The sequence below is a fragment of the Chionomys nivalis genome, chromosome 4 (assembly GCF_950005125.1).
Source record: "Chionomys nivalis chromosome 4, mChiNiv1.1, whole genome shotgun sequence".
Taxonomy (NCBI): domain Eukaryota; kingdom Metazoa; phylum Chordata; class Mammalia; order Rodentia; family Cricetidae; genus Chionomys; species Chionomys nivalis.
The window spans coordinates 63,259,708-63,320,655 of NC_080089.1; the positions used below are offsets into that span (position 1 = coordinate 63,259,708).

The 60,948-nt window shown below is 50.3% G+C and overlaps 1 pseudogene; it reads right to left on the bottom strand.

Annotated features, from left to right (window-relative positions):
• Positions 1-28,104: 28,104 nt before the first annotated feature.
• On the bottom strand, positions 28,105-38,192 carry LOC130873526 (40S ribosomal protein S6-like; annotated as a pseudogene).
• Positions 38,193-60,948: the final 22,756 nt, after the last annotated feature.

Consider the following 60,948-nt stretch of genomic DNA (forward strand, 5'->3'; position numbering starts at 1 on the left):
TGGAGTCCCCAAGGATTACCTCTGTATTCTGTTAGAGCCTTTACAGCCTACAGACTGGATGTCCAGGTGCTTACACACACACACACACACACACAGAGAGAGAGAGAAAGAGAGAGAGAGACCCCAGTGGAACACAGCAGTTTTGATGATGCCTCTCCTAAAGTGAGAAAAGAAAAAAAGAATGAACACACAGGACCCCAAGCAGAGAGAAACCGACATATATAAAGAGCGAAGCGTGGCTAAGAAATTCCAGGGGACACTGTAAGCGCGAGGCGGCAGATACCAGCAGCAGAAAGTAGCAGTGCAGGTTGGGTGTAAGGGCCCTGCACATAAAAGCTTGTGTCTACATTTTACGAGAGAGGTGGAGAGCTTGAAGCAGTTTAAGGCAGGAGTCAGATTGTATTCTGCCTGCGTTTCTCACTTCCAGAGAAAGTGTAGAGAATAGGTGGGAGGTAGGATATTCTAGAAACTCCAACAAGGTTGAGGTCTGGTTGAAGCTGAGCAGATGCTTCTATATTTCATTTCTCTTAAATTAGGTTTTCTCTCTCTCTCTCTCTCTCTCTCTCTCTCTCTCTCTCTCCCTCCTTCTTTCCCTCCCTCCCTCCCTCCCTCCCTCCCTCTCTCTCTCTTTTTCTCTTTCCCTCTCTCTCTCCTGAATTAAATTATAATGGAATTCCTTTTGTTTTATGTTTTTCCAAGGTTGGGTCTCAGGGAGTGCGGACTGGCTTCAAACTCACTATATAGGCAACGTTGGCCTTGAACCCCCAGTTCTGCACCACATCCGGGGGGTGTAAAAATGAATAAAGCGTATTAGGCCAGTGACTAAGACACTCCAAAAGAGCAAAGGCAAGAATATTGATGGTTGTCAATGAAGTTTAGCATGCCCATCATAATGCTTGCTAGGATTCTGGGGCTTTCCAAGTCACCATCACTCCTCCTAGCAAGCGGAGGAGGTGGTGTTTTACTTCCAAACTACAGGTGTGGGTACGACAACAGAGGAGTTGAGTATCTTCCCCGCGGTCAGTAGGAAGAACAGCCCGGACTGCGCTTGACAGGGTAGCAGGGGTGAGTTTGAGTGGGGCCAAAGGCAGCAATGGCCAGTTTAAGTTGACTGGGCGTGGTCGGAGTGAAAGGGTTGAAGTGGGCGGGGCCGAGACGAGCCTAGACTCACAACCCCAGTTTGGAAAGGAAAGTACTGTCCTTAGAATTGTTCCGCCGGCTACAAGCTCCGGGAGACTTAGCTATTTGGTGTTGCTTCCAACCCCCACCCCCACCTCCGCCCCCCCACCCCCAAAAAAAAACCGCAGCGCTGTGGAAAGCGCAGAGGCCAGGTAATCACCCTCCTTCCGGGAGCAGGGGGTGCGGGGAAGCCGGATTGTCCCTCCTATGCAGCGCCGGATACCATGGCAACCAGACACACGATGAGTCTCCAGAGCTGGCGCCACCTCTACTGAGGCCTTAGCCTTTCAGGCTTTAGTTCCCTCGGGGGTGAACGCCGCCGAGTCAGGAGGGAAGAGGAGGAGTCACACCTCTGTCCCCCTTTCCCCCGCCCCCTTGCTCAAACAACCTAGTAAATAAAGTTCCAGCGGTTCCTAAGTCACACGGGCCATCGGGAGTATGCCAGTTCCAGGCGCTTTGAACCAGGAACCTGGTGATGACGCCAACCACCTAGGGCTTCTGCCGCCCGCTCTAAATGACTAGCTTGCTCCGCATAGATTTCCCTGATTCTGGCCCAAAGTATAACCCTCCCCTCTTTCTTGAACCCAAATGTTACCAGTGGCTCCTTATTGCAGCAGAATAAAGCCCTGAGCTCTCCCAACTTTCAAGGCCTTTTACAACCTTGCTCCACCTTCCAGGACAATCAGCCCTGTGATTCATCCAGACAGTCACTCAGCTTATCTTTCCTGAACCGCGTCCTGTTTCCAGGCTGGTGTTCTTGCTGTTCCATTCGCCTGGAATTTCCAGTCTTTCTTTCTAATTCCCTTTTGACCAAAATTTTAAGTTTCCCTTCCAGGAAATCTTCTTGGAATGCTTCCACCTTCCTGGAAGTTCCAGGTCTGTCCTCTCGGCCCAGGGATGAGCTCTGGTTGCCGTTTGATTTTTATGAGCTAAATTGTGGCACTGCCAAGTTCACGGGTTGACTGTGACTCCCAGTGCTTCAGAGTGGGGCTGTCCTCGGAAGCAGAGGCTTTACAGAGGTCCTTCAAGAGTCCAGCGAGATGGCTCAGTTAGTAAAGTGTTTGCTTTGCACCTGAATCTAATCCCCGGAATCCATGTTGAGTCAAACAAACAGGCACACATGTAATCCCAGTATCAGACTGGCAGAGACAAGGGGATCCCTGTGGCTCTCTAGCCAGCTAGCCTAACCCAGGCAGTGAGTTCTGGCCTGGGATAGGCCCTTTGTGAAAAACAAAAGATGAACAGCACCCCGGAGGAATGAAATCCAAGGTTGTCTTCTGGCCTTCGAAGTCACCTGCCTCGCGCACCGTGCGCGCGCACACACACACATATGTGTGCGTCTTTAAGGCAAAACGAGGCCGTTATCATGGGCCCCCTTCCAATCTGACTGGCATCCTTAGAGGGGAGGGGCTCCAGATACCCAGAGATGTCCAGGGATGAGCACCCTCAGAGGAAGGGTCATGGGACAACAACAAAAGGGCAACTTCCTGCAGCCAGGGAAAGAGGCTTCTGGGAAAACTAGCATCCCTGTCCCTTGATGGTGGACTTTTAGCCTCTAGCACTGAGGGAAATTTAATTCTTTACTTAAACCACCCAGGTAGGTAGCATTTCATCATCACAGCCCTAACTAAAGCAAGCAGATATTCTACATATTTTTTGTCTTTCTTGAGGTCCCCGCCTCCCCCACCCCAGCTTATTCTGCTTTAGGACTCTGTGGCAGACTCCACCGTTACTCTCCCACATGATATCCAGCTCTTACCAGGCAGGAATGGATGGTCGCAAAGACAAATGGTCACGTTGAGTTCCTCTGTGCTTGACCTGTGCCCAACGATCACCCAGTGTGAAGGCCTAGACACCAGGGTCCTTGAAAGGCTCCCTTCTAGCGAGTGCCTTGCCATTTGCTTCATGATAAATGGAAGGATGTCTGTGTTACCTGTTTCTCTTTAAATGAGCTTTGAAAAGTATGTCTTTTAAGAAATGTGACTAGGTGGTGGTGGCACATGTCTTTGACCCTAGCACACAGGAGACAGAGGCAGGTAGATCTCTGTGAGTTCGAGACCAGCCTGGTCTACAGAGCGTTAGGGCTGTTACTCAGAGAGACCCTGTGGAGAAAGAAACGAAGGAAGAAATGTTGTTGAATTTATTAACATGTGTCCAGGAAAAAAACGCCTTCAGTGTTTAAAAGCATGTTTAGAATCAGTAATGATGTCTCTTCTTGCTGGCTTTATTATTCTTTTTTTGTTTGTTTTTTGTTTTGTTTTGTTTTGTTTTTTGTTTATCAAGACAGGTTTTCCTCTGTGTAGCTTTGGAGCCTGTCCTGGAACTTGCTCTGTAGACCAGGCTGGCCTCGAACTCACAGATATCCACCTGCCTCTGTCTGAGTGCTGGGATTAAAGGTGTGAGCCACCACTGCCCAGCTATATTATTCATTTTTTGTGTATTTTTTTGTTTTTGTTTTTTGTTTGTTTGTTTTGTTTTGTTTTGATACAGGGTTTTACAGTATAGCCCTTCTATTGTCCTGGACTCACAGAGATCTGCCTGTCTCCGCATCCCGAGAGCTGGAATTTAAGGGCATGTGGGCCACCACCACCCAGTTTTTGTTTTTGTTTTTGTGGTTTTTATTTCTTTGACTTTTACTCTGACCTTTTCTTTCTCTTTTTTTTTTCCGAAAATTTTTTTAGTACTTTATTTAGCTTTACTTTATATGTGCGTTGGTATGAGGTGTCAGATCCCCTAGAACTGGAGTTACAGACAGTTGTGGGTGCTGGGAATTGAACCCAGGTCCTCTGGAAGAGCAGTCAGTGCTCTTAAACCGCTGATCCATCTCTCCAGCCACTGACCTTTTTTTGTAACTTAATTTTTTTTTAAGTAGTGTGTGTGAGCACATGCATGATGGGACACATGTAGAGACCAGAGGACAACTTCCAGGAGGTGGGTTTTTTTGTTTGTTTGTTTTTGGTTTCTCAAGAGAGGGTTTCTCTGTAGCTTTGGAGCCTGTCCTGGAACTAGCTCTTGTAGGCCAGGCTGGCCTCGAACTCACAGAGATCCACTTGACTCTGCCTCCCGAGTGCAGGGACTAAAGGCATATGCCACCACCGCCCGGCCAGGAGGTGTTTCTCAACTCCCACCTGGTTGTTTTTATGACTACCTGTACACTCCAGGCTAGCTGGCCTGTGAGCTTCTTGTCAGTTCTTCTGTTGCTGCCTCCATCTTGCCATTGGAGAGCTAGGATTACAGATACAGGCCATAGAGTCTGGTTTAAAGAGGGTGGAGGGAGGGGTTCTGGGGATTGAACTCCACTGTCAGAATTGCATCGCAAAGGCTTTTACCTACTAAGACACTCCACCTTCCCTTCTTCTACTTTGTTTACCTTGAGCTCTGGGGTTTCCTGCCTCCTAAGGCTGGGATTACAAGTGTTGGCCATGTGGATGGAGGGATGGCAGAAGATTAAGAGCACTTGTTGCTCTTGTTGTTTGTTGTTTGTTTTGTTTTTGGAGACAGGATTTTTCTGTGTAGCCCTGGTTGTCCTGGAACTCAGTGTGTTGACCAGGCTGGCCTTGAACTCACAGAGATCTACCTGCCTATGCCTCCTAGGTGCTGGGATTAAAGGCATGTGCCACCACCGTCTGGCTACACTTGCTGTTCTTACAGAAGACCGGAGTTTCATTCCCCACAACCATCAATAGCTCCAGTCCAGGTGATTGAGAGTCGTTTTCTGGTTTCTTCAGGTACCAGGACCACACAGTAGTGCACACACATACTTGCAGGCGAAACATTCACACACATGAAGTAAAAATACATTTTACAAAAAGTGTGTGCCCCACCACATGCACTCACATTTTCTGGCACTTACTTGTTGTCTGAGAGGGGCATGGATTCCACAGCTCCCATGTGCAGGTCAGAGGACAACTCTGTGGAGTTGGTTATCTCTTTCCATTATGTAGGTTCCGGGGAATCAAACTCAGGTCCTCCTGCTTGGGAGCAAGCTCCTTTACCCACTGAGCCACCTCCCCAAACCTGCACAGAATTCTGGAAAATGCAAGTTAATGTCTAAATACAGGGTGGGACAGGGTCAGCTGCAGAGAGGGTGGGTAGAATTCCAGACTGGCATTCAGGAACTCGGCAACTCTGGGCTTGTTGGTTTCCCTGATTATGGGGATGGCTTCATGAGCATAAACATACGTCAAAACTTACCACTTTGGACATTCCAAGGAACACATCATCATGACTGTATGTCAACTGCATCTCAATGGAGCTTCATATTTATCTTTAATGAAAGAAACAGAGATGAATATAAGCTGGGCTCCAGAACCCTGGTAGACCTTGGTGGAAAGGAGAAGCTGGCTGCTCCTCACAATGGAGTCAAGCCTGAGGCTGAACGCACAGGTCATTTTTCAGCGAGCCTGGCTGGGGATGAGCTGAAGGAGATGCAGCTGCCGTCCTCCCGACACAAGAGGCTGGCTCAGCTCACCCTTATCTCTAAGGCTGTCACCAGCATTCCTTCGCCCTAAGAAAGTACAGCCATAGAAATGGCTTAGCGGGTAAAGGCGCTCACCGCCAAACCTGGCAACCACAGTGGAAGCAGAGAACAAACCCTGCAAGCTGTCCTCTGACCTCCACTTGTGTACTGACTGCAGCACGTGTGTGTCTGCGCGTGCAAACACACACACACACACACACACACACACACACACACACACACACACTGCCCTCTACAGCATACAATTAGAATAAATAATTGTTGGGTATTTTGTTTCCTTTCTTGTTTTTAAAGAAATAAAGGGCTTCCTGAAATTGGGCGGGGCAGCCTGAACCAATATCAGCAGCTGACTGTGACTCTACACTTAGCCACGTTCTTCCAGGTTTTAAAGTACTTTGTCCCCCAATGTGCTTCACCCTCCTACCCCATGTAAACAAGCCGCTACAACTACATTTTACGACAGGCAGTGGCAGCCCACACCTTTAACCCCAGCACTTGGGAGGTGGGTCTCTGTGAGTTCGAGGCCAGTCTGGTCTAGAAAGTGAGTTCCAGGATAGACTGTAAAGCTACAGAGAAACCCTGTCTCGAAAAACAAACAACAAACAAAAAGCAAAAGCAAAAACAAAACAAAAAACAGAACTACATTTTACTAATAAAATCATTAGAGGCTCAATGAAGTTGAAGGATTGGTTCATGGTCACAGAGTTACCAGCCTAGAAGCCTCCCAGCCACAACTCAGCCTACAGACACTCAAAAGGCTGCCCCCCAACCCCCATGATGTTCATTAAGCTCACTAGTCCTGTAGCACAAGGGATTTTACTCTGTTTATTAATTTGATTTACAGTTTTCTGTTTTTAAAAGAATGTATTTATTTTTATGTGCACTGGTGCTTTGCCTGTGTGAAGGTGTCAGATCCCCTGGAAGTGGAGTTGCTGACAGTTGTGAGCTGCCATGTGGGTACTGGGAATTGAACCCAGGTCCTCGGGAAGAGCAGCCAGCCTCTTAACTGCTGAGCCACTCTCCAGCCCCCTACAGTTTTCTTGTTACTTTTGTGAGTCAAGATCTGCCCCCTCCTGAAAGTTTCAGACCTTTTGTTTCTTTAGTCATGAGACCTTTTCTATATTAGGCAGATGCTGTCCCATCTCCAGCCCTCAAACATGTTCCTCAACTCTATGTTCTAGTGATAAAATGGCCTTATCTGTTGGAGGTTTTTGTTTTGGTTTGGTTAGTCTGTCTATTTGTTTTGAGACTGGGTCTCTTATAGCCCAAATTGTCTCTTTCTTCCCAAGTTCTGGGATTATAGGAGTGGACGACTATGCCAGTTTACTGGAGATCATTTGAGGAGGAATGACAAGGGCTGGGAATGCTGACTTTGTGGGCAATGACCTAAGTACGGCCCATGAAGAGGCCCTGGGCTTGAACACAGGTATATGCAGTTTCTAGGGGTACTGCTGCCAGGCAAAAAGCCAGAGGTGACACCAAGCAAAACTCTACGATCAGACCTGCTTGTGGTATAGCCTGGCTCAGCCATGCCTGAAATAAACTTGGCTATGTCATCTCACCCCTATGAACATCTATTTCTTCTTCTGCGAGGTCAGGGTTATTATACCTATGATGATGTCAGTGACCACTATAAATTGGGTTTGGTACTGTTAAAGGTCCTTGCTATAGGAAGGTCTGAGGATTCCAGTACTAACATCTGACCCTGTGCTGGACATCTCGTCTAATGTGCCATTTTGGCGCCTCATTGGGCTGTTTTTCTTTGTGATCATCTTACCTTATCAAGTCACAAGTCCCTGAATGACCACCCCCCCCCCCAAGCCCCAGGCCAGCTCCGCTCCTGGCTGTCCCTGCCCCGCTTCCTGTGACCCTCCTCCACCCTAGCCATATTGTTCCCCGCACTACTACACTCCTGCACGTTTTGTCTCCCTGGGCCTGGCGACTGTGAGCCGCTGGGAACAGGAACTGCACAGAGGCCCTGGTCATTCCCAGGAAGTCCTTGTGGAATAGAAGGGACGTGTCGAGCCGCAGGCCTGTTGGCCCAGCCTGGAGTCTAGCTGCCAGCCACTGCCCCCATCCTATGCCGTAAGACAAGGAATACGGCCTCAATCTTAGGGATCCCTAGTTTTGTGTCGTGGCAATCATGATGTTCACTCAGAGTTACAGTGGGCCCTGGTGTGTCCTCAGATTAGAAAAATCTTACTCAAGTGTGTAAGTGCTAACCTGTCTTTACCTCCGATTTGACCGTGTCTGTGTGTGCATCTGGAGAGCAGCCCTGCAAGCCTAGCCCTTCCACCACTGAAATGCCACCCTTTCCAGGAAGCCCTCCCTGACCTCACTGGCCAGTCTATACTCCCTGAGCTTACCTGTCACCTCACTTATGCCACACCATGCCCCTCATCTGTGTATTCCTTGAGCTTTCCTCGGACGGGTCCAGAGGGACTACCCCTGCTTGCCGTCAAATGAAGAGAAGGCAGAGTAGGGGTCCCAGGCTCCATCCGCTAGCCAGGTGCCCTCCTGTGCTTATGTAGCACCCCGTGCTTCAGTTCCAACCTCCGACAGAGGCATCCTCAGATGCCTTGGGGTAGAGCACCCTCCCTGCCTAGGATCCCCAGACAGAGCTGGAGTTGCATCTGCCAAAGGCCTAGAGAAGCTCCTGCTCATGAGAAGGGACCGTAACAGCCTTGCCTGACCCGACTATCGCCCAGTCTTCCTTGCTCCTCTCAATGTTCCTTTTCTCCAGTGGTCATTTGTCCATCTACCTAGAGCAAAACTCGGCAAAGCTGACCCTACAAGTGGGAGGACAAGCCCGGTCCAGCACAGCATCTGCTCCGAGTTGCTTCTATCCCCATTCCTTTCTAAGCTCAGAAAGCAGAGGCCTGGAGAGAAAGCTGCTACAATTAGAAAATCTTGCGGATATCTGTGAGTTCGAGGTCAGCCTGGTCTACAAGAGCTAGTTCCAGGACAGGCTCCAAAACCACAGAGAAACCCTGTCTCGCAAAACAAAAAAAAATAAAAAATAAAAAATAAAAATAAAAAACTTTCATCTGGTGGCTGTGTGTCATAAAATGTTCCAATAATATCTGTCTTCTGGGGAGTGTTCCCTCTCTGGTGTGTGTGTGTGTGTGTGTGTGTGTTTCCCTAGAGAGACCTGATTGGAGTGGAAAACACGTCCCCCACATCCTAAGCTCTCTAGCACAGAGCGAGCACCAATAGGAGGGCCCCTGAGTTGGCTATAGGGAAGTGTACTCCAGCCTCCTGCTAGTATCATGGGTACCTCTAGGGTCCCCTCTTCTATCCCACATTGTCACCCTTATGGGAACATGAGGAGGAAAGTTGTGCCCAACAAATACCTGAAGAGATCAGGAAGAGTAACACACAAAATCACACGTATGTTCACATATAAACACACGTGCTCACAGACCACATACCACCAGACAGCCCAAAGTGTCCCTGGACTGTCACATACACATGCTCCAACACAGATAACCAGTCACAAGGACCCTCTCACAGCAGTTATAATCAACTCGGTCTCACATCACCCTCAACCTTGATCACACTCACCTGCACAGTCACACTCAACCTACACACATACACTTATGCCCAAGTGCTCACCTGCACCCGCCCCCACTAATGGCACAGGAATGACCTATGTACTCCCGATTGCACATAGAGAAACTGATATACCACATTTTCACAAATGCACGAGTGTGCTCGGTGTCTCTATTCCAGACACCTAAACAGGGCGTGGTAGCTCACACCTTTAATGCAGCAAGGCCAGTCTGGGCTACATAGTGTAACCCTGTCTCAAAAACAAAGCAAAACAAACACCTCCACCAGGAAGGAAACTGAGGTCCAGAAAGATGGCATGAAAAACACAAATGGTGGGGGCTGAGAGATGGCTCAGAGGTTAAGAGCACTGGCTGTTCTTCCAGAGGTCCTGAGTTCAATTCCCAGCAACCACATGGTGTTCACAATCATATATAAGATCTGGTACCCTCTTATGCCTGCAGGCAGAACACTGTATACACAATAAATAAATGGTTCTGAAAGAAAGAAAGAAAGAAAGAAAGAAAGAAAGAAAGAAAGAGAACACAAATGGCTCCTGTCTCTATTTACCCACCTTAAGATGTCCAGGGATGTATAGGAACATGGACAGGGGATCTGTGCTAAGAATAGACAAGAGAGAGGCCCTCATCTGAGCCCCCAGAGACCATTAGTCAAATTCTCCCAACAAGGAAAGGTCAACACCAGGCATACATCTTCAGCACCCATGACTTTTCTGACTCTATCTGGAGAACAATAAGCTCTGCCAGGAAGACAATCACTTAAAAGACCCAGATTTAATTCCCAGCATTCCAGTTCCAGGGGATCTGACACCCTCTTCTGGCCTCTGCTGGCACCACACATGCATGTGGTATACATACATACATACATGCAGATGAAATACCCATATGCATAAAATTTTTTTAAATGGCCCTATAGGGTTACTTTTCAAAGATGCCAGACAGTAAGTATCCAATCAACTTTCCTCTCTTCCATTTCAGTACCTTGTCAAACCAGTTTTGCTGTGTACCCTAAGATGAGTTCCCTCTTTCTCAAGTTCTAACCTCCCCAGCTAAACTGACCCCTGAGGTCACATAGCAATGACCTTCTCAGTGAGAGCTGGTAAGCAGAACGAACCTATGTGGTAACCAAGGTGATGGAATGAACCATTTCCCAAGATCCCATGCCACAGGTTTGAGAGGAGCAGAGCCGGGGCTCCTCAGAGAGAGGGGTTTGAGAGGGAGGAGCCTTTGTTGGATCATGCCTGGGGAAGCTGGTATTTGAAATATTCCTCTGAACCACACAGAGTTGCAGAGTTAGTTGCTGGGAGGTCTCAAGCAAGCTGGGAGGAGGGATGTGGTTGCCCAGGAAACCATGTGTTTTCACTTTTCTGCAAGGGGAGCCTGAAGAGGAAGGGCCTGGGGTGTACACAGTGGAGGGAGTGGGGAGTGTGTGCCTTTGGTGTGAGAGTGGAAAGAGATTGCAAGACCCCCCAAATGCCTGGGGGTGAGCAGCAGACCCAGACCAGCCAAGACACTTGCCGATAATACAGAATCCTGGGCCCAGCTCTGGCCCCATGAAGCAAGAGGCCTGGAGGGCAGAGCCGTCTGTGTTCCTAACCAGCTCCTGGCCTTGGAACAAGGGAAGGACGTCATGATAGGAAGGAAGAGAATGGGTCAAGCCAGGCACCTCTTAGGACCTCTAACTATCCATAAAGGCATAGCTGAGACTGGGGATGTAGCTCAGCTGGGGTTGGTAAAGTGCTTGCCTAGCACGTACAAAGTCCTGGGTACTGTACTAAATAACTGGACATGGTGGTTGGTGGCGGCACATGCCTATAACCCCAGCACTCAGGAGATGAAGAATGGAAGATCAGAAGTTTAAGGTCATCCTTGGCTACATAGAAAAATCCAAAGCCATCCTTACATGCTATATAACACCTTGTCTAAAAAGAAAGAAGGAAAGAAAGAAAAGAGGAAAGAAAGAAAGAAAGAAGGAAGGAAGGAAGGAAGGAAGGAAGGAAGGAAAAAAAAAGAAAGAGGAGGAGACTGGCATGCAGGAACCGAGAGCCTCTCTGCTATACTTGCATTCCCTGCAGCTGGAGCTTCTACAATAGGATAGCTCTCTCATGCTCATATTTGGGAAGCATGCACCCAGCTGTAAAATGGGCATGCTGCTGACTGTTGTGATTTTATATTTTGTGGGAGATAAGCTCAACTTTCCACGCTGGTCTTGCTCAGAGGGGCCCAGCCTTCTCCTTCACCCCACTCCCCAGCCACCTCTGCATCTTTCTGTCTAAATCCCTCTCCCAGGCCTCCAGGCCCGGGTCTGCTGGTGCACTGCCATCCTCCTCCGTACCATCTGGTTTACCCCCTGGTCCCCTGCCATGTGTCACCAGCTCCTCATCTTCCCAAGGACTCCCACAAGGCCAGTTCTTGCCTTTCCTCTCAGTTCAGATCCTCCCTGTGTCCAACACACCATAAACCAACCTATCCAGGGTTGCTGATGACAGTGGCTCAGACTCTCCTTAGGGCCAGGAGCCCTACTGGGTGCACAAGCAGAGAAAAGCCTCACCATCACCATGCCCCACCTCAAGGAGGGAACTCTAGGCCTCAGCATCCTTCTGTTCTGGAGGGTCTTGATTTGTTTTACAGAGCTGGAGATAAATCTACGGCCCAGCTAGGGCTCCTACTGAACTAGCCTTAACCCTGTTTTAACCTTTTGTTTTGAGAAAGGGTCTCTCTAGGTTGCCCAGACTGCCCTTGGACCCATTTTGCTGCCCAGGCAGGTCTTGAATATGCCTCATTCTTCCCAGTGGTTGAGACAACAGACCTTCACTACCACACCGGGGTAGCACCCTTCTTCAATGGTCGTTAGGTGATTCACTAGTATTGGAGGGGAAGTTTCAGTAATGCCTCCCCAGGGGCTGCAGACGGCAGGCTGAGACCCTATTCCTGGAGGCTGAAATAGAGAACATTCATTGAGGTTGGAGCCACCAGACACAAAGAAGTGAGTGTGACTGAGATCACAGAGAGGCCAGGGACATATGGAGACCTGCTTGTCTTCACCCAGCCCCGACGGAGCCCAGTGGATTCCAGAATCCAATCGGGCCTAACCTGCAGGCTAACCTCAGAGCCAGACACCGTGGGGACTAGCTGGCCCGACTTCTGCCACCTTTCCCGGCCTTCCGGTGAGGTGCGGGGGCGGGGGGGGGCGCAGGATCTCATGAGAACGTGGATGATTCGGGCAATGGACTCCAAATATCTCTTCTATGATATGAGGATTGAACAGTGTTCCCCACTCCTTCTGATCCTTCCCAGGTCTCTTCTAGCCCAGCTCTGCTGCTCCCAGGTCACACAGCCCAGGAACCCAGAGCCAACTCGGCCCGCGCACAGCCCCGGGGGACGCTGCCGCCAGCACGGAGCCGGCATAGCTGAGAGGGAGGCGGCAGGCGGCAGACGATGATAAGGCGGCTCCGAGGCCAGGCTCAGACATCCGGCCTGGGGGCCCCTGGCCACCCCAATGTTCACTCTGCCGCCTCCAGGGGCCAGCGGAGGTAACGAGCGGTTATACCCTAGGTGGCCCAGGAATGCAGAGCGGAGTTAAGGATCCTCCCTCTCTGGAAAACCACCATTCTGAGGAATCTGTTGTCTGGTCCCGGGACCCAGGGACTGTCCTTTCAGGTTTGAGGGCGCACGGTTACTAGCATCTACTGAGCACACGCTGTGTGTCCAGGGGTGGCCATCATTGTCCTCCAACTCGGAAATGGAAGACAGACTGGAAGTCACTCTGGTTAAGACCTCTATCCCTCCAAGTTCCCTCTCAGCATCCGATGCATAACGGCTCTTATATACATTAGATTTCTCCAGCTCTTTCTCTGTTTTCATCTCCAAATTCAGCATTCATATTTCCTAGGTCCCTGCTCAGTGCTAGGCTCTTCTCTGTTACTGTGAAGGCCACAGCAGAGCTGTACCCCGCCCCACAAATGATTCCTGTTCTAATGAGGGTAGTTGAGGTAGGAGGAGGGTTTCTCCTAGAGCTTGGCTTGATGAAGTGGGAATTCAAAGTTACTGGGAGCTGAGAGGCATGCTCTAGAAGCTTCCTGTAACAAACAAACAAACAAACAAACAAAAAAACACGTCACTAGGCCTGACAGTGGCACAGGGCTTTAATCTCAGCACTCAGAAGGCAGAGGCAGGCAGATCTCTGTGAGTTCAAGGCCAGCCTGGTCTACAGAGTAAATTCCAAAACAGGCTTCAAAACTACACAAAGAGGGCTGGAGAGATGGCTCAGTGGTTAAGAGCATTGCCTGCTCTTCCAAAGGTCCTGAGTTCAATTCCCAGCAACCACATGTGGCTCACAACCATCTGTAATGAGGTCTGGCTCCCTCTTCTGGCCTGCAGACATACACACAGACAAAATATTGTATACATAATAAATATTTTAAAAAATACTTTGGGCATGCGGGGCAAGAGTTAAAAAACAAACTCGAAAAACAAAACAAACAGAAAAAAAAGCATCATTAAAGGGAAACCCCAGGAGTCAGGAAGTTTGGGGAGGTGTGGGGAGGTGAAGTCTGAGGAGAGCTCCTCAAGTTAGGGAAGCCTGGAGCAGGCTCCCTGAGAAGAGCAGGGGGGACCTGACAGGGGAGGTGACATGGAGGGTCTGGGTGAAGACGCTGAAGGCAGGCAGTTAGAAGCCAAGTGTGGTCTGGTTTATAAGAGTTCTGAGGCCACTGTGTAAAGATAAGGGGAAGCCAGATAGGAGACAGTGGCAGGTGCCCATGGGAGTAATGTGGGGTCTTGTCCTCAGCTGTCCTGGATGCCTCTCAATAGGCAGTTGGCAGCTCTGACTTCCTGGGGCCAAATATACCCCCGGCGGTCCCCTTGCCCAGGGTGTCCTCCGTCCCAGGTCCCCTTGCCCGGGGTGTCCTTCATCCCAGGTCCCCTCCTCAGATCCCCCTTCCCAGTCTCAAGATATCTCTGTTCACAGATACTGCTGCCACCCAGACAGGAGTGACCTCAGACCCTAATTGCCTTTGTGGGACTGTATGGTGACAATCTGTGATAGATAGTCTACAGAGACTGTTTAGATTCGGGACCTCAGGAACCTGGAATTCCCCCCCAGCTGGGTGTAAGGAAAAGGCTAAAATCCTGGCACCAGCTACAGAGACAGCTTGTCTCCCAGAGATTCTGTGCTGCTTTGACCTCTTATCAAACCACCTTGTCGGACAGACCTGGACAGACCGGAGCTGAGACAAGATGGTGGGCGGGACCACCAAGACCATAGCTGCTTAGTTATGCATACCCCAAAGATGGACTTGGAAGTGACTGGACCTCTCTGGTCCCCTTTTCGTGTGGTCACAATGAATAGCTCTTCTTTGTTTGTTTTCAATGTTATTTATCTAACTGGCCATTAGGATGCGTGACCAAGTCTAGCTTGCTAGGTCTGCCTGGGCACAGGCTCTGACCTAACAACCCCAGTAACAACTCTATCTATCATTCTCTGGCTTCTGTGAACACAGCAGGTCTAAATGCCCCACACCTCCCCTCCTCCCAGATTTTCCTATCTCTAGGCACTTGGCTGGCCTTGCCACAGCCACTGTCCTCCAAAGACAGCTTTGTTCCAGATCCATCTTCCCTGTCAGTGCTGTCTCTGTGTCCTGCATCAGCCTCAGAACCAAGTTCTGACTTCCTGTGTCTTCCTCCTGGTTGTCTACAGACTCTGCCCAAAGATCCCCTCCTCCGGGAAACCTCCCTACACTTGACGTTGGGGGGAAGCTTCGAGGCACAGACTCCTGCCAGGCTGACACTGTGCTCAGCTTGGCGTTCCTTTGAGCCAGGATCTCACTACGTAGACCAGGCTGGCCCAGGATTCGCTACATAGACGAGGTTGGCCATGAACTCACAGAGATCTGTCTGTCTCTGCTCCCAAGCACTGGGATTAAGGACAGGAGCTACCGTAGCTGGCGACCTTGAACTTCTGGCCCTTCTTCCTCAACCTTCCATGGGCTTAGATAAATGGGTATGTACCACCATAGATTTATGCTTCTGAGGACCAAACCCGGACCATTATGAATGCTAGGTAAGCACTCTAGCAACTAAGATATATCCCTAGCCATTCCTTAGTAACTGTATGTGTATATGTAGTATACTTGTTTATGTGTGGGGGTACATGTGCATGTGTGTGTGCTTTGGGAGGTGTCAACGGTTAATATGGAATATCTTCCTTGATTATTCTTCCATTTATTTAGTTATTTATTTTTGTTTTTTTTTTAAGACAGGGTTTCTCTGTGTAACTGCTCTAGCTGTCCTGGAACTAGCTCTGTAGACCAGGCTGGCCTCGAACCCGCAGAGCTCCAGCTGCCTCTTAGTGCATGCACTACTACCGCCCGGCCTTATTCATTTATTTTTGAGACAAGGTCTTGAGACTGGGGCTTGCCAACAAGACCACACTGGTTGACCAGTAGTCCCAGGGGTCCTCCTGTGGCTGGCCTTCAGAGCTAGGTTTACAACGGTATGCCACCACACCTGGATTTTTACATGGGTCCTGGGACCTGAACTCAGATCCTCATGCTTGCTCTGGAAACACTTTTGCCCACTAGCCCTCTTCCAGCCCCTTCCCGAAAAGATTTTGTGGGGTGTATGGCTTAAAGGAGACAGCTGGCTTATGGGAATGTGAGTCTAGGGCTGCAGACCCTCAGTACTGCCCAGATTTCCTTCCACCAGATCAAAATCAAGGAACTGGTCGGGGAAGACAGAAAATACAGACATTTAAATAATGGCAGAACAGGGCTGGAGAGATGGCTCAGAGGGTAAGAGCACTGGCTGCTCTTCCAGAGGTCCCAAGTTCAATTCCCAGCAACCACATGGTGGTTCACAACCATCTGTAATGAGACCTGGTGCCTTCCTTGCCAGCAGTACATTGGATGCTTAATAAATAAATAAATCTTTAAAATGGCAGAACATTAGGGGCTGGAGATGGCTCAGCAGTTAAGAACACTCACTACTCACAGAGGCCTCAGGTTTGGTTCCCCTCCAGTTTTACAAGCTACCTGCAGAGAACAATCAATCATTCATAGAACTGGACCTGAATGACCTTCCACCCTTCCAGCAGGCCAACGATCAGATCTGGGTCAAGGCCTTCTTTCCCAAAGGCCTCAGTTCCCCATTTGCATCTAACACTATGACAGTTAGGAGAGATCTGATGGATGGCCAGCACTGATGGGTCCATTCCTGTGCCATGGCCACTGACAGGTTGGAGAGCCAGGAAGTTGGCCCAGGCCACTGCCAACCTCCGGAACCACTTCTCCCAGCCTTATAAGAACTTCCCCAGAAAAAGTTCACTGTATAAAGCAGAGGCCCAGAAAGGCTCAGTTAGCAGCCCCCATATCCAGCCACGCACCTGTTAGTATTTACACAGGTAGATCACACCACACTCCAGATACTGGCAACAGAGCAAGTCAAGGGGCCATTGGCATTTAGGCTAGCGATGTGCTAGCTGCCCCTCTTCCATTCATCCACAGATTCCCAGGACACTCAGCACACCAAGAGTGCTTTAACGTGCTGGGGGTTCGGGGTTAAGCAGAACAACCCGCATTCCCTGGTCACCCAGGTGCTGACTCAGTGCTGATCTACAGAGTGCTGAGTCCTGGGCACCAGAGCAAGTGTGGGTTTTCCAGATTGTTCCACAGAGGTGAGTCTTGACATAGCTTGCTTGAAGGCACAAGCTACGGAGAAAAGGTGCTTGCTGTGTGTGTGTACGCGTGTGTGCACAGACACACAAATCCAATATAGGCCTGCGAGTCTGAGGAACATGGGGAATATTGAGTTCAAAGGATAGGCACAGAAAAGTGCTAAAGGCACTGGCTTTCACAGACATCTCCTGTTACTAAGAGGACACTGTCACCAGGTAGAGCCCAGTATGACTTGGTATTACGTATGCAGAAGGGGACCTCACTCACCCTTGTTTTCTAAGCTCCTGTCCTACATCCGTGCCTCCAGAACCGTGTGCCTGTGTCCCCTGTGAGAACACTATGAGTTGGGGGAGGGTATTGTTTTTATTGAACTACACATTTTTCTCCGCTTCCCTCCCTTCCTCCCCTTTTTCCTTTCTACCCTCTCCTGTGACCCCCCACGCTCCCAATTTACTGAGAAGATCTTGTCTTTTTCTCCTTTCTATGTAGATCCATGTATGTCTCTCTTAGGGTTCTCTTTCTTTGTTGTCTAGGTTCTCTGGGGTTGTAAATTGTAGGCTGGTTTTTCTTTGCTTTATGTCAAAAACCCACTATGAGTGAGTACATATGATATTTGTCTTTCTGGGTCTGGATGACTTCAATATTTTTTTTCTAGATTAAAGAAGAACTTTTGTTCATGCATCAGAACCCATCGCACATGTCCCTTGTTCTCTAGCAGGTCGGCCACCACTGCCACCTGCTCCCCAGGCTATGCCAGTATGTCCCATTCCCCAGCCTTTTGTCCTGGCTGTACATGAAGTCTGGGACCACTTGCACCTAGCTGTCCGGAAAGCTTTGGGACATTGCACGAGAGTCCTGAATGAGTGAACAAATGTTTTGCAAAGATAGACACAACCAAATCAGCCCAGCCTGTGCCCGGCACACCGACACCATCACTCTAGTTCCCCTTCCCCGTTTCCTCCTCCCACAACAGCTGAGAAAGTTTTCTCTAATCATTCCCACTTCAGAATCCTGAAGATCAAAGACTTATGTTTGCTTACACATGTGTGTATCCACAGTTTAAGATGTCTGCACGCTTGCATTATGTGAGCACGAACTTATGTGAGAGTGCATGTAGAGGTCAGAGGTCAACACCGGAGGGTCTTCCTCAGTCTCTTCCCATCTTGTTCTTTGTGACAGATGTGACAGAGTCTCTCACCGAACCTGGAGTCACAGATTCTGCTGGACTGTCTGACCAGCAAGTTCTTCTCTCTGCCATTCTGGTGCCAGAGTTACAGGTGGGTGCCGCCAAGTCCAGGGGCTTTTTGTGGGGGTTCTGAGGGATCAAACACGAGGCAGGCACTTTACCCACTGAGGTATCTTCCCTGCCCCATGATTTAAGGCTTTTTTTTCCTTCTCATATGTCCTCCCTATTAACTGTTGAGAGTACATGCTGTAGGTTGGGTGAACACCTGTCTTCTCCCCTCCAGTACTGGAGTGGACTCCATCTTTGCTACTGTTCAAATACACAAACCTAGGGTACCATGGGCCTGGATGCACAGTGACTTTCAGACCTCAGACCCCTTGCTTCACCCTTGATCTTGAAGAAACCCAAGATTATGTGCTACGAGAGAAGAAGCCCTGAGCTGGGGACAAAGCTCTCCCAGGCACTTGTTGTCTCTAGGGACCGCTGTGACAGACAGGCTGTGAGGCCCCAGGACATGCCAGGGAAGGGCTGGCTTCCTGGGCCAGGCCGACAGGCTGGAGCTGCTGGGGTCAGGGGCAGGGAGGGGATGGCCCAGCCACCAATCACCACTGGCTGGAGACTGAGCCTGGATGTCTGCTCCCTCCCGGCTGGCGGCCTCCCAGGGGCTCTGAGCTGGGAGCCTGGCTGGCCCCGGCTTTCCCCAGGGCCTGATAAAGCAGCAACAAGCGCTCTCTGTGAGGGGAAGGAAGCACCAGCACACAAAGAAGGGAAGGGCCCTGATTCCATCGGCTCCAAGGGGCCTCAGCTGCCCTGGCAGGCTGGGCAGCCCGCAGAGCTGGCGGCAGGATGCTGGAGGCGCTGCGGGTCGGCAGTCCCCGAGTTTGTCCTGATTCCCAAGCTGGCTGCTGCGCCAGTGTCTCCTCACAGCATGCCGCGGGTACGGTGGTCTTGGGGATTTTGGCTGGGGCCAGAGTTCCATAGCCAGTTGGAAGCAAAGTCAGGCTAGGAATTGGTTCTCTGGTTCCAAATTTCAGACCCCTCCCATCTAGAAGAGCCAGCTTTCCCAGCCTCTGGGGTGCCACTGGACTCAGGGTGAGGGGCTGAAGCCCTGGCTCCCGGGCTAGGGGCTTTCCCTGAGGGCTCTGAGAGCAGGTGGAAAGAGGGAATAAAGAGCTGTATTTCTTTCTAAAGTTAGTCACAGGGAAGGATGGGGTCCACAGCTCAGTCAATAAAGCGCTTGCCTTTTAAGCTCCACAAAGATCTGAGTTCAACCCCAAAATCCACATCCTAAAAGAGCCAGGCATGGTAGCTCACACTCACAGTCCCAGCAAAGGAGACGCCCCTTGGCAGCTGGTTCCAGATCAGCAAGAAAAAAAATATTACCTCAAAAAACAAGGTGGAGAATTTCGAAGACCAAATGAGGTTGAAGAACAGCTGAGGTTGACCTCTGGCCTCCACACTCATGCAGAAACACAAGCATACACGCATGCACACACAGACATACACATAAAAATAAAGTTAATCATGGGGGAAAGAGGAAGAGAGTGAGCCAGGGTTGGCCTCCTGCCTTTCTCTGGGGACCTTGCGGGATGCATGGGGGCCTGGGAGATCTGCGGATCTGCAGGTGAGACATCACATGACTTCTGCCATCTACGTCAGCTGTGTGGTCCTTAGAGCAGTCCCCATCTCACTGAGCCCAAGAGGGGAGCATCAGACGCCGTGGGCAGGGACTCCTCCAGCCCAGGCTCCTGCCAGCCTGCCAGGCCTAGTCTGAGGTTTTCAGGCATGCTGGCTGCTGCCCACACACTGACCACCATCCCCAGGGACCTGCTTCCAAGATTGTTCTTCCCAGATGCCCCCAACCTCAGAAATGAGTGCAGGGGGGAGGGACAAAAGCCCAGCTAAGGGCCACAAGGAGCCAGGCTTATGTCGGCCTGCCAGTTCCCACCAGAGAGCAGCAGGCAGGCTTGGGGCTGTACCCAAGGCAGGGGCGAGATGCTGGTTGTTTGCGCCTGTGCTCTGTTGTCATCAGACACAGAGTAGGGAAGTCATCTGGGTGAGACTGGCAAGGGAACCTCATCTTACTAATGCAGACTTTTCTCAGTCAACGTCCCTAGGCCAGGCCAGTTCAGCACCACAGCCTGCCCTATAGGAACTCATAGCCATGGGGAGCCTCACATGCCTTTACCCTGGGGACAGTGAGCCACAGACATAGCATACATGGGACAGCTTCTTGGTGACTGGTCCACATCACCCCAGTCCTCTCATAGCTGGCAGACAAAAGGCCTGTATTTCTATCTGAGGCTAGATCTGTGAGACCAGAGAGGTTATGACACTCCCAAATTGTTCTCCAAGCTTAGACCTTCCCTGCATTTCCGGGAGGGGGGGGGGAGAGAGAGAAAGAGAGAGAGAGAGAGAGAGAGAGAGAGAGAGAGAGAGAGAGAGAGAGAGAGAGGCTCAGAGCACAGCCCCAAAGATCCCACTTGGAGGAGGTGGAGCTGGGACTAGAACTTGGGACCTGAACATGCCTCACCTGCGTCTCCCTTTCCAATTCCTGTGTCTCCACAAAATCACCCACCCAGGGTCACCGAGAGTATCAAATGAGGACCTAGAGTCACGGGTCATCAGTCCAGAATGAATTAACACAGCATGGACTGGACAGCCAAGCAGAAGCCCAGGGCTCCCAGCTCCTAGCTCAACTGGGGCTCTCCCCAACAGCAGCACATCTCAGCAGGCTGGGTTCCACTGGAGCCTTTTGTCCTCTCTCTTACTGTGTAGGTGACTTTCCTTCCTGGGGTATCTGGGATTACACATGAGTGCTGTAGGGAACCAGGGGCTCTCAACTTGGTGTGGTCCTGGAGGAGTCACGGGGTGAGGAGCTAGGGGACCCTGAGTTTTCCAGCCAGCAACATGATGTAAGCCTCCCTGTTCTCATGCCAACTAGGGTCTCCTCAGAGAGGACCCTCCTGGTCCTTTGGGTGTGCATCAGGGGGTGGGCTCTAGGAACAGGACTGCTTCTGAGCCTGGGTGACCTAAACTGTCAGAGAAAGGGGCTGGGGAGAACACAAAACACAAAACAAACATGTAACCGCCCCTGAAGGAAAAGTCTAGAGTCTAATTCTAAACAGGAAGAGCTGGGCGTCAGGCTCTGAGGAAGATAACAGGGCTCCAGTAAAGAAACAACAAAAAGAGGCCCAGGAGGGGTAGGGGAGGTGCTTCTGCCCTGGGGGGGGGGGGGGCTTCCTGGCTCTCCCTTGCCCCTAGAGTGCAGGTGTCAAAGGGCCTGGGTCCAGTTAGAGAGCCTCTAGGCCTCACCCTGCAGAGGGGTACCAGACCCAGCAGTAAAGGTGGGGGCCCCAGAGCCTGGCAGCCTGAGACTGGAATCTGGGCAGACTACTCTGAAGTTTTGTTTCCCCTTCAGAAATATGGCTAACAGGGCCAGCAAGCCGGCTCCTCAGGTAAAGGTGTTTGCTGTGGAGACCTGAGTTTGAGCCCAGGAACTCAAGTAAAGATGGAAAGAGAGAACTGACACCACAAAGTTGCCATCTGACCTCTGCATGACCTCAGTGGCACGTGTCCCCAACAGGTACAAGGAATGCACACACGATAACAGCAACAGCAACAATGAGTCAGAAAAAGAAACAAGAACAGGACTGCGGCACAGAGGAGGGCTACCGTGACCCATGCCTAGACCCTGGTCAGCTTTACTGTTTATTATCTAGAGACCCCAGCAGCCACAGTCCCGGAGTGTAACACCTCTCTAACTCATTTTAAAATTATTATGCTTTTTGAGACAGGGTCTGTCTCATGTATCCCAAGCTGGCCTTAAACTCCATATGTAGCCAAAGATGACCTAGAACTTCTGATCCTCCTATCTCCAATATATTTATTTGTTTGTTTGTTTGTTTTTCAAACAGTTTCTCTGTGTAGCCCTGGCTATCCTGGAATTTGCTCTATACGTAGACCAGGTTGGCACTGAAGCCACAGTGATGCCCTGGTTTAGGAGGTGCTACAGATCAAACCCAAGGCTTCGTACATACTAGGCAAGCACTCTACCAACTGCACTACAGCCTTAGCTCTAAGACAGTTTTATAATCATTTTTGGGAATGAAAAACTGAAGCACAGGAAGAGATGGGTGACTTGCTTAAGGGATTATACCTGACAGTGTCTGAGGTGGCACCAGGGTCTCTCCCTTTCCTCCCCATTCCCACCCTCCACGGTCTGGCTCCAGAGACTACACAACACTTTCCTGAAATGTCACAAAGAGAACCTAGGCTGGTTACCCAGCCTGATGCTGGGAAGCTTGAGAAGTCCTCTGGGCCTCAGGGTTCCTACCTGTCACGTGATGGCTAAGACCATGTGACTCTTGACTCTAAAGCTAAGAATCTCCTTTCTTCTTCCTGATCCCTGCAAGACCCTCCTTTATCCTCACTACTAAGGAACAAAGCTAAGGGGTCAAAGTGTAGACTTCTAGACCATACTGCCTCTGCTTGCCCACCCTGGCAAAGGGGCAGCAGAGGAGGAAGGCCATACCCAGCCCGGCAGGAGCCCAAGAGCAGGCGAAGTAAGCTGCAGGAGCTGCTGTGTTCTTGAGCTGCCCCTAAGGATCAGGCTCTTTCCCATCAGTCCCAGATCCTCTCCATAGGAAGTTGTCAAGGAGTGGGCCTCCTCCTGAATGCCTCTGAGCTCCCCTTCTACCCCCAGGTTTCCCTGGGGCTGGGGCTGGAGGCAGGAACCACAGACCTTTGTCCACATCTCTCAAACAGCAAGAGCTAAAGTGAATGGCTCACAAAGACACAGCGTCTCCCTCACAGGATGTACCACGGGCATGAGAAAGGATGCTGTGTGCTTGGGGGAAGCTGGAGAGATGGCTCGGGGATTGAGAGCATTTGTTGCTCCTGCACAGGGTCTCTGCTCAATTCCCAGCAGCCATAGGAAAGCTCGCGACCAGCTGGAGCTGCAGTCTGAGGAGATCCGCTGGCGTCCTTTTCTGGCTTCCTGGGCACCAGACATACACATGCCCACATACGTGAAGGCCCACATACGTGAAGGCAAAACAACCATGTACAAAATATAAAAAAAAAATCTAAAAGAAGAAGGAAGAGGATGAGGAGAAGGAGAAGAATCACCCTGGGGCTTAGAACTCAGGTGGAAATCTTCTAAACTATTAGAGGGTGTAAAGAGGAAACTTTGTGTGGAAATGTGGAATGTGGATGATATGTGGAATGCTCTTCACATAGACATATAAATGTTTTGACATACACACATAGAAAAAGACCCAAAGGGTTGAGGTGGTTTCCATAGCACCTGGGACTGGGGCATGCCTGCTTTCCAGCTTATCACTGCTTGGTCTAGGAAAGAGCCCCTGGTCTGCCTGGAAGCCCAGCACAACCACTTAACCCTGGGTCTGGGTTTGTTCTGTGTGAAATGGGATGTCCATGGAGAAGGCTCTGGAAGAGCCTCCTGAGCATCAATGGCTGCCAGGCCTGGGGGGATGGGTAGCAGAGATAGCTAAGAACAATAGGCATAAATAGGCCAAAGGGGCTGCCTGCTTTTCACCCCATGTCCTCAAAGAGCTCATGTAACTGTTGCTCCCCAAACCTGGCTGAGGTCTGCTTGGGAGAGTTTCAGGCAGGAGAGGCAGAGCCATTTGCAAGCCTCTGCTTCCACCACTGGCACCAGGGCCATAGCCAGGCTGTCACAGAACATCAAGAGTGACACCAGAGACAGCCATGCTTAGAACCACTTACCCTGAACCAGCTGTCATTTTACTTTACTTGTTTAAAGACTGGGAGCATGACTCCGTGAGTAGGTATCTTGCCCAACATGCATGAAGTCCTGAGTTCAATCTCCAGCATCACATAAAATAGACGGCGTGATGCATGTCTGTAAGTCTAGCACTTGGGAGGTGGAGGCAGGAGGACCAAAAGTTCAATATTGTTCTCAGCTACATATCAAGAGGGATACATGAGATGTCATCTAAAAGTAAAGGCTGGAGTGATGGCTCAGTCAACAATGTAGTTGTGCAAGTATAAGGACCTGCGTTTGGATGCCCAGAACTCACACAGAAGCTGGGGATGTGCCTAGAACACTAGTGTTGGGGTTGGGAGGGTAATGGGCAGGTCTTAGGAGTTTGCTGACCAGCCAATTTAGTTGAAATAATGAGGGGCTGGAGAGATGGCTCAGAGGGTAAGAGCACTGGCTGCTCTTCCAGAGGTCCCGAGTTCAATTCCCAGCAACCACATGGTGGCTCACAACCATCTGTAATGAGACCTGGTGACTTCCTTGCCAGCAGTACATTGGATGCTTAATAAATAAATAAATAAATCTTTAAAAAAAAAAAAGAAAGAATGAGCTTCAAGTTCACTGAGAGATATTTAATCTAAAAATAAAAAAGATGGAGGATAGAGAACATTCTGATATCGAATTCTCCCCTCTCCCACATAGTTGAGTATAGCACGTGCGCATGTGCACACACACACACACATAAGCATTTAAACTTTAGACTTCAAGCAACCTACCAGGGACATTTTATTATTACCACTGACATTGCAAATGAGGAAACTAAGGCCCAAAAAGATCAAGAAACATACCGTAATGGTCTGTCCTGTCTCTTTCTCCCCTGTCCACTGAGGAAGGCTGATCTTCAGCTTCCAGTCTGAGTTCCTCCCTTTTCTATCTCCCTCTCGAAGAGGCAGTTTCTTCTCTCCCCCCACCCCTCTCTCTGCCTCTCTCTGCTCTTCTCCTTCTCCCCCTTCCTTCCATAACCTACTAAATAAATACCCAACCTCACTCTGCATGGCATGCCTAGCTATCTGTCTGTCTCTTGACCATAGTGTGTCTCCCTGCCCAGGACCAGTCACCTTCGGAGACCTGCAATGTGGCCTCGTGGTGTGCTGATCTGTCTGTCTCTCCTCATGGGCTGCTGCAGCCACTCTGGGAACTACGCCAGCCCTGCCTGAGACTGGCTGCTCTCGGGATCCGCTGTTCACTGCCTGCCGCCACATGGCCCACTGCTGCTGCTTGGGGACCTGCATATTTCTGCCACTGCAGCAGCTGGGGATCAGCATTTTTATTTATTCATTACACATACTCCCAGGTTAGCAACTAGTCAGAGGCTGAGATGGGACTTGACCACAGGAAGGCTGGCATCAGAATTCTGGAGGAGTCCAGGGTCTCTGAGAGAGCCTTGTCCCTGTCTTCATAGCAAGCCGTCATGCATTGTGGCTGGCTCTACTTGCCCCTCTCCTGAGAATTCAAGAGGCTGAAATCAACAACTGTACACTCACTCAGTGCGCATGCCCTCTGTACACAGGGCCAAGACTGGAAGGATGCTTCCCAATGACTTGAGTGTGGTAACTTCGGGCAATGGGGTTTGAAGTTTCCCCTTTACATTTCTATATATGTTTTAAAATGGATGTTCACCTTCCTAGACCTGGATGGAGGGGGGAGAACCTTGGACTTTCCACAGGGCAGGGAACCCTGACTGCTCTTCGGACTGGAGAGGGAGGAGAAGAGGAGTGGGGGGAGCGGGAGAGGGGCGGAAGGAGAGGGAGGGAAATGGGAGGCGGGGAGAAGGCAGAAAATTTTTTTTCAAAAAAAAAATGTATACAGAATCATTTCTACTCATAGTGACACATTAGAAACCACTGGCTGGTCAAAGCCAGGCTAGAGCTATGGGATTCTTATCCTAGATTCTTAGTTTTCTCTGTTGTATCTCAGTAGAATGCTAAGGGGAGGGCTGGAGAGATGGCTCAGTGGTTAAGAGCATTGCCTGCTCTTCCAAAGGTCCTGAGTTCAATTCCCAGCAACCATATGGTGTCTCACAACCATCTGTAATGGGGTCTGGTGCCCTCTTCTGGCCTTCACGCATACATGCAGACAGAATATTGTATAATAAATAAATAGAATGCTAAGGGAACATGGATGGACGGCCATTCCTCCAGACCAAGGCTGGGAGGTCTCTGGGAGCAGAGCCGTCTTCTGATGTTACCTAGTCAATGCCCATGCTGCCCTCATTTGGAGGAGGAAGCTGCTCACAGGCTGGCAAAGTGAGGATCAGCCTGAGCCTCCAAATCCAAGTCACCCTAAGAATGTTCATATTACCTTTTTTGTCTTACATCCCACCACTAACACGTTAACAATCGACGAGAGGGTCATTAGTGGCTTTAAAAGACTCTATGTACTATGGCTTGATAACTGATTATGGTGGGTGGGCAGGGGCTGCTGGGAACAGAACTTAGAGCATTGTACATGCTAGGTAAGCACACAGCCACTCAACTCCAGTCTCGGTCCTATAGACACATACGACATAGGTAGTGAATACTATACTGCTTCAAAATACAAGTTTCTTTCAAAATAATAGAATTAACAGTAATGAGTGCTTTGAGACTTGCCCCGGGAATGACACTTGGTTTTTTTTGCATGCTGTGTAAAGGTTTTATGCCGGTGGTTCTCAACCTTTCTAATGCTGTGATCCTTTAATTCAGTTCTTCATGTTGTAGTGACCCCAACCATAAAATTATTTTCCATTGATACGTCACTACTATCATTTTGCTACTGTTATCTGCTGTTCTCCAATGGTCTTAGGCAACCCTTGTGAAAGGGTCACTCGATCCTGGGGTTACAACCCACAGGTTGAGAGTCACATCCTCACCTATAGTCTTCATTATGTACCCTCCCCCAAAAGGACCACATGTAATCTCTACTGGGGGCGGGGGGGCGGGGCTCAGGGAAGCTGAGCTGCTGATGTCCAAGGTCAGGAGCCAGAGAGCTGCGACCTGTATTCGCTCTGGGAGCTGACCTGCAGGCTGACGGGGTCTGGAGGCCACTTCTCTTAGAGCCTACACACCTTGCACACTTACACACTGCTCAGTCCTCTGAAGAAGGCCTTGCCCCTGCCCAGCCTTTCCTTCCCACCCCTCTGCATCTGCCAGCGTCATTGCCACCACTGTGGCAGGAACTGGTTAACACCCCCTCCACGGGGATCTAGCTGGTCATATCCACACTGTAGTTAGAAGCACATTTCCACCATGGCTCAGTGGTGCTGCCAGCCCGAGGGCTAGAACAGCAGGCTAGCATCATGCGCCCAAGGCCTGCCAGGAATGCCCGTCATGTTGTTTCTGCCCTATTGGCAGAGGGCGTGCTTCGTCCTTCTCAAACCACACAGCTTCCCTCCAAAGCACAAAAAGGGCTCACACTCTAGTTCAGGGCCAGCCTGCAAACTGCAAAAGGGGAGGGGATGGGCCCATAGGAGGAAGCCTGAGCACAGCAGCTTTGGGCTGGTGCAGTACTGCCCTTGCCTGGAAAGGAGAGGGGAGAGGAAATCACTTGCTTCATGGTCCTTGGTGCTAGCCCAGTTCTCTTGCATCTGCCTCGCAGAGTGTGTATCTCCCTAGCCTAGTCCTCATCCAGGTTCCTCTGCTCACAGAACCGTCTACCTTCAAGAAACCCGAATTCTGTGTGAGGTCACCACTGTGCATTACTGGGGTACGTCTTGCACTTGGGGACCCTCACTCAACCTTGATGGTTATCTGACAGACTTGTAGAATAGGTACAGGGCACACAAGCTGAGTCCAGTTTTCAGAGGGTTAAGTGGAGGCCAGAGAGGAACTAAGGTCCCCCAATAAGCCCAAGGCAGAGCAGCCGATACAGATCCAGAATGGAAGCCAAGTGAACTGTTTAAGACTTCCAGGAAGGACCTAGGGGTACTTCCCTGTCCAGGAAGAAAGAGAGAATGCCCATAAAGGGACAAATGCAGGATTTCCCCCCTAAGACCTAAGTGTTTATTTGCTCTTCTTTCTTTCTTTCTTTCTTTCTTTCTTTCTTTCTTTCTTTCTTTCTTTTTTGTTGTTGTTTGTTTGTTTGTTTTTCGAGACAGAACTTCTCTGTGTAGCCCCGCCTCCCTGAAACTCATTTTGTAGACCAGGCTGAACTTGAACTCAGAAATTCTCCCTGATCTGCCTCCCAAGTGCTAGGATTAAAGATGTGTGCCATCACCCAGCTGTTTGTTCCTCTTAAAGACTTATTTTTTTATTGGGCTCAGAAGCAGAAGCTCTTAGTGAGAGTAGCCTATGTCTCTTGGCAATCTGTTCTTGTGCTTTTCTTTGGCTTCCTTCATTCTCTTAGCCAAAAGTTTAGCATATTCTGCAGCCTTCTTGTTTCTCCTAAGGTGTTGTTTCTTCAGAGCATAACATTGGTGCTTGCGTTGCAGAACAAATGGAGTAACAGGATGCTGGATCTTGGTCCTGGGCTTCTTGCCTTCTTTGTTTACAGACTTTCTGACAACATGTTGGTGGACATCACCTTCTGCAGAGATCGAAAAGCTTTCAGATTCTGCTGGGGCCATGGCCACAGAGGCACAATAGTATCTGTTGGTCCAGGAACATCCTTCTCTCTCCCATCCACCCCCACTTTTCAAACAGTTGAGAACACTCAGATTGGCACTCACAGTGCATATACAATATGAATGGGTGTGGTTCCTTGGTCCATAATAAAAATGCCCCTTTCTCAGCAGTAGTAACTCTGCCATGGTCAAGACACCTTGCTTCATGGGAAACCCTTGTTGTTGTTCCCACCACGGATTTGAACCACAGAACCTTCCAACTTTTTACCCAGAGCATCAGCAGCTACTTCTGTGGCCGTGTGCTTCTCATAGAAAGTATGAAGTTTGTGCCGGGCGGTGGTGGCGCACACCTTTAATCCCAGCACTCGGGAGGCAGAGGCAGGTGGATCTCTGTGAGTTCAAGGCCAACCTGGTCTACAGAGCAAGTTCCTGGACAGGCTTCAAAGTTACTAAGAACTCCTGTCTCAAAACAAACAAAAAAAAAAAAAAAAAAAAAAAAAGGAAAGAAAGAATGAAGTTTGTGTTCATCGTCCACTTCAGTGAGTTCCTGACAGCCGGTACCTAAAACAGAGACACTCCAGCTTCATCTCGACACAGCTGACTGCCTGGGAGGTGCCATGAAAAAGAGCCAAGTGCAGGAATCTTGGAAGCAGGTAAAGTCTGTGTCACCACCAGTGTCTGGCGACCTTGGCTATTCCTTTTCTGTTCCAAATTTGTAAAAAGAGACACAGGATTGTTATTTATTTATTTATTTATTATGTATACAATATTCTATCTGTGTGTATGCCTGCAGGCCAGAAGAGGGCACCAGACCTTATTACAGATGGTCGTGAGCCACCATGTGGTTGCTGGGAATTGAACTCAGGACCTTTGGAAGAGTAGGCAATGCTCTTAATCCCTGAGCCATCTCTCCAGCCCCGAGATACAGGATTGTTGCGCCTAGCTCTCAGCAAGTACTATCTGCTGCTTACTGCCATCTATAAGCTATACAGGGGGACATGGCTTTGTGCTACCAGTCAGGAAGGCTCCCTGAAGGAGGCAGGAGGATTGATGGATGGTAAGGAACTAGACAGTCAGGCAAGCATAAGCAGTTATAAGTCATAACTACAAGGAGAGCACAGAACAGGGAATCATAAGTCCAAACAATGCTACTATGGTGTTGTCACACACACACACACACACACACACACACACACCAGTAACACACAGGTCTACTCTGACCATCCTTGACGGTATTTCCTGCACCTAACTGAGCCAGGCAGTGCAGAGAAGAATGCTCCGTGGGAAAGCAACCCCTTCTCTCCCACTCACCTTGTGTGTGTCCAAGGCTCCATGAACTTCTCATCCTCCTGCCTCCATTCCCAAGTGCTGTGACTACAGACTCTGCCACCAAGCCTGGCTTCTGTGGTGCCTGACATTCGACTTGGGGCTTTGTGTATACGCTCTTCCCCTGGCTAAAGCTCCAGCCCAGAAGTTTCTTTCTTTTCATTCTTCCCTCCTTCCTTTCTTCCTTTTCTTCTTTTTGTTTTGGGGGTTTTGTGAGGGTTTTTTGGGGGGTAGGGGTGTTTTGTTTTTGTTTTTCAAGGCAGGGTTTCTCTGTGTAAAAGCCCTAGCTGTCCTGGAACTTTTTTCTTTAACATGACAGGCTTTTCTCCTCAAGAGGGCAACGACAGAGACACAGGGGGATAGAGGGACACGCGCAACCATCCTGTCTGTGGTGTGCCCACTTAGCAGAGTACTAGGGGGCCGGGGAGGTTCCCTATATCAAGTCCAGACCCAGAAAGGCTGCTACACTGCCACCTCAATTCCCACTCAGCCCTTCTTCATCTCAGGAATGCTAAGAGGCTCTAGACTCCACCCTCACCCCCACCCTCCACCCCACCCCATCCCCCTTAACCACCCACCGTCCTAACTCTGTACCATCTTTCTGCCGCGTTGAGTGCCTGTCTGGAATGTCCAGGCCAGCCCTCACAATTGCAGAGTGCGGGACCTGCTTTCCATATGTCAAGTCAAATACTTCAGAAAGGTAAGTCAAGTCACCCAAACGTCTTATCCTCCTACCTGGACACATGTGGCATGTGTCCCTTGAGAGTGACCAGGCCACCCAGGTTCATATCTAGATTTCTGGGGCGCTCCATTCCTCATCAGGAAGAACTATGTGAGGAGAGCTTCACCCTCCCGCCGACAGATCCCCACTTCTCTCTGTCCACTTCCATCTACACCTCTAGCGGTACATGGACCAGGACCCCTCTGGTGTCTTGGTGCACCCTCAGAAAGATAGACCATGAAAGGGGGGCAGTCAGAGCCTCTTGAGAGACAAAGTGGGGCCTCTGTGGCTGGAAGAAGAGAAGGGATCACATCTTGAGCTTGCAGCAGTGATATCTTGTAAGAAAAGCTGTCTGGAGGCAGCTCCATTAGTTCTCAGGCACTATTGTAGACAAATCAAAACATCCCTTCCAGCTTATAGAAAAGGAAGCTGACCAGGTGGTGGTGGCACATGCCCTTAATCACAGCTCTAGGGAACCAGAGGCAGGATGTCTGTGAGTTCGAGGTCAGTCTGGTCTACAAAGTGAATTCCAGGACGCCACAGCAGTTACACAGAGAAACTTGTCTAAAGAAATTAAAAAAAAAAAAAAAAAAAAGGAGAAAGGGAAACTGAGGCTCAGGAGACAGTCTATCGTTAAAGCCTCACAGTCAGGATGAGGTAGGCTGGGAAGCTGGAGCTGACTGGCTGGACCTCCACAGGCCTCTCTGAAAGAAAAGAGATCAGGTTTCTGTGCAGGCTGCCAGGGTAGGTAGAAGGGGGCCAGGCCCACAATGTTGACAGACTTATGTAATAGCAGTTAGGAGGAAACCCCTCTCCCCTAGCTGGGTCCTTTGGGGTCTGGGGAAGATGAGAAGCACCACACCCCATGCCCTTCCACACACACACACAGGCATCCTGAAGGAGAACTAGGCCCATTGACCAGAGGCAGACACTGAAGCCCAGAGAGGCCATATGATGCCCAGTAGCATTCCTCCTCTGGCCTTGGTTTCCCAAGGAGTGGGTGCTGTGGGGATGAGCTGCAGGGCTCCCCTCTTCTAGGGCCCCAGGTTTGTTCATCTGTAGAATGAGTACAACGGACATCGCACACACTGACGGGCCTGAATGGCACGTGCCTCCCACAGTGCAACTCAGCCCGACAGGTCTGCTTTGATTTGATTCAGTTTGGTTTGGTTTGTAGAAGGTTCCCAAGTAGCCCAGGCTAGTCTCAACTCACCATGTAGCTGGGATGACCTCAATCTCCTCACCCTCCTGCCTCTAGGTACTAGAACTACATTCACGCACAGCCACGCCCAGGTTAAACAGTGCTAGGGCTGGGACCCAGGCCTGTGTACATGCCAGGCCGTCATTCTACCCACCGAGACACCGACCCAGCCCCAACATGTCTGTTTTATTAGCAGAATATGTTCTCAGACCTCTTGCATCATCTCAAACTAACGCCCAGGAAGAATTCTCTAGAACTCTACAGAGAATCTGTGGCTTTCTACCCCTAGTCCCCTCCCCCCAGTCCTGACCCCTGAGAAAACAGCATCACCAGACCCCACCCTAGGCTGTATTGTACCTGGCAAAGGGCAGGGGGCCACTTTCCCAGCAGCCAGAGTCCAGCTCAGCTGGGTGGGACACGGTGGCGACAGCTGATAGGCCAGACTGTTTAGTTCTGTCTGCCGGGGGACTGGGGGAGGCCGGAGCTTAGCCCTGGCGGCAGACAGTGTGGCTGTGGCCTCTTCCCCTTCCTAAGGCAGCTTGGTGCCCCTGGGGCTGGAAGAGTCCTTTAGCCCCTACGTGAGGCCCTGGCTGGAAGGAGCTGGCGTGGGGGAGGATGGCCTGAGAGGCTGTGGCTTGAGGCTATCTCACCCTGTGCTGTGGGTATTGCATCCGCTCCCATTAAAACACTCCTGTGGTTTTTGTCCCAGCCCACTCCCAAGTACACCCCAGAGACAGGCTTTGCTGTAAGAGGCGGTCAGTGGACAAACAACCAAGCCGTGTGTGTGTGTGTGTGTGTGTGTGTGTGTGTGTGTGTGTTCCTGCCACATTGGTCCCACGCAGCCTCCCTCTCCTCCTGGAACATGTGTGAGGGCCTCCCCACACATATGTCCAGGACCCATGTAATCCTCCTCAGGGCCTCTGGCCCTGTCTCACAGCCACCCTTCTGGCTAGCACCTCTCCCTTGCTGGGCCCTTCAGTTGCGAATTCCAACATCAAGGTTCATTTGTCTTCCCCTGCTCACTGTCCTGGGCATCCTTGAACTTCCCCAGCAAGTCTTTTGGGGGTGATCTGCTATTCTGTGTTCTTATGACACAGTAGGACCACGGACTCCTCTCAGCTTGCTATAGACATTGCCGGTTTGGGAACAGGAATAATTCCATGTCCCAAGAAAGCCAACAGCTACAAATAAGCCAGGATATTAGCCGCCACTCCTGAGGTCCCAGGAGTAGGGAGGGGTCTGCCTTATTCACCCCAGTCTACACAGGACCTAGCACGTGCCCGGCACTGGCTGAGGAAGTACTGCAGGGTATGCCATAAACCCCTTCTACCTTAGCAACCGCAGCAGAGACTCCAGGAGATAAAGACTCCTGGCTGAGGTCATCCAGCTGTGTGGGTGCAACAGGCACCCCAACGTCTTACCCAAACACCCGGTGCAGGCTTCCTTTGGGTAGTCTATGCCAACCTGCACTAGCTCCTGCAGAGGGGCAGTTGTCAGGAAGGAGCCTTGCAGCTCCAATAGTCTTCAGGCTGGCCAGGCCCTGAGGAGACACCTAACTTCAGTCCTGAACATCGAAGAAGCACAGGACTCCCAGGAACAGACCCTTCACCCTGTGCCCAAAACACCACTGTGTTTAAAGCAAAACAAAATAAACCCTGCCAACATGGCCCCCTCTTTAACACAATGCTGCCTCAGCACCTCCACATTTTGGCTGTGGGTCCTCTGAGAGGTGTTTGGCCTCTCTGTGTCTCATTTTTTCCTCACATGTAGAATAGGAATCCTAACAGCATCTACCTGCAGACTGGAGTTTGGGATGCTCCAGCTGATTAATACATATCAGATGCTTAGCGCAGGCTCACGGGGTGCCAAACGCTGCTGAGGACACTTGATTTTCAGGCTGTTCAATCATTTACCACCTCGCTAGCATCATGGCGGACTCAAGCGCCCTCCAAGGCTTTTCTGCCTCAGGAACCCGTGGGGTGGTCACACTGTGTGCCTGCAGCAGACACCTCAGCCAGACCTATTATTGCACTAAGAGGATGATGGCCTTGTGCTCTTGATCCCCAGTGACCTGCCCCAGTGGCCTCTGTGGAGAGGGGCTGAGAGGTGAGCAGAAAGTCACCTCCATAGTTACATTCTAGCTTGATCCCAACTGTTCCTTAGACATCTGAAGAATGGGTAAGGGTGAAGCCCCCTCCTCACAGTGTGGTTGGGGGATCCAGGTAGATGACCCCCCCCAGGAGTACTTCTCTGTAATTGGGAGGCCATCAGTTCTGATTTCAGAGCCAGAGACAGGAAGCCCTGAAGATTTTTCCAAGCCTTGAACCTTGGGCAGGGGTGGGGCAGGCCACTATCTGCAGAGGAGGAAGTGGGGCAGACAGCCGACCCAGGGACGGGGGACCAGGGAGCAGAAGGATAGGGGACAGCACAGCTTCCTGTGTTCCTGTGGCTTATGTCAGTTTAGCTCATCTGCAAAGAGGGAAGAAAGAGGAGAGGGAAGAAGGGGGAGGGGAGGGAAGAGGGGAGGAGAGGATGAGAGAGAGAGGGAAGCTGGGAGAGGAGGGAAAGAAGTGGAAAAATAAGGTGGAGAGGAAGAGAGGATGGAGGAAGAGGGGTGGTGGATGGGAGGAGAGAAAGGAATGAAAGGAAGAAGGCAGGGATGAAAGGAGGGAAGAAGAGGAAAGGGGGAGAAAGGATACAGGAAAGGAGGGAAACAGGAATAATGGAAGAGAAGAAAAAGACAGTAAGACCATTTAGTCATCACAGAGTTGAGCCAGCTGTGGCTCAGTCCAGGGAACCCTAGCACCCCACCCACCCAGTCACACTGAGGGTGATCACTAACCCACAAAGTGGAGTGGCAGCCTTCGACCCCCCCCCCAGTGCCATTTCCACTGCTGTGCACAGTCCTTCCTGAGGTCAGAAGACAAACACCCATCTTGTCATTTCACGGTAGAAAGAGCAGGTGGAAGATGTGTCCCCTGCAGGCCCCTCGACACACCCAATCCTTGGCCAGCTACAGCAGCCCCAAATCTCCTTCCACTAGGTCACAAACCCAGGCTGTCTTGTCTAAAGATTGGCCCATCAGGAGAGGAACGGCTTGCAGTGCCGCCTTCTCCTCTTTGGTTGTGTGAGAACAAATTAATTAAAACCACTCCCCCTCAACTCCCACGCTGCTGGCCAGGCCAGCTTTACCGAGGGATGGAACTAAGACAGGACATTTCTTCTGCTGCCAGCCTCACAGAACAAGGCAGAACTGATGGCAGGATTCTTTCTCAAGCAAGGAAGCGTCCTATAGCCCTGACCACTGAGTTCTTACATGGGATTTTGGGGGGTCACGGAGTTAACCACTCAGATCTCCAGCTGTTTCTTTTTTTACATTCAGTATGTGCACACGCACACTTGAACCAAGTTGTGTGTATGCGGCGGTCAGAGAACAACCTGGGATGTCTGTTCTTGCTTCCGCCTTGTTTGACAGTCTCTTTTGTTCACCTCAGCCTGTGCTAGGCTGTCCGATCAACTGGCTTCTGGGGACTCTGTCTCTGCCCCTGCCCGCCCCTCCCATTTTGGGATTATGGATTTGTGATATTGTGTCCAGATTTCTGTGAGTTCTGGGGATTTGAATTCAATACCCATTAAGCGGTCTAGACCCTGTCTGTTTCCCTCCTCCCTCCCTCCAGCGTCTCACTACGTAGACTAGTTTGGCTAGGAAATCTGCCCACCTCCTGCCTCCTGAGTCCTGGGATTAAAGACATGCACCACCATGTCTAGCACCTGTACTTCACCTCTGAAGAAGTACATCAGCTCAAGCTAGGAAGTCAGTGGTAAAGTTAGGTAAGGTTTGCGTCAACCCAAACTCGAAAGACTCAAAAATCATAAACTCATTTTTAGATTTATTTATTTATAGGAACTAATGAGAGGGCTTAGCAGGTGAAGACAATGCCGACCCTGAGGACCAGAGTTTCACCCCTGGAACCCACATGGTAAGAGAGAATCAACTGCCTGGAATTGTCCTCTGGCCTCCACACATGTGCCATGGCATGCATGTGCTTTTGTGCACACATGCATGTGTGTGAACACACACATATAATAAATACAATTTACACACTTAGAGATCAGCCTGTCTTTGCTCTTGTGTACTAGAGTTAAGGCAAGTGCCACCGTGTCCAACCTTATTTTTGGATTTTTTGAGACAGGGTCTTACTTGACTGTCCTGGAGCTCACTATGTTGGCAAGCCTGATCTCAAATTCATAGAGATCTGCCTCTCTTGGCTTCCAGAATGCTGGGATTAAAGTCCTGTTCACTACTTGGCATAAATAACTTAATCTTTTAAACAACTAATTGATTTGTATTAGTGTGTATGCATCTGTGTGCACCTGTGTGTGCAGGTGGGCGCACCTATGTGTGAGAGCTTATTGCACCTGTGTGTGCACCTCTGCATGCACAGGCTAGAGAATGCTCTGATTATTCCTGAGTCCAAGTTTCCCTGAAACCAGGACTTGCATTTTCTTGACTGGGCTCAGAGCCAGCAAGCCCCAGCAATCCTCCTGTCTCTGCTCACCTTAGAGCAAGGGTGACAGTGTTCACCCGAAACACCCAGCTTGTTATGTGGGTTCTGTGATATGATCTCTAGTCTTCATGTTTGCTAAACAAGCACTCTTAGTCACTGAGTCATATCTCCAGACCGCAAAACTCCCAAACTTATTTTTGACGGTACTTTTATTATTTTTATTATGTATGTCTGGATGTGGGTTTGTGCATAAGTGTACTGCTCTCGGAGGCCAGAAAAGGGCATTGGATTCCCTAGAACTAAGTTACAGGCCACTGTGAACCACTTGTGTATTCTGGGAACTGAATCGGGGTCCTGTCCAAGAGCAAAAAGTACTCCGATCTGCTGAGCCGTGCCAACCGTCCCCTACCTTCCGGAATTCCTAATCAGCATGGACGCTTCCTCTGGTCTTCCCCCAGAATGTTTGGAATTGGTTCCACAGCCTTACAAAAATTCAAGGAGGCCTAAATCCCTTAGACTAAATGCATAGTACCTGTGTAGTCCTCCCTTGGTCTTTAAGGGACTTCTAGGCTGCCTGCAGCGTAAGCGCTGGGGAAACAGTGGCTCTGGACCATTGGGGAACGACGAGAGTCTGCTTGCGTTCAGAACAGAAATTTTAAAAATATTTTGATCTGAAGTCAGCTGACTCCTTAGATGTGGGAGCCTGGATATAGAGAGCTGTGTTTACAAATGTGGCTTGAACTCTTCCATACGCTTGTTTCTGGAAAGACAAGAGCAAACACGGTGTGGCTTAACTTTAGCCTGGCATCAGGCACTCGATGCTTCTGTAGCTCACCCCCCAATCTTTTTTTTTTTTTTTTTTTTTTTTTTTTTGATTTTGGTTTTCGAGACAGGGTTTCTCTGTGGTTTTTGGAGCCTGTCCTGGAACTAGCTCTTGTAGACCAGGCTGGTCTTGAACTCACAGAGATCCGCCTGCCTCTGCCTCCCAAGTGCTGGGATTAAAGGCGTGCGCCACCACCGCCCGGCCTTCACCCCCCAATTCTTACCAACCCTCTCCGCGTGTAGAGCTGTCTCCTGTAAGATAGGGAGCAGAGATATGTGTGGGTGACTGGTGGGTTCAGATAGCGTCCCCACACTGAGGAAGTGTGGCTCACTGGCCCTTTGATTAACACATAGATGGAGCCAGAGCTCTGGGGCTGCTGCTCAACTGTTTCCTTGGGACACATTCCCAGAGCAGGGTCACTGAACACAGGGGATGACTACTTTTATGGCTTTCCATCCATATTGCCAAATCGTTATTACCAAGGGTGCCCTGAGATCCTGCCAACACTGCACACTCAACTGTGCAGAGAAGCCTGGAGCCGCCAACACAGTCAGGCTTCTGCTGGGACCTGGCAAAGTGACTGGGGCTCCTACAGCCCTGAGGATGAGTTTAGGGTGTTGCGGAGTTTCACTTTGTTTTGCAGAATTTTCCTCTCTTGTGAAATCATTTAGAATGTGACTAAATGAGTTAAACCATAGTTAGGCTGGTCTTTTGAGGAAGACAAATATGAAAAACAAAATCCATTTCGGATGTTCTGACGCTTGCTCAGCCCGGCCATGAAGGGGCCACCCGGGGAGGGGGCATTTCAGGGAGAAAGCCCTAGGAGGGGGAGAAGGAGGGATAGATCCTCGGGAAATCAGGGGGAAGGTCCCGCTGGGAGTCGCGCATCCCGGAGGGGGGCGGGGAGGTAGGCTCAGCCCTCGCCAGCGAGGCGTCCGATAAGGCGGGAGCGGCGCGGCGGCCCAGGGTGGGAAGGGCCCGGCCCGGAGTGCAGATAACACCCGGCGCTCGGGCGCCCGAGACTCCACGACGCCTGGCCACGGGGGTGGCGGCTGAGGGCACCGTAGGGCGGGGACCGGGACCCAAAGTCCCCCGACGCCAGGTCTTTGAGTGTCAGGTCATTCACCGCCCCCGTCCCCCCTCCGCCCACAGCCCCAGCACCCCAAGCCTGTCTCTGCATGGGATCTCGAGTGCTGGGGTGCTCCCCTTTCCACAGGCAGGTCTGGGGCCCTGGGAGGTCTAGGGACTTGACCTGGCCATTTTGTCGCAGAGCCAGCGGGACAGGCTGACCCCTTTCTCTTCTGCTGCTACACAAGGGGGCTTTTCCCGCCAGCCGGCAGCCTAGGCTCAGGGCAATCTCTCAGGGTGGGATTAGCATCGGGCCTGTTCGGATTCTTTAAATTCCGCACAGAACATCCAGTCCGCTGCCAAACAGCCAGGGAGGCAGGAGGGTTGGGGAGGAAGGGGCCGAGAGAGGCTTCCCCTGGCAACCAGAAGCCCAGGCTGACTCAGAGAGCAAGGAGAAACAACTTTAGGGGTACATGGGCATTCCCTCATACGGACACTCTCCCTTTCCTCACCCACTGCAAAATCAGACATCTCTATGAAAATCTCTTCATTGGCCCGACCCTGAGTACTTGCCTGCCTTCCAGCATCCCCTCCCCCTCTCCCCCACCCCACCTCATCCCTCACAGTTGGTCAGCCTCCAAGCACTCTCTCTTGGCTTTATGAGCCTAAAAACTCTCTCCCAGAGATCCGCCTGCCTCTGCCTCCCGAGTGCTGGGATTAAAGGTGTGTGCCACCACCGCCCACCTGGGAGTTCGAGGCCAGCCTGGTCTATAAGAGCTAGTTCCGGGACAGGCACCAAAGCTACAGAGAAACCCTGTCTGGAGAAAAAAAAAAAAAACCTCTCTCCCATATACCCTTTCCTGCACCCCCCAATATTAAAGGATCTAAAAGATTTTCCTGGGACTTTTGTTTTAAGCCTTCTCTGGAATAGTGCCCCAACAAAGTTGGACTCCTTCCTTCATAATGCTGCAGCTATTACCTGTATACCTACTGCGTGCCAGGCCCTTTAGACAGTCACAATCTGAGATCGGAAAGTTTAACAACTTGCCCAGTGTCCAATCAAGTAGGCCTTGTTCCTGAAATGGGCAGAGTTAGAGTAAAAAGCTAGACTGAGTGACATTGATTCTTCCTGGTATTTGGCACAAACAGAGCAAGGGCTTGGGTGGGGCCCAGTAGAGATGTGTGCAAGGCTGGGCCAACAGACCAGCCCCACCCTTGGGAAGTCCTAGGGCCACAGGTACAGCCTTCTCCCCTAGGTTATAGGCACTGACTCAGGGAAACTTAGCCACCTGTCACCTGTGCCTTTCCTCAACCAGGCCTCTCCCAAACAACAGAAGCCCATATTGCCTTCTAGTGTGGGAGGAGCCCCAAGTCTCCATTCTGCACACCCTACCCCCACCCACTCCCACCCCATCCCTCACTGGCTCAGTGCAAACTTGAAGGCCTTCTCCACCTCTTACCCACAGGCTCTCCCTGCCCAGCTGATCTAGAAAAAGCCTAAGACTATACAATGAAAATTGAATGTAAATAGCAATGAATTCAAGTTCCCAGCAAGCTTTGTCCCAGCATGTTCCCAGCCTGGGATCCTGGGCAAAGTCCTCTCTTCAAGCTAGAGGCTATTCTTGTGCAGTGTATCTAAAATTCTGTATTTTTATACTCCCCCATCCCGCAAGACAGGGTTTCTCTATGTAGCCCTGGTTGTTCTGGAATTTGCTCTGTAGACCAGGCTGGCCTCAAACTCACAGAGATCCGCCAGCAAAGATCATGTACCACCAGTCCACCTCGTGCTAAACCTTAGGAAACTGCACCAGGATCTGAGCAGGTGAACTGAGGGACTTGTCTATGGGAGACTTGGGAATGGCTGTGAGGCTGCTCAGTGCTCTCACTGCTCTAGTCAGTAGGTCTTTTCTCAGCACCACAGAGCAGCCAGCAAGGCCCGCTCTTCCTAGTCCCTGTAGCCAGCCCTGAAGCACGTGTCCCATCCTGTCGTCCCTCCCCCCCCCCCCCCCCCCCCGCCCACCGTGGGGCCTCTGGGCATAGGAGACCAGTGGGAGCATAAGACTTTCCCTGGCTTTCTAGACCTCAAGGTCCTCCTCCTGGGGCCTGTTTGGATGGCGAGGTTTCCCCTGGCTCAAGGTCAGTGCTGCCGTCCCCAGATCAAGTTGGAAGCAGAGGATAGACCAGAGCTCACCTGAAGGGCTGAAGTCTTACAGGGTCTTAGAATGCAAACTAAGCCCTACACTATGGGCTCCCCAGACTCTCGGACAGGACAGAAAGCCAGACAGAAGGGGCTCAGTTCTCTACAAATACGGAGGCAGGTCCCGAGAATGGCAACTGCCGCTATCCCAGGCAGAGGCCTTGTTCAAAGTGCAGGCCTCCTAACTGGGTCACTGTCCCTCCCACACTCAGTTTACCTAGCTGTCATACCAGGCTCAGAGGCGAGCCAGTTCTTTCAAAGAAACTTGGGACCTAGAACCACAGCTTTCTGGAGAACACAGCGCTTTCTGTGTTGCCACCTGGTGGACATTCCCTGTCACTGCAGACACATTTTCCAGCGTTTCCACAACCTTCAACTGAGTTTTGTGCTAGATTCTGAAACATTTAAGAGCTCAGGCTGCTGGCGCAGCTCCCGTTCTGGGCACAGCAGAGAAAGGCTCTTTCCTGTCAGTCTTCAAGGATCTGGAGGGCCAGCTGCCATGCAGTACCTGTGTCTCACCCAAATATTTTTATGTCCACACCATCACCAAGGGCCATAAGGCCTTGAGAAATCCTCTACTGAAAGCACGGAGCGCCGGGCGATGGTGGTGCACGCCTTTAATCCCAGCACTTGGGAGGCAGAGGCAGGCGGATCTCAGTGAGTTCGAGACCAGCCTGGTCTACAAGAGCTAGTTCCAGGACAGGCTCCAAAACCACAGAGAAACCCTGTCTCGAAACCCCCCCCCCCCCAAAAAAAAAGAAAGCACGGAGCAAGCAGCGAAGAAGGCAGACCCAAGATGAATGCACTGTGTGGTAAAGCCTAGCACCTCAGTCTACCTGCTGTGTGACCTTGAATCAATGACACACCTTCTGAGTCTCAATTCCTTTGTAACAGAAGGGGATCAAACCCTGAGGCTCAGAGGGAACAACAAACACACCCACTCTGCTTGTGATAAGGCAGAATGCAGTAGTCCTTTAGTACCTGCTCTTCATCCCCAGCCCATCCCCCACCCCCCCACCCCCCTACCACCCACCCCTACCCCCCCACCCCCCCCACCCCCGGCCGCAGTGCAGAATCCTTGTTCAACCACACTGAAGAGAACACGCGGGACTCAGGGCTGAGACACTTTGGCCCAAGAGCTGAGACCTGCTGTTTCAAAAACTTCCCAGTGGGGTTGGAGAAGTAGCTCGATTGGTGGTATGCTTGCCTGGTGTGCACAAAGCCCTGGGCTCCATCCCTAGAACTGCAGAAAACCTGGCATGGTAGTGCACACCAGCGCTAGAGAGCCAGAAGGGAGGGATTCAAAGTTCAAAGTCATCCTAGATTATGTAGTGAGTTATGCACGGGCACCAACACACACACATAGACACACAAGTGTGTGTCTATGTGTGTGTGTGTGACAAAAAAGGAAAAGTTTCGAAGTCCTGCTGTTTGGAAATTCTAGTTTCTCTCTGTGGCTCTAATGATGTGTAGTGTAGGCCACTCAAGGCTGGTGGCCATAATTGCTGGCCACAACCCCACCTCCACCCCCCTGGAAGTCGGAGGCCCAGGTCCCACAGACAGCATCACTCCTGGGGCGGGGATGGGGGGCGCTGCTTCTAGAGTCTCCTCGGCCCATTCCCCATCCGCCCAGGTCCCCGCTGTGGTGAGCCGCTGAGGTGGGGTTTATTTATAAGTTCCCGCTGCCATGAATCACTGAAGGAATTGCTCAGACTGGAGTCAAAAGTCTGCGGCCGCCTGGTTGAGAGGAAGCGCTCTTTAGATTTCGACTTTCCCTTGGCACAGGCCTCCCTGTACCCGGTCGGGCCCTGCCAGCCCCTTCTGTTCTCAAAGGCCAAAGCGCATTTGCCGCCAAGTTCTGTCGGCCTGTCCGCCTTGCTGTGTAAACAGGACCCGGGACTGGCGGCCCGGCCCCACACTGGAAATGAGCCTGCCTTCCGTAGCCCGGCCACTTCCTCTTCACATCCGGAGACTCCTTAGAGTTCGCATGAGGCCTGGGTGCACAGGAGATGAGTCGCTGGAGCCTTGGCCTGCTGTGGTCTTCTTCAGCCTGGATGGTCAGTGGACAAAAAGAAGAAACAGAGTAGCCATCGAAGTTCAATATAAATGATCCCTCTTATGGAAAACCATCTCACTACTCAGCTAAATTTAGCTTCCATGTACCAAACATTTTCTGCACACTGGGCAAGGGGCTCATGAGTTGGCACCAGAGAAATACAAGACCACTGACTCTGGGCTGGAGAGATGGCTCAGTGGTTAAGAGCATTGCCTGCTCTTCCAAAGGTCCTGAGTTCAATTCCCAGCAACCACATGGTGGCTCACAACCATCTGTAAAGAGGTCTGGTGCCCTCTTCTGGCCTTCAGGCATACACACAGACAGAATATTGTATACATAATAAATAAATAAAAAAAAAAAAAAGACCACTGATTCTTCACATTGTACTGGGAGTTTAAGGTAAAATGAACATTTGATTTGTGATCGGTCAGATCCTATAATGGGGTCTAGCCTCGTGCCCGCATGTAGAAGCTATGAAGGCATTTGCTGAACTGACCTGTTAAGTTAGGGCAGGCTGGCCAAAGCAGCTGGCCCTGCCTTCCTGCTTTCTGGCCTCCACTCTTCTCTATGATGGTCTGAACCAGGGTTTCTAATGGTGTCAGTCATCAATGCTGGCTAATCACAGGCCTGCCCCAAGCACCATGCCCCTATTTCATAGGTGAAAAAAAAAAAAAAAAAAAAAAAAAAAACCATCTCAGGGAAGTGGCCCATTTGATCAGGATCCAGAGCAAATAGAGTCAAGCTACCCCCATATTTGATGGGATCCTGGGCAGAACGGGGAGGGGCTGGCTCCTGGAAATAGACCGTGAAAGCCGCAGACTCGATCCTGCACAGACAGCTGCTCTAGTCTACACCAGTCTAGCCTTTCCAGCCCTCTGGCTGTCAATATCCCTGCTGACACAGGGCAAGCTGAGTCTGCAGGGGCGGTGACAGGCTCCTGGTCACCAACTCCAGATGGCAGCCACATCCCTGCTAGGCCTTGACTCTACCTGGAAAACCCTGATTTGGTTCAAGAATTACATGGAGGGCTGGAGAGATGGCTCAGCGGTTAAGAGTATTGCCTGCTCTTCCAAAGGTCCTGAGTTCAATTCCCAGCAACCATATGGTGACTCACAACCATCTGTAATGAGGTCTTGGTGTTCTCTTCTGGCCTGCAGGCATACATGCAGACAGAATATTGTATACATAATAAATAATTTTTTTAAAAAAAAGAATTACATGAAAAAATCATACTGAATCTGGGTTTGGTGAACACACCTGTAACATAGCATTCATGAGGCTGAGGCAGGAGGATCATGTGTTGGAGGCCAGCCTGGGCTACAGAGCAAGACCCTGTTCTCAAATGAAAATAACTTGAAAGTAAATAAATACAAAATGAAAGGTAAATAAAATAAAAAAATTATTTTAAAGTGAGGGCCAGAGAGATGGTTCAATGAGAAAAGACACGTGCCACTAAGCCTGACAAGCTGAGTCTAAGCCCTGGAGTCCACATGGGAGAAGGAGAGAACCGATTCCTGCAAGCTGTCCTCTGACCTCCGCAAGTGCTCGGTGAACTACACATACATACAATAAAGAAACAAACAAACAAACAAAAATATGCAGTTAACATTTTAAAATGAAATAAAATTGCTGGGCATTTTATTTTATCTAAAATGAAATAAAAAACATGGGAGGCAGAAACCCACACAGCTCTGAGTTCAAGACCAGTCTGGTCTACAGAGTGAGTTCCAGGGCAGTCAGGGCTACGCAGAGAAACCCTGTCTCAATAAATAAATAAGTAAATAAACAAATAAATAAATAATAAAATTACAAAAAAATTAAACTATATAAATACACAAAGCACTTGATGATCAAGGACACCTGGTTTTCAAAGACATTAGCCAAGGCCAGAATTCGCCCTGACAACCTTGTGGCTGTGAGCACGTGGCCGTGGGCAGATCTAGACATACCCACTGTGGAACACACTCGCTCTGGAACACACTCACACACAGTAACACTCACATTCACACACCTTTCATTCATGCTGTCATACACTCCCCAAAACATTCGCACACTCAGACTCCCACTCATAAGACACACTTACGCATACTGACACTCCCCAGGGACACTCTCAGATACACATGTTCAAGCACACACTTAGCTATAAACTCACTCATGCTTCTTGGACCACACTCAGCCCCACATACTCAAACACGTAGAACAACACCTCTCATGCCTCACACTAAAGCAGACTGCCACACACGTGCTCAAACACACATGCTAACACTAACACTGCCCTTGCTTGCGTTCTGTTGCTGTGATAAACACCCGAGGAGAAAAGGATTTATTTCATCTTACAGCCCCAAGTCTCAGTATCTCTCTTTATGTAGCCCTGGTTGTCCTGAAACTCACTCTGTCGACCAGGCTAGCCTCAAACTCACAGAGATCCGCCTGCCTCTGCCTCCCGAGTGCTGGGATTAAAGGTGTGCGCCATCACTGCCCCCAGTTTAGGGAACACACTTATACGTTTACGGTCACACACACAGGAAAGGAAATGATGCATGCTGTCTTGGGAGCACATGGGTCCAATACAGGGTCATCAGAGATGTTTAAAAACTCCCCTTCTCACCCAGAACCATGTCTTCTACAAGAAATGACTCATGCAGGAACGAGCAGCGTCCACAGGGCTGGAAGGTCTGGCCTCTAGCTTTGGGGGAGCTATGTACGTGACAGCCCTGGGGGGCTGCGGAGGTCTTGCATCTATCTATCCATGCAGGCCATGTCTCTTGCCATCTACTGAGGCTAGGCAGGAGATAGACCTGAAGACAGCAGCTGGGATAGTTCTTGTTTTTAATTACAAAATAAATAAATAAATAAATAAATAAATAAATAAATAAATAAATAAAATTAGGTCTGATGGGCAGGCCTTTAACCCCAGTACTCAGGAGGCAGAGGTAGGTGATTTTTAAGCCAGTTAAGGCTACAGATTGGGACCCATCTTTAAAAAAATCTTCTTAACTTCTAAATATGAGTACTGTATTTACAGGTGTACAGCTCCCCCCTCAACTTGTCTTACTCCTCCCCTTTGGTGTTCATGACCTCTTCCTTATTGTGGTGCAAGGCTCTCATGACGGAGGGAGCAGGAGGAGAGGAAACCTCCCAGTGGGTTGGTCCCCCAGCTTCCACCCCACTTGTAGATCTTCCCTATAAGCAAAACCTACTGTCCTTTGCCCTGCTCTGGAAGGCACTCTAGGAGAAGTTAGGTCACTCACAGAGGCCCTGTCCTCCCCACTAGAGTAGCTTGGAGCTTTCCTTAGCCTGCCATCCGCTCTCTGTAACAGGTGGAGGGGATAGTTCAGTCTGAAATGGATTCAGACTGAAGGCTAAGTACTACCAAGTGTCAGCAAAGGGGCAACTGTGTAGGTCCTGTACCCTAAAACTCTCAACTCCCCAAGGGAGGAGAGGGGAGGACCCCTGTTGCTCTCCAGATAGTTCAGCCTCTCTTTCCCCCGCTACCTGCCCCAGCAAAATGGTGTCCTAACAACTCTGTCTCGAAACCTGAAGTGACCAGGCCTGGGGTGGGATCTGGAATCAGAGAGCCCTCCAGGTCCTGTCTGACTAGAGCATTCTGGAAGATGAAGCCGCTGAATGAGACTTCCTGTTTCAGCCATCAGTCAGAGTCTGTACTGGCCATCCAGTCCCGGTAACCCTGAATAGCCATGCTTTGAGTTAGGCACTGGAGTCTTGTAGGCAAGGGCACTGAGTGTTGGAGAAGATGCAGGCATGACCTACTATCATGCCATCAAGATCAATCAGCCTGCTTGATAGTATGAAGGTGCTACTCCACACGTTTGGGCTGTCCCCTCCCCAGGGGTCACCGTTCCTGGGGAGACAATGGCTATCCACTCTGCATAAGGTCCTAATACCAAACCAAAGTAGGATTCTACCAACGTTCACACCCTGGGGAGCCAGTGAGTTTGCTGGGCTTACTTAAAGAGTGTGGGCGAGGGGCTGCTTCCAGGAAGTGTGTGATGTGAAGCAGCTACACACCTAGCTCTCCCTAGCTAAGCTCCCTCTAACCGATACACTCTAGACCAATGTGAGTAAGAAGAAATTACAGAAATGGCTGGAGAGAGCAGCTGGAATCCCAGGTGAGTACCCAATAACCTTCCCTCTGCCCCACTTCTATGAGGGAAAGATGACTGCCCCCAAATCCCACCCTGCTGGTCCCCTGCAAGCATGCACAGCCCAGGGCTAGCACAAAGGCTGTGTTGCTCAGGGAAGCGTGCTCTGCAACAGTAACCCACTCTGTGGATTCTCCCTCAAAGTTGATCTCACTGTCCCAGTCAAAGAGAAGCTTTGGCAGCAAGGGCTGAGAGGAGCTGGAGGGAGGGGCGGCTCTGGGAGGGGGAAGAGGCTGAGGGTGGTTGCAAGGGCTGAGGGAGGCTTCAGGGGCTGAGGGAGGCTTCAGGGGCTGAGGGAGGCTTCAGGGGCTGAGGGAGGCTTAAAGGGCTGAAAGAGGCTACAGGGGTTGAGGGCGGCTGCAGGGGCAGAGGGAGGCTGCAGAGGCTGAGGGAGGCTGCAGGAGCTGAGGGAGGCTGCAGGGGTTAAGGGAGGCTGCAGGAGCAGGAACAGCCAGCTCCAGAACCGCCCCCCTCGCATCCCTGAGCCTGGCTTGATGCCCATATCAAGTGTGTGCTCCATAAACATTGTTCAATGAATGGATGTTGTTTGCCTGCCGAAAGGTCGGCAGTGCCGCCACCAGTCCCCGCTCCGGGGGACAATGGACGAGCCTATTTGGACTGGGGGGCTGTCCCCGAATGTCTGTGGGCTGAGGTCACCTCATGCACCACTGCAGGAAGCTCCCAGCTCCCTAGCTCGAGAATGCCTGAAGCCAGCCAGCAGACATTTCCTGGCTGGCAGCGGCACCCTGCTCCTCCTCTTCCTCCTCCGCCCCACTCAGGCCCCCAGCCTGGCACTGGGCTGGCATGGCTCAGGTCCCACCCTGGGATGCAATGCCTGTGGCTCAGCTCTGGGAGGGAAGTACCATTCTCATGTGCCGAAGGCCAGGTCTGCCTTGCCTGTGTCAAGCAGGCAGCCAAAGTCGCTGTCTTCTTCAAAGCTCATACCATGAGAGCCATGAGGAGGACTTCCGTATTAGACTTCTTTCTCCCTGGGCAGGCTGACTCCCGCTTAAGCACAGTTTAGGATCAAACACTGCGCCCCCACCCCGACACACCCACCCACCGTACACGGACACTGAAAGGGAAGAAGCCTCAGGCCTCAGAGAGCCACACCACACCGCCCTGCAAGCGCTGCCATTGTCTGGTGGGCCCAGGGTCAGCCCTGAGACATGGCAGCCACTTTGAGCAAGTGATAATACACATGCATACTCCAGGAGGAAAGCTCTCCCCATAGCTCCATGTGACTGGCCAGGTGACCAGAGAAGTTGAGTCACTTTCTGGGGTTGCACAGCTGACTAGACAGGGTTCTTCTTGAGCCGTGAACCAGTCCCTGCGCCGCCACAGTCCTTGGGTAAAACACTCCTTTGGGCCTCCTCAGCTCTGAAAAAGACGGACAGGCTGTCCCCACCCTAGCCTCCTTCGGGCCTCTGCTCAGTGACTCCTCAGAGCCTCTCAATCCTAGCCCCCCCACCCCTATATCCTTTTCACTTCCTCTGCAGAGGCCATGGCCTGAGCTCTCCTGCCTACACCACTGCAGTTTGGAAGCTGGCTTCCATGAGCAATGTGCTATTAAATCTCCCACGTCTCTGTTTCAGAGACAGAGCAGCTCACGGTTATAGTGATATATAGTGATATATTATTTGTGTTTTACCCTTTTTTGGGGGGTGGGGATTGGTTTTTGTGTAATAGGGTTTCTCTGTGTAACAGCCTTGGCTGTCCTGGAACTAGCTCTTGTAGACCAGGCTGGCTTCGAACTCACAGAGATCTGCCTGCCTCTGCCTCCCAAGTGCTGGGATTAAAGGCTTGTGCTACCACTGCCCTGGCTATTATTTGTGTTTTAATAAATAAAGTTTGCCTGAAGATCAGGGTGCAGAGCTAAGCCACTAGAGGCCAGGGAGTGGTGGCACACACCTTTAATCCCAGGATTGAAGGCCACCCTGGGCTACATAAAATTAAATTTATCTAAAAAGAGAAATAGAATTCACACAAAGGTGATCCCAGCATTTGGAATCCCATGCCTTTAATCCCAGCTCTAGGGAGGTAGAGACAGGAGTGGTATAGCTGGACAGAGAGGAATATAAGGAGGAGGGGACAAGAGTTCACCGGAGCCTGAGATTTGATGGAGATACAGTGCAGTATGGGCAGTCTGAGGATTACCCCTTTGGTCTGAGCATTGGTAGAAGGAAAAGGTCTCTCTAGTGGCTAGTGACTCTGCTTCTCTGATTTTCAGCTTTAATCCCTTTATCTGACTTTTGATTAATTAAGACCAACTAGAATTCGTGTTACACTCGATTTTCCCTGTAGCTGAGCAGCTTCAAGGCTGGGTCTTGAACCCAGGCCTGTTCGGGACTGGGCCTTATCTCCCCTGGTCCCTCAGCAAGGTCACAGTTGTCAGCTCGAATACTCTGGAAACCTAAGGTCAGTCATGCCCATTTAAGCGGGTGTCCTTCCTGAAATGTGGGCTGAGTCCTCATACCCACAATAGGAACAGACAGGGGGCTCTGTCTCCTGTGTGCCTCAGCTTACCCACAATGAAACAGGAAGGACGATCACAGCTGTCTGGACTAGCACGACAGTCCACTATGGTCACACTGCCCTCCGTCTGTTGGTTCAGATGTCGAGGCTCCACCACGTTCAGGAGTTGAGAGTAGGACCTGGCTCAGAGCCACTGAGACAGGCTGGGGCTGCCATGGGGACTGTCTTTACCTAAGAGCCATTCACTCTACCCACAACCCATATCTAAGGTAAAAGCCAAGAAAAGCCTGGGCCTGGGATGTTTGCTTTCCAGTTTGTAGTGATTATGGGGTGATAACCACAATGGCCGGCAGAGTCAAAGGGACCTCTGTTCCCTGAGGCCAGGGGTCTCTGAGGACTGCAGGCTGCCCACAGTCTGAACTCATTGCCGTGGCTCTGGGCTTCTCTCTGCACCTCACCATCATTCTTACGACAATCTGCCAAGGTAGCTCAGCTGTCTAGCAGGACCAACAAGTGATGAGAGGCACAGGGGAGATGATGTGAACCGCCAAGCTCCCGTAGCCAGCTGAGCAGCAGTGTCCAGAGAAGCCCTCAGCCCGGATCTGGCAGAGTCTATTTCTGCTGAATTCCCCGACTGCCGGGGCCAGGCTAGCCCCTCTACTTGATGATCATTTTGGTTGTAAACTGAATAACCCAGAGAAAGAGGGACCAGAACCTCACTGCCACTGGGAGAGTCAGGAGTGGTGAGGCTCCAGGTACTCTGGTGTCAGGGAAGGTTGGCAGGGACAGCTGTGATACCAGGTGCTCACTGCAGGTCAAGCCTGTGCCCGGCTCTACTTCCTCCTCCTACAGTAGGGACAAGCCCGTGCACGTTGACAGAGTCTAAGGTCAAGCTGGCCTCGAATAGAGTTAACATGTGACCTTGGGGTTCATTCATTTGCTTCTCTCTCTCTCTCTCTCTCTCTCTCTCTCTCTCTCTCTCTCTCTCTCTGACACAGGGTCTTATCTCTGGCTGTCAGGGAACTAAATATGTAGACCAGGCTGGCCTCAGATTTACAGACATCCACCTGCCTCTGCTGCCCAAGTACTGGGATTAAAGGCCTACGCTGCCACCACCGGGCAAGAAGACAAAATTGTTTCTTTTTTTTTTAAAGATTATTTATTAATTATGTATACAGTATTTTCCCTACATATATGCTGCAGACCAGAAGAGGGCACCAGCTCTCATTACAGATGGCTGTGAGCCACCATGTCGTTGCTGGGAATTGAACTCAGGACCTCTGGAAGAGCAGTCAGTGCTCTTAACCTCTAAGCCATCTCTCCAGCCCGAAGACAAAGTTTTTTATCTTTTGAATAATCTTCATACAATGTTGTAATGCTCACAAAAACATTTTGTTTCAAATATTTTAAAAATATTTATTGACGTGTGTGTGTGTGTGTGTGTGTGTTTGCTTGCTTGCTTGCTTGGGTGTATGTATTTGCATGTGGATGCCCGTGGAGTCCAGAAGGGGCATTAAGATCCCTGGAGCTCTTCCGGTGCTGGGATTTAGCTCCGGATCCCTGAAAGAGCAAGTGCTCTTAGATGCTGAACCATCTCCCCGCCCCTTGTTATAAATATTCTTAGATCCACTGGGTAGTTAATGACATTTTGGAGACTGATATAGACAATTTGGATCCATAAATTTCAGAGAAATTTTCTCTTTAATAGTACAGCAAAACACATTGTTATGGTACCCTGGAAACTCTTGGCTACAAGATAAGGCTTATTATAGTCCCAGGCATATGTCTCTCTCAAACTAAGGACAAGAAAATCTGTCAGTTGACTTCAGAGCAATGCAAGGGGACGACAGAGGCCCAGAAGTCCTCACAGATTGATTTCATGGCTTATGAAATCACAGAGCCATGTAAAATCCCACCACATTGACTTCCTGTCTCCTTAGGGCCCAAGGGGACAGTTTGAACCTAGGCCTCATAGGTGGGATGGTGCCCCCACTGGAGATGGAGCCTCTGCCCCCTAGCTTTAGGCTGGTGTTCTGCTGGGACCTGGCCTTAATGTCCCTTGCTGGGTCTGTACACTGAGAGGAGCATGTGCTCCTTCTGTTGACCAGGCCACAGATCTGCAGACCAAGGTTCCTAGAAGAGATGGGAGGTGTCCTAGCTGGGCTTCTGTTGCTGTGATTTTAAACACAGATCAAAATCAGCGTAAGGGGGCAAGAGTTAATTTGCTATTATCCACCATCGAGGGAAGCCAAGGCAGAAGCCTGGAGGTAGGAACTGAAAAAGAGACCTGGGAGAAATGCTGTCCTCGTGGCTTGCTCAGCCTGCTTTCTTGCATGACCCAGGACCACCCGAATAGTAGCAGCACCACCCACAGGGGCTGGGTCCTCCCACACCAATTACTGGGCACGAAAATGCTCCACAGACTCACCAGCAAGCTGACAATCATTTTCTTTTCTCCCCCTCCACCCCAAGCAATCAAACAGGTCTCACTATGTAGCTCTGGCTGCCCTGGAACTCATTTTGTAGATCAAGCTGGCCTCCATCTCACAGAGATCTACCCACTTCTGCCTCCTAGGAGCTGGGATTAAAGGTGTGTGCCACCATGTCCAGTTTAGAAACATTTTCTTGGTTGAGGTTTTCTCTTTTCAGGTGACTCTGGTTTGTGTCGAGTCGACATGAAGCAATCAGCATCACCCATGCTGAGTCTGTTGAGATGGCACACGGTGAAGGCACCTGCAGCCAAGCCAATGACTTGCATTCGAGCCCCGAGACCCACGTGGTAAAGGAAAAGACAGAGGCCTACAAGTTGTCCTTGGACCTCCACATGTGCACTATGGCACACATGCACGCCTACACAGACATACACAAAAATAATAAAAAACACAACAGTTCCCAATCATCTGTAACTCCAGTTCCAAGGGCTCTAACACTTTTCCTGACCTCCTTGGATACCAGGCACACACTGCAGTGTACAGACATACATGCAGGTAAAACACACATACACAGAAAATATGTAAATAAAAAGGGGGCAGGGATATGACATAATGATCTTCCAAAAAATATTTTAAAAAGAAAGATTTGTCCCTAGAGGTATCAAGAGACCATTGCCACAGCCCATAGCCCCCAGGACTTCTGTTTGGCTTGATGATAGTCATTAGCCGCCTGTCAGGCCCCCGTCCCAGCACAGCTCTAGTCCCTTGGGGACACCTAGGCTTGCAACCCATCCCTCCTCCCATGTCAAATCCTTCTTTCAAGACAAGTGGACATGCTGCCCAAGACAGCAAGAATTCGAGCTGCCTGGAGCCTCTAGGGCCCGGGCCTTCGTGTTGGTTAGGCAAACAGGCCCAGTCTGAAAGGATTCAGCCAAGGTCATCCAGAAGGTTGACCTGCACAATCGACACAAGGCTCTGAAGTATATTATATCAGAGCCCCCTCCCTCCCTGCCTGATTCTCAGGTTTTTCTGGATTCATATGCTGCCCTAGCCCTACTGTTCGCTATAAATATGTATCAAGTGCCTGCCACACGTAGGGCTCTGGTCTGGGCCCTGAGGACAGCCGTGAATAACACAGGCACGCGTCCTACCCCCTGAAGCTCACTACCTCTGGAGCAGTCTGCTACCAGTCTCTCAAGGACATAAGAATGCATCAGGCAGCAGACGTGCAGGATTTAGCAGGCCCTGAGCAGAGTCATTGCTCTTGGACTATTCTCCCTCTCTGCAGAAGGCACTCAAACCCCGAGTTCACACGTGAGGAGGGAGGACGCCTGGAGAATGAAGACACCAGACAGGCAGGACCACTTCCTGCCACCCCAAGCCAGAGCTCTGGAACTGCCCTTGCGGGGTGGGTAGGTAGGTGCGCGGGTCAAGGGAGATGTGTGTATTCTCTGTGAGGCTCCCCCTTTAGGAGAGGTGAGTGGGAGGCTCTCTCAGCTTTGTCTAGGGGTATTCATCCCGCCCGTGTGATGCCAAAGTGGCTGGCTAGCCCTGATTTAGGACAGGCTCCCTGTCCTGGTATTCTGACTCTCTAGTCAGGTTCCTGACTTTTAAACGGACTTGGGGTACTTTTAAACGGACTTGAGAGGCACAGGTCCCTCCCAAATAGAAGCTCTCTGGCTCCCTCACAGTTTTGATCAGAAATTACCTAAATCCCTTGGGCTGCTCGGGGAAGAATGGGTCTCCAGTGCACCCTCTCTTCAGGAGCAAGGATCCCACTGTGGTGACAGAAGTTCAGCGAGCCAAGGGAACACTCACACTGCCCTGCTGGGAACCCCTAACCTAGAAGCTCACACTGCCACGGAGGGGAAAAAAAAAAAAACTCCGGCCAGAAGCGCTGCCTAGGCAGGGTGTTGGCGCCCCCTAGGGGAAGTTCAGTCAAGTGTCCCGGGAAACCACACCAATCCCTGATGGTAAAGTGGGGGCAGCAGTTTAATTTGGCCTCAACATTTACACAAAGAATGTTGTTATTTAAAACAATTTAAGTAAGTCTGGTGTGGTGGTGCACACCTCTAATCCCAACACTGGAGGCAGAGGCAGGCAGGTCTCTGAGATTTCCAAGACAGCCTGGTCTACATAGTTCCTTGCCACACAAGGCAACAAAGCAAGATTCTGTCTCAAACAAAGTAAAGCAAAGCAAGACAAAACAAAACAAACAAACAAACAAACAAACAAAGTATCCAGGTGAGAATAGCACAGAGGGCTGGACCCAGCCTACTCAAGGAGTCAGGCATCCCCAAATCAATCAATAAATAAGGTGACTGGCTCCTTTCAGCATACCCAGGATGGCCTAGTTCTAGAACATTATGGAAGCCCATTTTCCCAGGAACTACATTGCTCCGGCTGGGGGCAAACCAAGGCTGCCCCACCTCCAGCATGATGTGGGATTTCCTTCTGTATGCTGTGATTACCACTGATAAATAAAGGAATGGCTTTGGGCCTACAGCAGAGCTATAGGGGAACAGAGCTAGGCAGGGAAAACTAAACTGAATGCTGAGAGGAAGAAGGCGGAGTCAGAGAGAAGCCATGGAGCCCTGCCAGAGACAGACGCCAGAATTTTACCCAGTAAGCCACTGCCAGATGTCAATACACACGTTAATAGAAATGGGTAAAATTAATATGTGTGAGTTAGCCAATAAGAAGCTAGAGTTAATAGGCCAAGCAGTGATTTAATTAATACAGATTCTGTGTGATTACTTTGGGAGTCTGACCAGCCAGGAAACAAACTGGGCCTCCCTCCAACACCAGCACCCTGGGTCTATCAGTGAAGAGGTCAAGAAAGTTTCCTTAGAAGCCAGAGAGCTGATCCAACAGTTAGTATGAATTATCCTCCCAAAATTCATCTCCCAGCACCCACATCAGACAGCTCACAACTGCCTGTAGCTCCAGTTCCAGAGATCTGTGGCCTCCGGCCTCCATGAGCACTGGCCACCAGCACATACATGGTATATGCACACATATACATAGAAAATTTTTAAAAAAAGAAAACTTCTTTAGTCTGGCTGGGCCATAGACCCCTATAGCCTAGGATCCCCTATGGCTAAATAATGATGTCCCCAGGCAAGAGCACAGAAGGATACTTTGACCCTTAGGGTCTCTAAGAATACTGCCCTACCCTCAAGAACTAAGGTGGGCATTCTAGCCATTAGAAGGAAGTCAGGAAGGTTCCCGGAAGTTCTGTGCCTAGAAGGGCTTGACAGAGGGGACTGTGAGCATCACAGGCGCTTCTAATTTTAGTGAGGTCCAAAAGCAGCAGCCGATTCTGGGTCTGAAAAGGACACCAAAGTCAAGAGCAAACAGCTGAGTCTCACAGCACCAAGGCCGCAGGGAAGGGCTCACATTGTCCCTTTGCTCCCACTAACGGAACGCCAAAGGCGCGTTTCTCTCTCCCCTAAGCCGCTGGCCTGAGACTCACACTGCCAGCCTACCCAAATTATCCCTCTGCTCCGTCCTGAAAAAAGGGGAGCAACTGGGTTGGAGAGATGGCTCAGCAGTTAAGAGCATTGCCTGCTCTTCCAAAGGTCCTGAGTTCAATTCCCAGCAACCACATGGTGGCTCACAACCATCTGTAATGAGGCCTGCAGGAAGAATACTGTGTACATAGTAAACAAATAAATAAAAAAAAAAGGGGGGGGGGGAGCAGCTGACGAGAGTCCCAGCCCGGAGCTCTCTGGCACCACTGCCAGGATGGAAGACTAGCTCTGCTGCACAGCCTCAACCTCCACAAGCCCCCATAAGCCTCTGGGCCTCCATTTTTCCATCTGTGACGTGGCAACAAGCCCCACCTCAGGAAGAGGTGACGAACCAGTTCAAACAGAACCAGGCCAGCAAGATAGCTCGGCAGGTAAAGGAACTTGCCACCAAGCCTGATGACCTGAATCTGATCTCTGGAACACACATGATAGATGTCTCTCGAACTGACTCCCACAAGTTGTCCTCTGACCGTCACAAGATTGTGCATGTGACACACACACACACACACAAATAAAATGCAATAAAACCTTAAGAAAAGCATTTGACACTGAGCCCGAATCAGCAGGCATCACCTCCTTCTCCAGAAGGCTTGATTGACCCTCCTGGACCATGAGAGCCCTTATAGCCCAGATAGTTTTCTGTTAGCCACTTCCTCCCGACCCCCTACCACAGAATGTAGCCCAGACTCTTGTCAAGGACTTACTACAGGCTTTGGGGAGGGAGAGTCGAAGGAACCCTGATTAAATCCTGCTGAAAGTGCTGACTGGCCTGCCAGCCCGGCACTTGCCACACACCTGGCCAGAATAAATAACTCTTTATACAAGGCCTGACTGGAGGCACTGGCTACCAGCCCTGTGCTCCCGACAGCCGACTGCCCCACCCTCGGTCTGGGAATCTCTATGGCATACCACATACATTTCATGAGGGACCCTAAGTGGAAGGCACTGGTGTCTGAAGTTGTAGACAGGTGGCCAGACCCACCCAGTCACAAAATGCAGACAGGGAAGGGGCCTCCACAGGTGTGACTGGGCCTTCAGGTGGACATACTGGAGTAGCCACAACCCCCTCTCCCAGGCCCCACCCTTAGGAGTTGTGCATGCCTAGGCATCCCACAGGTGACACAGGTGGCCTTTTCACCTGGGCTCTCAGCTCGCTAGTCCTGGGGCAAGGAGGGAAGATGGAGGAGAGAGAAAAAGCATAAAAAAGATGTTGATAAAACAAGAGGTACATCCAGGTCAAGGGTTTCTTCTGGAACCTTCATGCCAAGAAAGGGCTGTCCAGGCCTCAGCAGGCTCCAGAGCCTGGTCAAGAGCAATCATCACCAGATCCCCTATTCTCCTGGCAATGAGTGACCCATTGCAAACACACACTGTGCCTGCAGACACTCGCTTCTCTTCTGTGGACCTACTCCAAGATTTTTTTTTTCTTTTAGACAGTATTTCACGTAGTTTGGGCTAGCCTCAAACTCACTATGTAATCAAGGATAACCTTGAACTTCTGAGCCTTCTGCCTCTGCCTCTTGAGTTCTGGGATGGCAGGCTTGTGCCACAAGGTTTTACGCAGGGTTGAGGGTTGAACCCAGGGCTTCAATGCATGCGAGGCCAGCCCCAGTGCCAAACTTCTCCATTTTGATCCTGTTTATTAGAATAGACATAACGGTCTCCCTTGTGACTCAGGACACTGAGACAAACATGAAGCTTCTAGATCATGTGGATCATGTGGAATTACCATCCTCAAAGGTCCCTGTCTTAGTGAGGGCTTCTATTGCTAAGAAGAGACACCATGACCATGGCAATTCCTATAAAGGAAAAACACTTAATTGGGGTGGTTTATGTTTTCAGAGGCTCAGTCCCATATCATCATGGTGAGATGGTTCAGGCAGACATGGTGCTGGAGGAGTAGCTGAGTGTCCTATATCTTGGCTTGCAGGCAACAGGAAGTGCTCTGAGATACTAGGCGTGGCTCGAGCATATATGAGCATGCAGTAATACACTTCCTCCAACAAGACCACACCTACTCCTATGAGGCCACACCTCCTAATGGTGACATTCCCTTTGGGGACCATTTTATTTCAAACAACAGCTGCTTACCTCTTTCCCAAGAAAGTGAAGCAGAAAGGAAAAGAAGACAGAAAGCCAACCATTTAATCACCAACAGCTAGCTATGGCACTCACCTGTGGTCACGCTGCTGTTTGGAACTGGTGGGTTGAGGTTATGACTAGGTTAAATATGAGCTGTCCAAAAATGGAGGCCACTTGTTACACGTGACCACTGAGAGCCTGAACTAGGCCACAATGACCTGAGACGCGAGTGTGATCCACATGTCAGCAGACAAAAACTTGGTAGGGAAATCTAGATGTGATGTGTGTTCCTTTGAAAGGCTATTTTGGAACTTGGGTTGCTCATGGACAATCCTCTTCCCCCTATCCCTAGCCCACAATGACACTGAGGAGGCCTCAGCAGCTGTATGGGGAGGGCTTCAGTGCCAGTGTGTCTCTGCCAGCTATCAGAAGATTCAGGGATAGCCAGGCGGGGGTGGCACACGCCTTTAATCCCAGCACTCAGAAGGCAGAGACAGGTGGACCTCTGTGAGTTCGAGGTCAGCCTGGTCTACAGAGCTAGTTCCAGGACAGGCTCCAAAATTACACAGAGAAATCCTGTCTCGAAAAACAAAAACAAAACAATAACAACAAAAAGAAGATTCAGGAAGATGAAGGAGCACCGACTGATGGTGGCTTAAAAATCATCAGGCCTGTTTTGTATAGTCTGTGGGTTCAGGAAAGCTTGACGGGGGCCCTTCCTGCACAGGTCATCTTGGCTGTTGCCCTGGCTCTCCAGTGCCCACAACTGTGCCTGGAATAGGGCTTGACAAAGGATTTTGAGTTTACAAGTCTGTGAATGTAATGCTCACAAAAGAACGTCATCGTTTATGATTAGCCCCACTTTACAGAGGTGAGGACAGATTAAAAGGCATTCAGAAGACCTAGGGCTGGGGCTCCGCTGGCGAAGCGTGCACCTAGCACGTATGAGACCTTGGGTTTGATCCTCTGCATCGTACAAATGAGTGTGATTCGCACACACTGCCATCCTAGCACTTGGAAAGCTAGGAGCAGAAGAGTCGGAAGTTCAACGTCATGCTCAGCTCTGTAGAGAATTTGAGACCAGCATTGGCTACAGGTGACCCTGGCTTAAAAAAACAAAAGGGCCAGTGAGATGGCTCAGCAGGTAAAGGTGCTTGCTGCTAGGATTCAGGCTGAACAATCAGAGTTTAATTCCAGGAACCCATGTAAAGGTGGAAGGAGAAAACGGACTCCATAAAACTGTTCTCTGACCTTCTACCATAAGAAGAAGTGAGATTGAAGACAAGCAACAAACCCCATTAACTTGCCTCGCCAATGTGGCATCCCGGTATTAGCAGTTTTAAAGTTTCCTTGGGTTCCCATCTGAGAGGCACCAGCCAAGTCCCAGGCCCCACAACCCACAGGACATAAGCCAGCTCTTGAAGTCCATATTCTAAGGCAGTGTCCTTGTCTAATCCCAAGAACTCGAGTCCCAGGGTCCCACCAGCGGGCAGAGAGAGCCCAGCGAGAGTCTCACTCGATGACACCAACCTCTTCCCCCCTTGTCCTTCCCTGACTCGAAAGAGCCAAAGCCCAGGAGAACAAGGGGTGGCTCAGACACTTCCTGTTTTCTTGGCCACAGTGACAGTGAGATGGAAACAGCTTAGGTTGGGGTTCATGGCCTGGAGAGAAGGAGGCCAGAGGTGCAAGGCCGGTCTGCCCCAGGACAAGGCAGGAGCCAGCTGGGTGAAGCGGCACAGTGTGGTTTCCTGGCCTTTGGGAGCGAAGACAAGCGTGGCTTGTCGTGGTTTGTCGGGTGGCTGGGACAAATGCAAAGGAGAGGGGGCTTGGGTCAGCTTTTCTTGAAGTGTAAGGGGTTTTTTTTGTTGTTGTTGTTGTTTTGTTTTTGTTTTTTTTTTTGAGTCCTTAGGGATTGAATGAGGGCCAAAGGTTCTGCTTTTATGTTTGGTTCAGGGAAAGGAAAGCAGACAAGCCGGGAGGCTACGGGGTCAGCAAGCTATATGCTGATTGACAGAGGAACATTGTGACTGCCCTTACATTAATCACCACACAATTTTAGTAAACCCACATCAGTTTTCCTTCACAGAACAAAACATCCAAAGAGAAAGAGTTTATTTTGGCTGATGGTTGTGGGGGTTCAGTCCACACTCAGCAACTTCATTGTTTGGGGGCATTTATTTAGGACAACACAAAATGATGGGAGAGCATGGCAGAGCCAGCTGCTTTTCTCATGACCCAGGAAGCAAAACAAGCAAGAGGACTGGCAGTGAAGCCCCATCCGTAGAACACTTGCCTATCACGCACAAAACCTTGGGTCCAATCCACTGCATCCCATAAACTGCATGTTGGCACCCACCAGGAATCCCAGTACTTGAGAAGCAGAAGCCGGAGTATCAAAAGTTCAAAGCCACATCAGAAGCAGAAGCAGCTAGATCCTGGTAGAGTGCTTGCTGCTCTATCCTGAGGATCAGAGTTCAGATTCCAGCATCTTGTTGATTGGCTTACAGATGTCTATAACTACAGTCCCAAGGAATCCATACCTGCCCCCTTCTTACTTCTGCAGGCATGTGTGTGCACGCACGCGTGCGCTCACACACATACACGTACACACACATACACAGAGTAAATATGAAAAGGAAAAACCAGATATCTGATGAAGGATAACTTGCAGCGTCTATGAAAACCACAGATTTCAGGGGCACAGATTTCAGTGGTTAAAAACACTTCTTTTCGCTCCTTCCCACTGCTCTTCTGAAGAGGCAGGCTGGTCCTTGCCTCCTCCTCTTTCTAACTGTATTTCTCTTTCTCTCTTCCCTCCTCCACTGCCTTTATCTCAATAAAACTCCCACATTAAAAAAAAAAAAATAGAACACTTCTGTTCTTCCAGAAGACTGAAGCTCTTACGTAGGTGTGCTATCGAGCGCCTATGTTCCAATTCCAGGGGATCCAGCGCCCTCTTCTGGTCTTCATGGTCACCCTCATGCACATGCCCTCCTCACCGTTAAAAGCAAATCTCAATTCCCCTGTTATGTGTACACACAGGTGTGGAAATAAATGTGCAGTACTGTTTATTGTAGCCTTCTTTGTGATGGCAAGGCGTTGTCAAATTAAAAGACTGTCTCCACAGGATCTGCTGAGTGGTTCTGGAACAGCATGCAATAAAGACAAGGAGCCAAGAATATCCACGGCGTATGGCAGGGAAACAAAAGCATCATGTCTGCGTCCAGTGACATACATATAGCCCACATGTCTACATACCAACTCCAAGTGAAAGCCCAAGGGAATGCAGGGAGGGACTCAGATGGCTATCAGAAGCTGCCACCTGGGAAAGGTGGAGAAAGGACAGGAGCCTGGTGGGCTTTATCCTCTGTTTGGACTATATTTGAAGAGTGGTTGCCATTTCTTTTTTTTTCTCCTTCCTTCTTCTCTCTCTCTCTCTCTCTCTCTCTCTCTCTCTCTCTCTCTCTCTCTCTCTCTCTCTCTCTCTCTCTGTAACAGCTGTCCTGGAACTTACTCTGTAGACCAGGTTGACCTCGAACTCACAGAGATCTGTCTGCCTCCTTAGTGCTAGGATTAAAAGCTGTGCCACCATTTTCCAGCTTTTTCCCTCCTTTCTTTCTTTCTCTCTCTTTTTTTTTTTTTTTTTTTTTTTTTTTTTTTGGTTTTTAGAGACAGGGTTTCTCTGTGTTACTTTGGAGCCTGTCCTGGAACTAGCTCTTGTAGACCAGGCTGGTCTCGAACTCACAGAGATCCTCCTGCCTCTCAGTCAGTCAAGTGTTCTTAACCGCTGAGCCATCTCTCCAGCCCATCCCTCTGTTTTCAATATAGTTTTATCATTGTTTTCTGTTTTGAGCTAGGATCTTGAAAAGACTGTCCTCAAACTCAAGAATACTCTGCCTCAGTTTCCCAAGTGCTGGGATTAAAGGTGTG